Source organism: Rosa chinensis, chromosome 4 (genome assembly GCF_002994745.2).
Source record: "Rosa chinensis cultivar Old Blush chromosome 4, RchiOBHm-V2, whole genome shotgun sequence".
In the NCBI taxonomy this organism is placed as follows: domain Eukaryota; kingdom Viridiplantae; phylum Streptophyta; class Magnoliopsida; order Rosales; family Rosaceae; genus Rosa; species Rosa chinensis.
Window position 1 is genome coordinate 5,960,836 of NC_037091.1, and position 72,089 is coordinate 6,032,924.

The following is a 72,089-nucleotide window of genomic DNA, read 5'->3' on the forward strand; positions in this document are numbered from 1 at the left end:
ACTCTCAAACTGATAGATCATGGTGAAGTAACAATTGGTGATGCTAAAGCTTACAAAATAAAAGGGGTTGGAGAAATCACATTTAAATCAAAGTCTGGAAGCATTGAAAAGATGTCAGAAGTTTATTATGTTCCTGGACTAAAAAGCAATTTGTTAAGTGCTGGGCATCTCTTGAGGAAAGGATATGATATTCATTTTCATGATAATGCTTGTTTCTTGTCAAAGAAAGATCAATTTATTGCAAAGATTGGAGTGGCTGGAAATAATCTATTCCCTCTCAAGCTTGAAACAACAAATCTATCATGCTTTGTTGGTCGTGAGAAAGGAGCTTCCAGGTTATGGCATGACAGATTTGGTCACTTGAATTATGGGAGTTTGAAGCTGCTAGCAACAAACAACATGGTTGACGGGTTACCCCAGATTAATGAAGAAGATGGCGTGTGTGAAGAATGCCAGTTTGGTAAGCAACACAAGAATCCATTTCCTTCACACTCCTCTTGGCAAACAAAATATCCTCTGGAGCTTGTTCATTCCGATCTCTGTGGTCCTATGCCAGTACCATCTCTTGGAGGTAGCAAATATTTTATTTCATTTATTGATGATTTTTCAAGAAAAGTTTGGGTTTATTTTCTCAAAGAAAAATCAGAAGCATTCCAAGTCTTCAAAGATTTTAAAGCAGAAGTTGAGAACATTGTTGGCCGGTCAATCAAAATTTTGAGAACTGATCGTGGAGGAGAATATATGTCCAATGAGTTTGAGAAGTATTGCAAAGATAATGGAATAAGGCATTAGCTAACAGCTCGCTATACACCACAACAAAATGGTGTAAGTGAGAGGAAAAATCGAACTATAATGGAGATGGTGAGATGCATGCTTAGAAGAAAGAAATTACAGAAAGAGTTGTGGGCAGAAGCAGTGTCTTGTGCAGACTATTTAATCAATACATCACCAACAAAATGCTTGAAAGATTGTACGCCTCATCAAGCATGGTATGGAGTGAAGCCAAATGTGCAGCATTTGAAAGTTTTTGGTTCTGTTGCATATGCTCATGTTCCAGATGCAATCAGAAACAAACTTGAAGACAAGTCAGAGAAGTGTATTTTCATTGGATATAGTGACAGAAGTAAGGCCTACAAGCTGTACAATCCAGAGACGAAGAGGATCTTGATAAGCCATGATGTTCTGTTCGATGAATATGCATTTTTTGATGAAGACAAAAATGATACAGCAAGCATTCCAGCCTTGGGAGATGAAGGTGGTACGTCCAATACTCAGGGATCAACATTGGATTCAGATGATTCAACTCAAAGTCCTCCTCCAAAATTCAGAAGCTTGCAAGACCTTTATGACTCCACAGAACAAGTAAGTTTGCCAGATGATGTTGTTTATTTTGCATTCTTTGCTGGAGAGGATCCCATTTGTTTTAATGAAGCTTGTAGAGAAGAAAAGTGGAAGAGAGCTATGGAAGAGGAAATAAAAGCTATTGAAAAAAATCAAACTTGGGAGCTCACAAATTTGCCATCACACAAGAAACCCATAGGTGTAAAATGGGTGTATAAGACAAAGATCAATCCAGATGGGTCTATCAACAAGCACAAGGCTAGACTTGTAGCGAAAGGGTACAGGCAAAAAGAAGGTGAAGACTACACTGAAGTATTTGCTCCTGTTTCCAGAATTGACACCATTCGGTTGGTAATTTCTCTTGCTGCTCAAAACAATTGGAAGCTATTGCAAATGGATGTGAAGTCTGCGTACTTGAATGGCTCTCTCAAAGAAGAAGTTTACATTGAGCAACCCCCAGGTTTTGTGAAGGAAGGAGAAGAAAATAAGGTCTACAAGCTTAAGAAAGCATTATATGGTCTGAAACAATCACCACGGGCTTGGTACAGCCGCATCAATTCTTACTTTGAGAAGCATGGGTTTCAGAAGTGTCCATATGAACACACACTGTACATCAAAGGCAGCTCACAAGGAAGCTTTATGGTTGTAAGTCTTTATGTTGATGATCTTATTTTTACTGGAAATAGCTTGGAGATGTTGAATGAGTTTAAGCTCTCTACGATGAAGGAATTTGAGATGACAGATTTGGGAGAACTACATCACTTTCTTGGAATTGAAGTTCAACAATCCAAGGAAGGTATTTTTATCTCCCAAGAGAGCTATGCAAAAGAGGTTGTTAAGAAATTCAAGATGGAGCATGCTAATCCAGTAGCAACACCATGCATTACAGGCTTAAAGCTAAGCAAAAATGGTGAAGGAAAATATGTGAACTCCACAATGTTTCGGAGTTTGTTGGGTAATTTGATGTACTTAACAGCGACAAGGCCGGATATCATGTATGCAGTAAGTTTGGTGAGCAGATTCATGGAGAAACCATATGCTAATCATTGGGAGGCTGCAAAAAGAATTCTGCGTTATGTTATTGGAACCATTGACTATGGTATTTTATATCAAGCAAATGTTCCAGTGAATCTTGTTGGCTATATGACAGCGATTTAGCCGGAAGTATTGATGACAGCAAAAGTACTTCAGGTTATGTTTTTAGTCTTGGAAGTGGTGCAATTTCATGGAGTTCGAAGAAACAACCGATTGTTGCTCTCTCTACAACCGAAGCAGAATATATTGCTGGTGCTTATGCAGGATGTCAAGTTCTTTGGCTACGAGGTGTTCTGGAAAGTTTGCAGCATAAGCAAAGCACTCCAACAGCTTTGTTTTGTGACAATAGTTCCACAATTTCGGTTGCAAAAGATCCAATTCTTCATGGGAGGACAAAGCACATTCATATGCGATATCATTTTCTAAGGGAGCTGGTGAATGGAGGAGTGTCACGCCCCGAATTTTGAATAAACAATTCAAATCCGAAACATGAATAATAACTATTACAAATAAACATCCTAAATTTTTTCTCAAAACAACCACTCTTCACACCTCACAATAAAACAATAAAACAAATCCTCAAGTTACTAAATATTACAACACTCTCTCCAAATTGAAATGCAAGCTCAATGAGCATAACAACCTCACAATAAAGCTGTAACCTCAATCCCACTACTCTAAGCAGCCTGATCACCTTTTCGAACCACCTGACCTGTAGGATTTCCCGCTACACAATTTGAATAGTATACCGGGAGTTGCAACAACACAAAACCCGGTAAGCTTTTTGCAAAGCTCGTATGAGTAAACAAGAAAGGAATGTTGATTTTATAACACATTTATTTTAACTCAAGTAAAAATCAACAATCTCAACATCTGCAAGGAAACATCAAAACAAACACGAAAAATCCCCAACGAATACATTTCCACAATTCTCTACCCACAATACTACCACTTTGGTCCATCCCAACTGTTTGGACCCAACACCAACAACACGTTAGAGTTCTAACTACCTTGTTACCTGTCATCTCGGTTATTATTCAACCGGCGTTCTTCGGACTCCCTGTCCTCAGAGCACTACATCTCGGTTATTAATTAACAGGCGTTCTTTGGACTCCCAGTCCTCAGAGCACTACATCTCGGTTATTATTTAACCGGCGTTCTTCGGACTCCCTGTCCTCAGAGCACTACATTCCAACACTCTATACATCCCCCAATGTCCATCATAAAATCCACATGATTCAGTGATCGTGATCATCACATATAAATATAGTAATTCACGTATAAATATGGTATGTCACATATAAATGTGATAAGACACATATAAATGTGATAATGTCACCTATAAATATGATAAGTCACATATAAATATGATAAGTCACATATAAATGTGATAAGTCACATATAAATACGATAAGTCACGTATAAATACGATAAGTCACATATAAATGTGATAAGTCACGTATAAATATGATAAGTCACATATAAATGTGATAAGTCACGTATAAATGTGATAATTCACGTATAAATACGATAAGTCACATATAAATGTGATAAGTCACATCTCAACTCATAATAACTAAATCACCACAATTCCACACTCTTCAATGTCACACCATTCCACATATAATCACGTAATTATATATATACGTAATCACCCACTCAGGAATGACCACTAATACCAACTATAATTCACGCATAAAAATCGTGAAATTCATTTTGTATACTTAAAATCATTTTACTTACCTATGGACCGTAGTTGATCAAGTCCATATGATTTAAAACAAATATTTATTCCATAAATATTTTTCACACAATTACGACAAATAAATTAATTAAAGTTACTCGGTTCGTAATATGAACCGCGTGAGGTTTACTCACCTCTAATCCCGCTGCGTCTTCAATTTTACAAGACACGCCACAACCGCTCACCAAGGAAGACTGTCAATCACCTAAATCCAATATGATCATAACTTAGCCAACCAACTCATAAATAAAAATAAAGACGATCCAACGGTCGGATCGAAATTATATGATGATCCAACGGTCGGATCCTCACGGATCGCCCATAGGATCATCCCCCAAAATTATCACGGAGATCCAACGGTCGGATCTTCCTGAATCATCCTTATCAACATCTCCACAAAATTTCATGAAAATCCGACGGTCGGATTCTCACGAATCGCCTTCCAAAACACTAATTCACAATTATACGAAGATCCAACGGTCGGTTCTTCGCCCGTGACCTCACAAAGTCACCGGGACAGTCATACGATCAACATATCAAAACTACAAGTCCATCGGACGGTCCGATCTTCGAAAAACATTAATTGGATTATCGAAATCGATCGAAACCGTAAAAATTCATAACTAAATCATACGATATCCAAAAAATGCGTATAATATATCGAAACGATCGTATCGACACGTAGAACACAAAAATGGACAGAAACTGTCCTTGGGGTGGCCGGAGGTCGCCGGAAACCACCATCACAGTGGCGGCACCGCCGCCCATCCAAAGTCAAAATTAGACAAAACTCCCAACATGAAAGTTCTTCATCTAAGCATGCTTGTGAACTTTCATAACTGGATCGAAGTCAGAAAACAAGCTTAAGGGATCGAAAACTACCTCACAAGCCGTGAACAGTAATCACAACTGAGTTGACCGAAGTTTCACGTGAATCGATCCAAACAACCACCAAGGATCGATCGGGGAGGCTGTTCTGAGTCCAACCAAGAAAAATCGAAGCCTTGCCGACGTCGGAGCTGTGTTTTCCGGCCGGGTCCGATTTCCTCAATCTGGGCCGACTTGCAGCGCCGCCGTGAATGAGAATCGTCGATAAAGACCACCACAGAGACAACCGGAGAAAGGAGGCGAATCGTTATGGGTTGGTTTCACCGGAAGAGGTCGCCGGAGCTGCGAGTTCCGACCGGGTCGGAATGCCGGGTCCGGGTCGGGTCAGTCGAAGAACTTCGATACTGAAGGTATCGACCGAGAGAGAAAAAAGGAAAGAAAAGGGTTTCCGCTTCAGTAAACCACAAAATGAATATATTTTTTTTTATTTTTCCTATATATACTAAAATGGAAATTTCTTTCCATAGCCATAACTTCCTCATACGAACTCCGATTTTTGCGTTCCGCATGTCCACGAACTCGTATCGACGCGCTCTACGATTTTCGTGAAGGAAATTTTCCCAAATTCGGTACGTATAAAAAGTCACTTTTTGAGACGCCCCTAAATGACGTACGATTTCGAAATAAAATTGTTCGAGCTAAATCCACAACTCCTCAAAGCTTCGTACTTCCTTCCATGACTACGAAATCATTCTAAAATGTCCTCGGAAATTAATTTGGATTTTTCGGGGTATTACAAGGAGTTATTGAAGTGAAGTATTGCAAGACAAATGATCAGATGGCTGATGTTTTTACAAAGGCTCTTGGTGGACAGGTCTTCAAGGAAGATGTTGCAAGGTTGGGTGTCAAAAGCAAGTTTGGTTTACGGGAGGCTTTGTTGGAAAATTAAACCAAACTTGTTTCTTGGTTTTCCTAAGAATAAAGCTGTTGTCAGTTATTGTCTTTTCATTTGCAAATCATCAGTTACTAATGTTATTAGTCTTTTGGCTTTCCATTGGCAGCTAGGGGTTTGGTTGTTTAATGTCATAACAGTTAGAAGTGTTAAAGTCAGGCTCTTGATGCCTATATAAGTCTATTGTAATCATGCTATTCGAAAGTAACAAAGAAGAAGTTTAAATAAGAATTCTCCTAGAAAACACTTGCTCTGTTCTCTTCCTTCTACAAATAAGACCATATGATCACCAGGACATCAAGTTGAATCCGCTACACAGATGAACGTACAGCTGAGAATTGGAACAAAATGTTACAGCTTCTTGGAAGTGTGAAAGGAAAGTAGTGGTCTTAGATACTTCAAAGCTAGAAGTTAGAGGGTATTCACCATGATGTCAGCTATATAAGATTCAATTGAAAAGAAGAAGATATCTACCAGGCTGCTGCATACGTGCAAGTGAAGTTCTTATATGTCGGTAGATTCCTGCTATTGTGCTTTAGAAAACATTAGTGCATTGAACTAATTGAAGTCGCAGAAGAGAAAAGCAAACACCTGATCTGGGAAATTCGAGCTGCACAAACATATGCATCTGAAGTGGTGAATAGGTGACTTTAATACACAACCATATAGCCAACTTGCTCGCTATATTAATTATTCAGCATGCGCTTTTGCCAATCTAGTAGCTGAGCTTAAATCCTTTAAGAAAAAAAAATGGCCAAGCCAACATGCTCCCAGTTGTGCCACACTTCTTAATGAATTCATGCTTCTTAATTGATTACGGGGCTAAAATATATAGGAGCAGGAGCAAAGAGAAATGCGTTCATATGCCAAGTTGTGGCATTCAGAAAAGAAAAATATGCTGTTGTGCCCAAGTCCAAGTCTTTCTGCATATGGTATTATATGCATGAATTGGTGCTTTCTATGGAATTACGGCCAAACTGATTGGCCATGGTCCGTGGTTATTATGAAAATAAATTTTGAACAGAAGTCTACATGGAGCTAACCAGCACACCATCTTTTCTTGGCCAAATCTGATGTGGATAGCTGAAACATGCCAGCAAGTGGTATTCAAATTATTAGTAAATGTACCCTTATCCATGAATACAAGAGGCTTAAATCATAGATGTTTTTATAAGTATATACAGGAGGCATATATATATATAGTCATAATTTCATGCATAACCCATGAAATCATTCAGAATCCAAAGGTATCAGCGGAAGCAATATAATGTTTCTCCATTTTTCAGCTTGAAAAGCATCTTGTTTCGATGGAGAAGAGCCAAAATGGAGAAAAGCAATATGGATGTGTTACTAGTTTGAATTTTGAATACTATTGCTGCAAAGAGGCCATGGAGCTAGAAATTGAGTCATTATACATTCTGTACATGTAGTCCATTTATCTTGATAAACTAAAAGAATTTTTTTATTATGATCAAGAAAGGCCTAAACTCACCAAAAAGAGCTGCCAACCGAGGTTCAAGAAATATTCTACCACTTAATTATTATCATCAGATGCTGAAGAGATGCATTGCCAAAGTTTGGATGAGAAGAGAGCAGCATCTTTTACTCTTGGCGAGGTTCACAAGGGGGGCATCATTCAGCCTGTGAATTATATATCTCTGTATGTTCGTGGATCATAGATTAAAAAAGGATATCTCCTGCAAAACATGGCAGTTCTTTGGCAAAGCAAACCGATTTCCAGGGTTGTTCTTTGTTGGTTCGCTATGTCCTTTGCTGTGAATGCCTGAAAATATACTAAAGAGTATTATACATACCTATGTATATACTTGGGGGCAGTAAAGTGCGCCAATTTCAAGTGGCCTTTGAATTGCAAAAGCAAAGATTTGATGAAACTAGTACAGTTCTCTATATTTCACTAGCACAAAGATGTCCCCGTATATGAATATTTTAGTACTTGTACATGACGGTGATCTTGCAAGTTGAGGAGCTCATAATAGCATAGATGGAGGACATAAAGAAGAAGAGATTTCTCAGCAGTTACAAGCATTGCAGAAGTTAAAGAGAATCCCATTCTGCTCACAGCACTGTTAGAAAGCCTTGAAAGCTGTTACAAGGACCAAGAAAAGTTTGAATTAAGCTTATGGTAATATGGGGTAAACATGCATGTTCACGCTTATCATGAATCAGGATCCCCATGATGGCAAGGAGTAAGAATGGAGAGAAAAAGACGCTAACCACTCATCAGCAGCATTACGATAGAGAAAATTCACCATTTAATCTTCTATTCCTATTATACCAAAGCTTCCAAGCCACCTCCGCAAAACCATTCAAATTCCTATACCCTTTGCAGATTTAGCAACATGAAGAAATCATGAATGGATCACTAAGGAAGGTTAACTTTTTCATACATTCTCACAAAGGGATCACTGTTTCATCCCAGTCACCACACTCAAAACACTTTGTATTAAGCATAAAGTTTTATAGCAAATTATAAGATTCGAAGGTTGAGTTACATCTAGGCAAGTAGTAAGATTTTATTCTCTAACAACAGTAATCTCCCTAATACGAAAAAGAACAGTCATATCCACCTATATTTCCAGACAGCTATAAACAGATATATTTGTGTGAACATGTAATTGATCTCTTAAGCCAATTTTTTCTCTGCTCATGACCATACTTAAATAAGAGAAATACAAGTTTAAGAATAATGTTATCGAAACAAAATAGCTTGAAATATCAAACTGAAAGGTTCGTACAACCCAGATTGATGGTTGCTTGCTATTCTTCGCTAGTTTTGCCGCAAGTGTGGTGTCTATCGGTAAAAAGGTAAAAAGGTCTTACTTTTCAAATCATACACACCAAAATCATGAAGACCTTCGTACTCACTTCATGATCGTCATCATTATTGAAATATATGCAATTTGATAAGCATCCTGAAAAGCTTGAAGCTGTCACATATATTGAAGAGTCATTTCCGAGGAAGAGAGAAAAATCACCTACGGTTCTTTTCTTGGCCCATCGATGTTTGTCGAAATCCAATTCGTAAACTTTGAATTTTGTTGTCACACGTTTGTCATCAACTTCATCAAAATCAAAATACCTTTGGACTATCAACAATTCTTTCTTATCCGAGTTCACCAAATAATTCTTCCCGGAGAAGACGTAGCCGTTCTTTCTTTCAATGCCGCGCGCCACCGGTTCTTCATCATCAAAGTTGCTCTGAGCAGTACTATCAATAGACAAAAGTTGTCTCCAATAATCAATGGAATAAAGTTTATTATCAACGTGAACTACTTCAATATGGTGCCATCTTTTCCTTGCGATAGCTAGGGATATTAATATAAGTCCATGTTGCATCTATACCAAGTCTGATAAAAGCCAGTTGACAGACTGGCCTATATATGACTGAAAAAAATGCAATCATTTGCACTTAAATACTTAATACTGGATCTGCTGATATATATTGTAGCCTTAAAAATATAGTTGTCACATCCTTTTGACCATGTTGCTTAGCATTCCTTTGAAGGGGTCAATGGAGGGAGGCAAATAACCGAGTTTTCTTTCTCTCTCCTCCCTCTCACCTTAAAAAATGCATTTATCAAGGTTACTGTAAAATTCTCATCCATAGCTACTTACCATCCTTTTTTTCAGTTTTTTCCCTTTTTGAATAGAATAGGGGTCAGAAAATACATTGCATTGTATCCAATACAGTGCGTAAATTAACTTGTGTAAATCAGTATAACTAATCAGGACATTACGAGTCCAAGTTTGATAGTCTTCTCGTAAGCTTAAAGCTTCCTAGCTCGTCATGTGCAACTTTGTTGCAACATCGATGTTAGGTACATATATTAGAGCATATGAACTTTGTCGTATAAGAATTGAGTCAGGCTTCTTCTTCCACAAGGTTCCCATCAGTAGCGCTAGCCGCTAGGAGTCTCCTCTGATAGTCTCATTCCTGAACCGCAGTTACAATAGCTTGGACTATTGTCCTTTTGGACATGAAATTAATTGATAATAAGGTGACTGTTCCAGGAGTTTTGGGTTATGGGGTTATGATGGTTCCTTGATATGAACTCTAATACAGTTGATTGTTAACTGACAATTCCTGTCATAGGTATTCTTGCAGCATAGAGCCTTCAATGTGCCCCAGCAATATCATCGCAAAAAGAATCTATGGATTAAGGAAATTCGATCTTTCAGCATATGAAGATATATATGACATTCTCTCTCAGAATAGGATGATGTATATCACATATGCATAATGCACGGTTGAAATTCTCTCTATTCAATTCATATGCCAACTAGCATTTTCTTTATTGAATAGTACAAGTCATAGCGGCACAACATAGGGGGTAATTGGAATATTTACACAACAGCAATATGTGAAGTTACTTAATGACAACAATGGAAGTTACATCACTGCAATGACAATTTTGCAAGGGTCAGGGCTAATACCTTGACCCCATTCGATATGTCCTCAGTAGAGGAATACTCTTCAGGTTTATGGCTGTAACCTGCGAAACCAAAAGTTTCATTAGCCAATTAAAAATACTGATTCAAGTAATCCAGATATTTGAAATGGTCATTTAAAGATAAAAATCTTATTAGACTAGCAATTCGTTGGAAAAGAGAGAGAAATCGAGATTCTACCTTTGTAACATGGAATGAATATCATGCCCATTGGGGATATTCTGCAAGGATATGAAAACATTATCAGAATCTTCTTGTGGGAGAGAAGGAACTATGGTATTTTGTTCTGCTTCGATTAGGTAAATTGTCAACTACTTCAGTTTTACAGAATCCTATATAGCCTTCGGCGGAGTACAAGTCAGAGACAGCAAAGAGCTAAACTGGCATGACATCTGACAATCAGTCTAATAAGAAAATGACAAATCTCGAGATATTTGAGAAGCCATGTGTACATAAAATATGCAACCTATGGGAGGCTCTCTCTTACCTGGCCATGAACAATGAATCGTGGTAAGCTCGGCTAATCATCAACTTGTGGGTTAAGTTGAGCTCTTTTGATGAAGCTACCATTGCGTCAAGTATTGATTTCTCAGAAAGTGCAGGTGGATCCTGGTTTACGATTTTGAATTCGGATAGAGTGACTCGCCGCTTTCTGGCTATAGAAATTGCAGATTGATGGATTTTCTCAATTACGGTGTTTCTTCGCTCTTCATCAATGTCTCTTGTGTCTGCAGAATTGAACAATGCTATAAAGAGATCTCTAGAGGATATTACACACACACACACACACTTCGCTCTTCATCAATGTCTCTTGTGTCTGCAGAATGAAACAATGCTATAAAGAGATCTCTACACACACACACACACACACACAGCGAGCAAAAATCCAATGGACCAATGACCATTGTGGAAGAGACATCGTAGCAGGTTCATATATAAGATAATTTTTTGAAACATCAATAAAGTAACAACCACAAAGTATTGTAGGGACAAACCAGTCATTGTCAATATACTTGGTATTAATTATAAGTCATGCTGGAAAAGTTATTGACACAAAGCATACCGATTTCCAGATGTGATTTGCTTGGGATGCTGTTGATAGCTCCGGGGTGTAGCTCCAGAATACCTTTTGCAAAAGGAATCATTGAAGTGAGCCAAAGAGTTGCGCCATATTCTCACACCTATGTAAACAGAAACACTACTTACCAACTGTACCAACAGTATCAATAGATCCAGATTCTAATACATGTCTCTCAACTGCTAGAGCTAATTCTGCAGCTGCTAGTCCAGCATCATTTCTGCTCCAAGTGATTCATTCAACAATTAATCTTCTTGTTTGATTACAAGTATATCAAGAAAATGTAAATTCGCTCATTCAAGGGAGCTGCAAAATACTACTGAATTTAACTCTGGGGGGATGGGGAGGATGAAATGCAGTGCATCATTTAAAACATGACAGTTGAAAAATCTTGGAAGCGGCTTAAAATGAGCATAAAAGGAGAAGGGGGGAGGGTAAAGAAAATTTCAAAGATGTTGAAACCGGTGGTAGGGAACTGCACAAAACAAAGACATATCACACAAGTTCAACATGAATTCAGACTATTTTGTTTAGCTACATGAGCCAATTTGCAATTCTTAGGGAAATATAACACAAACTGGCAGGAACAGCGCCTAAAATACTGGAAATCTTCAACAAGAAAGGTCTGTCAGTTGATATAGTCCTCTTACGGCCCACAGAAAAATGTTTACCTATTTGGCATCAGGACAGCACCCGCATGGCCTCCATTTCCCTGAAACTCCACTTTTATGCTTGCCGGGGCTGCAATGGCAGTTACAATGCCAATTGGTATACCTACATAAGAAAAAAAAATTAAATAAAAACTCACTGTGATGGTGGGCAAAATGTATGATGCGTAATGTCAGTAATAGATGAGACGAAAGGTCTACCTTCCTCCTCCAAAAGAGGGCCCTGCTCGATATGCAATTCCACAAAAGCAGAGTAGCTTCCTTTTTTCAAGAACACACTAGAGATATCATTATGATCTTTAGTGTAGCCAGCAGATTGTGATGCATCTAGGAAGGATATATTTTGACCATCAACTGTGGTCTTGAGAGCTTCTGCAAGTGTCTCACTCCCTGCCATTAAGCGGCTGCAAAGGTTTTTTGTTTGTTTGTTTTTATCAATAACATGGAGAAACTCAAAATATCACGTATTTACTAAAATGATAAATTTCAATTTGAAAGGCAACCCAAAAGCTAAAGATAGAGAATAAACATTTAAACATAAGTAACCAAAAACATTAGTACAGCTTCTAGTGAATAAGACTGTGACCAGGTGCGGATCCGAACCTTCCCAGACAGCTTATTCCAAAGCGTGTAGGCTCTTCTGAGGTGAACATGATAACTTCTAGTGATCGTTTAGGTTTGAACCCGGACCTGCCAACAGTCAACCAATATAGTGTTAAAAAAAAATAAAATAAAAAAGCTGCAACTACGTGAAACCTTGAAAAAATAAATATGGAATATGAGAGCTTAACGTTTCATAAGGATATATTCCATTACCAAACTTCCTAGGCTACTTTATTCTCATTTCATAAGAGAACATGTTTTTGAAGCTTCAATCCTCATAACCTTCACCAGAGACTGCAAATAATTTAAGTTATATATGATGATTTGTCATCAAGTTCTTGGAAAAATGATCTACACCTAGAAGATGATCCACTGAAGGTTTAAAACCCATAGACCATAAGACCAGGTTGCTGTAACTTAATGGTATAAGGTTTTTGGCAAATATTTTGGAGTTTGGATGAAGAGGTCTTCCCATTAAAACATGACCAATGTATCAATTTCTTGCTGGTCCTTTAGAAGAAAGCATGATGTAATCAATTGCCCTACAAGAGTTGATTAGATCAGTCTCTAAAGTAATAGGAAAAAGACTAAATCACCCACAACAACTTCAAGTATTTCTGTGATAGACATGCTCATTTCAAATGTTGGAAGGGATACACTATTGCCCAGTGCATAACCAAGCATGCTAAGGTTCCAGGCTTTCCCACATGACTTGAGATGGCAATCTATTTTTTTATTTATTTACTTTTTAACTCCAAGATGTATGTAAAAATCACTCAAGAAAGTTGCAAACCTTGTTAGTACATTGATCGCTTCTATAGCACCCAAAACACCCACAACTCCATCATACTTTCCAGAGTATGGAATGGCATCAATGTGAGAACCTGTTGCAACGGCAGAAAGCTCTGGATTAGAGCCTTCCCTGCATACAGGAAAGCAAGACCAAGAGCATAGTCAACCCAACTGAATGAAAAGCATCATAGAAAGGACAATGTACCCAGCTATATAAGGCAGAGATGGTGATCTAAGTTTAATATAAGTAATGACTAATGAGGGTTTCTCAGATATATAATTCAATAATTTAGGAGTAAATAGAGAAAAAACTCAACTACTTTGCAAGAAACTCAAAGCTAACAGTGAAAGAAAAAATTTACAGCAAAAAGAAGAAAAGAAACCGCATGACTAATAGGTAATGAAACTTTTATTATCATGTTAGCGAGTCAGAGCTATTTGTATCATTTTAAAGAAGTTAGGTGTGATTAAGAATATTTCTATTAAGACTCTATATTCGTGAGCTAGTCTAATCCCCAACTGGGCATGCATGCTGTGATGAGAAAATCATAAGAAGCAAACAATATACACAGACATCAGTACAAATATAAATCTTGCAATGCAGATCTAAAACTCAGCCACTGACTGACCCTGCTGGCTGCTGTAAGGACAGAAATGATTCCATCCATATAGTACAGAGCCTAAAAGGGTTGTGATTTCTATAATAAAGTTTGTCCCCTTATGCTATTGCTAGAAAAACAAATTATTTTGTACCACTTTAATTCTACCTAAGTTAAACTTTTGGATACTTTACATTTAATATGAAGAAGATATTAATGATTCTATCCATAAAGATATGCAACTACTTGACCAATACTCGCCCATTAAGGGGGTCTAGGATATCCTGTGGATATCAAATGAAAGCAATCTATTATGTATTGGGTTTAAGGTAGAGATTAAGTGCTTTACAGATCAATTCAATGCAAAGGAGCAATTGTATTACCTACAAAGAGTGATAGTCAGAAAAGAAGCTGGACTAGGACTAATGTGAATGATGACATTGCATAAGATTGTAAATCTATCAGAGACTTGACTACCCAACAAAGTCAAAGAGTCGGACATAGTACACTCACCATCGACCAAATATGTTACCAACAGCATCCTCTCTAACAGACAAACCAGAGAGTCCCATCAAGTTTTTGATGAATCTGTCCAAAGAGAAAACAATATCAGCGACTAATGAAGTTAGATTACATCTCAACATAAATCACAATATCCGTGTGCCTGCCTTTGTGTTCTTATACTTGGGATTTGATTTTATCATGTAAGAGCAAAGTTTCAAGCAAAGTTTTAACATTTACTTCAACTCCAACAGATAAGCTATCCTATGAAGATACACTTGCAAGTCAATACTCTTATCAATCTATCCATACAACATCTATGTTACATTCTGTAACTTGAACACACTCAGTAACCGAAAGTTTGAATATATAACTGAATTTCGTATTATCAAAAGAATCAGTGCATCATCCACTCAAACTGACAGACATACTTTTTGTAAGGAAAAAGATTCAATCAACGCAATTATCATGTTCATTCAAGATCTTAGCCATTCACTAAAATTAAACAACACTATACAAATGAAAAGAAAAATCACACACATAGTTGAAATCAAAGCTTTGTTGAATTGAGAATTCAAGAGTGACATACATACCTACGTGCCAACACATCCTTCTCAGTATACAAGACCCTGGTCACTGATGGGGCAGGTGTATCCGAAAAACTCGAAAGTTCATCAATCTAAAGATCAAAACTTTCACAGAATCAGCTCACACATGAATCCATGAACACACTTAGACGATACCCAATAAGCTAAAGTCTGCAAATTTGAATTCTGTACCTGTTTCTGTAAACTTTGAGCGTCAACTGATAGTGAAGAAAGATGAGAGTGTGACTCGTGAATTGGGTAGCCTGAGAAGTCCTCCATTGTTTTGATTGTTGGGTCTTCATTGTTGTGGGCTAAGATTGCAGTGAAGGAACAGAGCACGATGAGTGATGAGAGAGAGAATCTGAGAGGCATGGCTTTCTGGGTTTGTTAGTAAGCAAACGAAGCACGTTGGGTTTCTTAGATGAGTTAGATGGGATTGTATGGGTGGCAATCTGACACTGATTTTGTTTGTTCCGTGGTTACTTTTCTTTTGTTTAGCGTTTTTGTGGATGGTGACAAGCGACAACTGTCGTGTTTATGGAATGAGATCATTTGCTCTATGATTTGGTAAAAATAGCAATAATTGTAGTTTTTATTTGGCAAATATATATTGAGGGCTTGTACCAAAAAAGAAAAAAAGAAACGTATACCCACACACACACACACAGAAGGATGGGCTCACCCTCCTCTACAATCCAAACCTTGATGGCAAAGGCGGGCCTTTCCGTCAGAATTTGTTGGTTTACCTTTTCCTATTGTTTTGACGATGGTAAGGGTGGATCGTATCTGATGGCGGACCGGATCTAGAATGGGGGGGGGGGGGCTGTTGTGTGTTGGAGGTCGTGGAGGCCAAGGATTCAGGCGCATTTGGTGGGTGCCAATGCCTCTCACATGGTGGAATTGAAGATGAAAGTCGAGCTAAAGGATCGGGTTTTGGGGTTACTTGAGCGGGGGTCTCTGATGGAGGTGGCACTGTTGGCGGCGATGGGGTGGTCTACGGCGACGGCTGTGAACGGAAAATGATGCTAGGGTTTCCTTGTGTTAGGCTTATGGGCTTAGGCTATACTGAGTCGTGCTCTGCTGGAGTTGGGCTGCCCATTTTTTTTGGGTTTGACAGATTTAGATCTCTATGGCTCATATTAGTGTTTAAATATTATAGGTCACAAAATCTAGTGCTAACTTCTATTTAAACAACTTCTGAGTATTTATGTTTTGTTAGAATAAGTGTGTGTGAATTTCCTAAAAGGTTAGTGTAGTCTGCAATGCGAAGTTTCTATTGTCTAGAATAGGTTCTTTGTAAGTCCAAACGTATGGCTCTTTACTGTCGACCCAATAGGCAGGGGCGGAGCCACATAGGGGCCTAGTGGGTCTCGTGACCCACTAGAGTTTAGGTACAAATATATATTTTGCTTCAACATAGTATAACAAATCTACTTTGGTGTAGTGGTTGTTTGATTGAGTCAATAATAGCATGGGCATGCATGAGTTCGATGCTCCTTGTTGTAAGCTTTTAGGGGTCTATTTTGTTTCTCTCTTTTTTGGTCTGAAAATGTGGGTTTATGTATGTAACTATATATTACATATGTAGTTAATTATATATTAGGTATGTAGTGCTATTGTTCTACTTTTGAATTATAAAAGTTAATATATATAGTTATTGCTTTAGACAATTTACAAAATATATATCACTTTGGTCTTTTTTTTTCTTTTTCTTTTTTGGTCTGAAAATGTGGGTTTATGTATGTAACTATATATTACACATGTAGTTAATTATATATTAGGTATGTAGTGCTATTGTTCTACTTTTGAATTATAAAAGTTAATATATATAGTTATTGCTTAACACAATTTACAAGATGTATATCACTTTGGTCTATTTTTTTTTTCTCTCTTTTTTTCTTTCTTTTTTGTCTAAAAATGTGGGTTTATGTATGTAACTATATATTTCATATGTAGTTAATTATATATTAGGTATGTAGTGCTATTGTTCTACTTTTGAATTATAAAAGTTAATATATATAGTTATTGCTTTAGACAATTTACAAGATGTATATCACTTTAGTTATTATTATTATTTTTAATTAAGTTTTGATATTTCGTGAGTGCCCCACCTTAAATCGAAATCTGGCTCCGCCACTGCCCATAGGAGTATGTCATTTGGTCTTGCTGAATTATAAAATTCGACTAACCTCTTTTGATTAAATATATATATATATATATATATATTTTACAAAAGAAAAGTATATTTATATCTTAAAACTACACAATAACTTTTTTCCTTAAGATAAGCGGAAGTTCTTAGTTATTCTAAATTGTTCCAATCATATTCTTATCCTTTTACTATGTTTAAAAATTTTATAAAGTGCCCAAAGACAATTAAAGTAACTACATTTTACTATCCCAATTTTCAATTTTGAAATTTTGAAATTGAAATACATAAAAATTAGAGTCACATAGAGTTCTTGAGCTAACATATCAACGCTGCTGCGTACGATTTATTAATTACCGACAAAAGGTAGAGAGATCCATCATTTATGAGGATAACAGTACAGCTTAATGGTAAATGTGGTTTGCAGTATGGTGGGAATTACCTGCAGAAGGATAATGGCTACAAACACATAAAGTAGTTTAGGAAAGTAAAAATTGCAGGCCATTATCCACGTGTACCGCCTCAGTTTGTAACGATCATTCACTTGCTTGCACATTCTAACATAGTAGAATTTGTTGTGCGGGATGTCCTTGTAAAGGTTGCTGAAGAACTTACAACCATCTTCATCACTCAGCCAGTTATCTACACTTTTTTCTTGCAAAGTAATCCATATCTTCCTTTGAAGAGATGAGGTTATCCATAAAGATGACATAGGATGTAATTTCGTCATTTGAATAACCATGGTAAACATTGCTCCATTGCAATGAGGTACGGTTCCTGAATAATGTTTATGACGACATTCCAACATGGTGGGTTCCGATGCCTCTCACATGGTTGAATTGAAGATGAAAGTCGAGCTAAAGGATTGGGCTTTGGGGTTACTTGAGCAGGGGTCCCTGATGGAGGTGGCACCGTTGGCGGCGGTGGGGTGGTCTACGGCGACGGCTGGTGAACGGAAAATGATGCTAGGGTTTCCTTGTGTTAGGCTTATGGGCTTAGGCTATACTAAGTCGTGCTCTGCTGGAGTTGGGCTGCCCATCTTTTGTGGGTTTGTCATATTTGGGTCTCTATGGCCCATATTAGTGTTTAAATATTATAGGTCACAAAATCTAGTGCTAACTTCTATTTAAACAACTTCTGAGTATTTATGTTTTGTTAGAATAAGGGTGTGTGACTTTCCTAAAAGGTTAGTGTAGTCTGGAATGCGAAGTTTCTATTGTCTAGAATAGGTTCTTTGTAAGTCCAAACGTAAGGCTCTTTACTGTCGACCCCATAGGCAGGGGCGGAGCCACATATTTACGTGGAATATATATATATATATATGGATGGTGTGACATTGTGATGTGCGTATGAACTGTGAATTATTCAGAATGTGGTTTTGTGCGTTTACTCTTTGTGGAAAATTCGTTATATAAGGGGCTTGTTGATTTGTCGTGTTGAAAGAGTAATTGAGTTGGGGTAACATTTTGAGTCATGTGAGATTCTTTGTAAATGTTTGCTGATCTTCAGATCTGGAGTCACTGTGGGTGACCATTTTCTGATCTTCGGATCTGGTGTTTATTTGGAGTTGATGGGTGATCATCTACTTTAGTCAAAGTCGATGGGTGAACATCGACTATCGACTTTAGTTTGGAGTTGATGGGTGATTATTGACTTTAGTGTGAGTTGTTTGACTTCTTCATTTATTTTTCTTTTCCTTTTGAATTGTTTGTTTTATTGTAATCTCCTGAACTAAGTTATATGCAGGGATTACTGCCTTTTGTATTGTTTGCTTTATTGTAATCTCCTGAACTAAGTTATATGCAGGGATTACTGCTTTATGTATTGTTTGTTTTAATGTAAATTCCTGAACTAAACTCTATGCAGGGATTTATATGATTTCTTTTGTTTGTTTTCTTGTGATCTCCTGAACTAAGTTTCTATGCAGGGATTATTGATTTTGCTTAATTCTTATTGTGGGTACAATTGTGGGTTGTGATCTGTAGTGATTGATAAATGAGTTGGGGTGGCATGATTTTGGCAACCGCGTTATGTTGGGGGATCGAAATGAGTATGATTTCCTGATTGTGCCGTTGAGGCAAAGGAATAGTGATCTAATAGATTGTGGGGACGTAAAATGAATTGAGAGACAGAGCATGTGGGTTTTTAGTTGGGTTGAAATTGTTGAGCATGTTACACTTGAAGTCACGTACACTCAATATTACAGGAAGCATCATTTTGAATAAATTGGAATATAAGTTCATTCGCCAAGCATCATGTTTTATACAATTCTGACACAAAATGGACCCAAAAAGCAGCAAAATCGCCGCTACAAACAATGGCCTCGACGGTGGCGGTGTGAGGGCAGCCATACTTGCGTTAATTCAAAAAAAAAATATATATATCTCATTTGAACTCTGATAAAAAAAATCTTTGTCAATTTTTTTATGATCTTTAGGCAAATATCAATTCTTATGTGAAGATTATGAGTCTGTAAAACCTTACTGAAAGCAGCCAAACCCAGATATTTGGATATATAGTATCTGCCTGCAATCATGGTCTTTAGCACAATAGGTAGATCACTTGTTTGCCTTAAATTCAATCCAGCAAATGGCACAATACACGATTACAGTTGATAAATACATAAACTCAAACCCCTATATAAATATTCAAACACATATATAAAAAGACCCTCTCAAGCTAAGTGTTTTTCCTAGTGTATGACTCTTAAGTCGTAAACTTCATAGTCACTTTCATTAGTATTATACCTAAAAACACTCTCATCATCAATAGCAACCTCAATTCCATTCGGCCTAATATCTTTCTCTGCAACCTTACCATGTAAATCAGAAGAACCTTTTACATTTTCCAACTAGCTGTTTGCGGAACTCTCTTTAGGAGAGTTGTTGAAACTCTTTCTTATTCTATGAGGAAGAAAAACCCCTTAAAATATTCAAACGACATTTATCCAAATCAGTTTCTTTCTATAATGCATGGAAACGTCAAATTGCCTCCGTATCCCGTACCGATCCCGGATACGGGTAAGAACCGTGTCGGAAACGCTCGGATACGCGTATCCTGATTTGGATACGTCCGTATCCTATTCGGATACGTAAGAATGTAAATAAATCGGATACGTGGGGGTAATCCCGACTGCTTTTTACCCTGAAAAAATAGAAAAAAAAAACAAAAGAGTCCTAATCTCAAATCAAGAGAGAGAGACCTAATCACAGATCGAGAGAGAGAGTCCTAATCTCAGACCCAGATCGAGAGAGAGACCTAATCTCAGTTGCTTCGGAGTTCCTCTGCTGCTCGTCTGGTCTTCTTCGCAAGTCGGACCTATTCCGCTTCGGACCTAATCTCAGCCGCTTCGGAGTTCCTCTACTGCTCGTCTGGTCTTCTAGCTTCGTCGGACCTTTTCTGCTCTTCTGCTCTTCTTCGCAAGTCGGAATCTTTTCTACTCAAGACTTCTCCTCATCTTCGATTCGCTTAGACGTTGAAGCTTGGAGCTTGGAGCTTCAATTTCTAGCCGCTTCGTTTATGTTTCAACTTTGTTTATGTTTCATTTTCTTTTCCTATATATATATATACGGAGCCGTTCGAGAGCGGACGTCCGCAACTTAGAAAAAGTGCTGACATCGCTCCTCCGGCCTCGATCGAGCTGCGACGGGGCGGCGCGGCTTGCCGGAGGGACGCTGGGGGTCGTGCGGAGGGGTCTGCGGTCCGGTGGAGTCGCCGGCGACGGTTTTGCGGTGCTGCACAGAACCTGCAACTGCAGGTGAGGTGGCTGCCCAGAAACCGGCAAGCCCGACCTCGAACTCCGCCCAGAAGAGGTCTGGGATGCCTCCGGCCTCCCTCCGGCCAGCCCCGCGCCGCCGTTGCCTGCTGCATCGACGTCTGCACTTTAGCGAAAGTGCGGACATCCGCTCCTGATCAGGCCTATATATATATATATATATATATATATATATAATTGGCGTATCCTTCACGTACCGTATCCAATTACATTTAAAGTTTGTCGTTTCCACGTATCCGGGTACTCGTACCCGTATCGGTGCTTCTTAGGTTTCTTTCAACTTTTCACCAGTAGGCTCCTTCTCAGAGCCTCCTTCAAGCTGATATTTCGTTTCAAAATGATAGTAATCTGTCACATAAACACCTTTGTCATCCATGGAGGAACTATTAGTAAGACATTTCTTGTCCAAGTAATCAAGGCTTATTTTTGATTGAAATGCTTCACATTTATAATGAACACCCAGTAGGTCCTCGCTTTGCTTATCAGTGTCTGAAGTCATGAAACTTATCCAAACTGAGACAGAGGTCTGCCCCATCAAAGCACAGAGTCATGAAGTCCGCATCATCTTTCTCATCGTGCCAGAACATGTCATTTTGCATATCGAGATCATGGTAATTGCGTGCTGTGCCAAATTAAGAGAATCTATTATATGAAGCTTCGGAACTGCCTGTAGATGTAGATCGAATTCCATATGGATTCGTAAATTCTGCAAAAGAGAAAAGCCAAGACTTCACTACCAACCAATAGAAAGAAAGCAATGGCAAGATCATCACCAGAATTCTTTGGACAACTGAAGGTCTAATTAGCCTGAAGTTAATGAACATTACAGGTGCTCTATGCTTGGTTTTATAGGGATTGACATGTAAGTGCATATCATCTAAAGATCACCGACAAAAGGAGCAAAAAATAGTCTGCATTCCTATTGCGGGCTAGGGGTTTCAACATAGAATAAGAAGGATGTAAAAACAAACCAATAATAAGAAACAATAGGATGATAGGCACATCATATTATCCATTACAAATCCAAATCAGAACAGATCAAGCTGCTTGGTGAGAGCTAGATACTACTTTAGTTAACCCAAAGTTTGGGATTACGAAGTTGTACAATCTCCTTTATGTCCATACTAGCCCCTTAACATGTGCTTCGCACATGTCAATTGACTTTTATTTATTTTTATTTTTTAATTAAAAAAATTACAGTAATTTATCTCCTGATTTGAGGAAGCTTCTTCTTTTTTCATGGGAGGTATTGCAATTTTTTCAAATATGACATAGTCTATTGACTATCTTATCATTTTGTAGAAATAATTTATTTATTAATATCTATATTATGTGAGGGCATATATGGTAGTTCAAAAATTTAACCATTCTCCCAACAATTGGCTTAATTATATAAGATGAGAGCATATATGGTAGTTCAAAAATTTAACCATTCTCCCAACAATTGGCTTAATTATATAAGATATGGAGCCCGGCACATAACCCACAGTCATGCCCAAGGCCCAGACACCCAGACCCACTTTTCATTCTTCTCTCAGGCATAGGGAGAAGCCCCCGCCCTTTTTAACGATTCCAACTCCGGCAGCTAACGGAACAGTTACTCCCACCCCTCTAATGTGCACCGCCGCCGCCGCCGTCTCCGTTAAACCCAACCGCCGTTAGGGCTCTTCTCCACTATCCCCAATTTCCCCAATCAGCAATCCCTTCATTTCGTCTTCGATCCAAACCCCAATCCCAAATCCGCAGCCTCCTTCAAATTAGTGGGCTGCTTCTTCTTCTCAGAATAGTTCAACTTTTCGGTTAAAGTTTGAGTCTTTACAAAATTCTGCGTCTTTCAAACTTGGGTTCGGTAATTTCTGCTCTAATTTTTTCAAGGATTTATTTGTGAGCTTAGAGAAGTTTAGAAAGAAGAGACTATGAAATTCTAGGTCTTTTGTTTTAGGAGCCTGCAAATATTGAACACTCAAAGATTTGATTCTCATGTTCAGTACTTATGATGTTTGTTTAGATTTTACAAGTCTTTATGATGTTTTTTGTAGCTAGGTTATTTTTTTTTTCTTCTTCTTTAAAAGCAATGGATGTATGGATCCAACTATAATGCTATATCAATGACAAAAAAGTGTATATTGTTTTAGGGAATCAGAAACTGAGAGAAAATCGTTGTGTATTCTCATTGATAATAGGGGCCTCTTTATATAGAGGATTACAATACATAGAGTCTATCTTAATCATACAAGGAAAGCTAATCTCTAGATTCTTCTAATTAAACCCTATTACCACTAGGTCAAGTAACCTAGAGTTTGGGCCAAACACAAATTAGGGTTTTACTTGAACACTCCCCCTTGTGTTGCCCAAACGCGGTGATTCTCTCGTTGCCTCGTTAAAAACCTTGCCGAGTAACAAAAACCCAGTGGGACAAAAATAACCTCGGTCGAAGGGGAAAAAGAGCACAACACACCATTCACATTTCGAGGTGAACATGTAGACATCTCCCCCTGATGTCTGCGCCTCCCCCTGATGACTACGATCATGGGAGTTCAGATAATTTCCGCAGGCCAATTCTTGCCACATGTTTCTCGAAAGTGGATTTGGGCAATGACTTATTAAACAAGTCTGCCACATTGTCCTCAGATCGAACATGGTTCACTTTGATCTTGAGGAGCTTCTGTTGTTGCTGATTGTAGAAGAATTTGGGCGATATATGCTTGGTGTTGTCTCCTTTGATGTAGCCTTGCTTCATTTGTTCAATGCAAGCAGCATTATCCTCATAAATGCTCGTTGGCTCATCTGTGGTAGACTTCAGACCACAGTTGCTTCGAACATGCGTAACTATGGATCGAAGCCATATACATTCACAAATTGCTTCGTGAAGAGCAATAATCTCTGCATGATTCGAAGAGGTAGCGACTAAGGTCTGCTTTGTAGACCTCCAAGATATCGCGGTCTTTCCCATGGTGAAAACATAACCAGTTTGGGAGCGACCTTTGTGGATCAGAGAGGTACCCAGCATCAGCAAAACCTTCCAAAACACTTATATCGTTTTGGGATGGGGAGAGGGAACGCAGTCCACCATATGTGGCGTCCCTGACACTAGATGGGTCCGAATCCATCTTCTCTCTGTAGGGATAGAACAAGCCCATATCAATTGTACCACTTAGGTATCGAAAGATATCTTTAACACCAGTCCAATGGCGTCGTGTTGGCGCAAAGCTATATCTAGCTAGCAAGTTCACAGAGAATGAGATATTCGGTCTTGTGCATTGTGCTAAGTACAATAATGCGCCTATTGCACTTAGGTAGGGCACTTCTGTCTCTAGCACTTCTTCATCGTCATCTTTTGGACGAAATAGATCCTTTTTTGGATCAAGACTACGGACGACCATTGGGGTGCTTGAAGGCTTAATCTTGTCAGTGTTGAAACGCCTAAGCATCTTTTGCGTATAAGCTGATTTAGAGGTCATCATGGGCCGGGCTAGGGCCGGCCCTACCCTAAATTTTAGGGCTTAGGGTCGTGCCGGGCCGGGCCTAGTCAAAGTCAACAAAATTTTGGGCCGGGTAGGGTCGGGCCAGGGCTTAAATATGCTAACCCTTACCCGCCCGAAAAGCCCGATCCGTTAGGGCCGAAAGGGTCGGGTCGGGCCGGCCCTCAAATAGGACCGAAATGGGCCAAAAAGGGCCTTATTTTGTTTAACAAAAAAAAAAACATTATTTTTTTCTTCTCAAAATATGGCTTAATGGTATATATTGGTGATAAAAGACTCATTGTTTTTTATTGAACATATTTTATATTCATATAATACCCCCTGTAAATTATAATATTTATTAATATTACTTAAGGTGATTATATTCAATTAACTATCTATATAAATCTCCCAATATTAATTGTTGTGTAACAAAGAAAATAGAAATTAAAGAAAACAAAACTTATGGAATCAATTACAAAGAAAGAGATAAATTGCATATTATAGAAAAAAGAGAAACGTAATTAAAAAATAGAAAAAATAAAAAAAAATTATGGCTTATTCGGGCGGGCCAAAAATTTCGAAATGGAAATTGATCAATCTAACAATGCTCATGGAGGGTAACAAGCCTAATAAACTAGTTATACTACATTACAAGACATATAAGGATTATGTGCGATCCAAAAATTTTGAAATGAAAATCGACCAATCTGAAAATTCTCATATGTTTATACAACATTGATAGGTATTGTGTAAAGAAATTAGGCCGATCTGCCATGAATAAGGCGTCCAACGTAGCGGTCAACGCTTTGCACAAGCAAACTTCCCTTAGGGGAGCGGCACCATGCGCGGACAAACGTTGCGGAATTTTGACATCCGTAAGTAGACCCCCTACCCATGAGAGTGTGGGAGCTGAAAGATCGAAAAAAGTGAATTGCCAAGGACCGGTTAAGAGAATATTTGTTTTATGTTCTATTTAGGGTATTGAGTTGACCGGGTAGATCGAGATCCAACCGAAGGCGGAAATTGCTGAAATTTCTACCACTAACATATATTCATATGAAAACAACATCCAGCGGTTCATTTTAAAAAATTCCATTTCGTCTCCCATTTTGCTCATGGAGGGTAACCTCAATCATTTAAATGCAATGTATAAGTTATACAACTTTAGGAGGCAAATTGGTATAGACCAACATATTTGTAATTAAATTTGAAAATTTTATCTTATATCTACGCACATCCATTGATGAAATATTTAAAAATGTGATGTAAAAAAATTTGCACGTTTTGCAGTTGTCACGCCATCGGTCAACCAAGAAAACATACAAGTGAATATGGTTGACCAATCCGATCGGGTTCGAAACTATGGTGAAATTGACTAAATTTTTAACCACACGCATAATTTATTGTAATAATCACATCCAACGGTTGATTTTCTCATTTTCTTTGAATTGATAGAGGTTGCTCTTTGGAGTGTGATATATAAATATAGATTTATAAAAAAATTAGTGTCCATTCTCTTTGGAGTGTATGATATAAAAATTAGATTTACATAAATTAATTGGGTTCAAATGTTCAATACTTCAATATAATACCCATTCTCTAAAATAACATATTTCTTATTTCTTTTTATGTAAATATGTAATATAGAAAAATAATAAAAATAAAATATAAATTTTAGGGCCGGGCCGGGCTTGGCCCTTTCGGGCTCAATCGGGCCGGGCCGTAGGGTAGGGCCGGGTTTCATTTGCATGACCCTTACCCTACCCTATTTGAGAAAGGGTCGGGCCGGCCCGCCCTAATGGAAGGGCCGGGCCGGGCGGGCTTAGGGCCCAAGGGCCATATGATGAGGCCTAAGCTGATTGATGAATCAGGATACCATCTCTACGGTGCTCAAGTTCCAAACCGAGGCAAAACCGTGTTTTCCCAAGATATTTCATCTCAAACTCGGATTTCAAATATTCAGCGGTTTCCCTTAACTCTTTACGGGTGCCAATTATGTTCATGTCATCGACATAAACCGCTACTATTGCAAATCCGGAACTTGTCCTTTTTATGAACACACATGGACATAGTTCATTGTTGACATATCCCTTTCCAATCAAGTAGTCACTTAGACGGTTATATCACATCCGTCCGGATTGTTTCAATCCATATAGTGAGCATTTCAATCTAATCGCAAACGCGCTCCGTGGTTTAGAGCCACTTGATTTGGGTAACTGAATTCCGTTTGGAATCTTCATGTATATCTCTGTATCTAGATCCCCATATAGATACGCAGTAACCACATCCATAAGCTGCATGTTCAGTTCTTCGGAAACAACCAAACTGACAAGGTAGCGGAACGTAATGACGTCCATTACGGGAGAATAGGTCTCCTCGTAGTCGATTCCAGGGCGTTGTAAGAAGCCTTGCGCCACAAGACGAGTTTTGTACCTTACAATCTCGTTTCTCTCATTACGCTTTCTAACGAATACCCATTTGTGACCAACTGGTTTGGTGTTGGGCGGTATTGGTACAACTTTGCCAAATACCTTTATTTTCGCTAGAGAATCAAGTTCTGCTTGGATCGCATCTTCCATTTTGGCCAATCAGCTCTACGTTGGCATTCATCAATGGATCGTGGTTTGATATCATCGGTCTCAATAATCTCATGCGCCACTGAATACACGAATACATCATCAATGATGATGGAGTTTCTTTCCCACGTCCCATGTACACTAGTGTAATTTATAGAGATTTCTACGTTCTCAAGGATAGGTTCTGACATTGAGGCGTCCCCCAATGATGTCTCTTGGACATAACCATAATCCAAAACATTCTCATGGGACGGATTTTGAGTATGGATGATCAAAAGATTTGTTTGTGCCTCATTCGCTCTCTTTCTAGGGCGAGTATCCTTCGAACCAATTGGTCTACCGAGCTTCCTTGCGGGACCTGCGGCCATAGAAGCCACGTCATTGCCATGCTAGGCAATGGTGCCATCTCCTGGTGTCACAGGAGTGGCGTGATGTCCAGTATTCGGGACATCGATCCTTGCAGGCACGTTTGCAGCAGGTATGTGTGATCTCGTCACTTTGGCAACATCAAAAAACGCATTAGGCAGAGTGTCTGCTACGTTCTGGAGCTCGATTATTCGTCGCACTTCAAGTTCTGACTGTACGGTACGGGGATCGAGATGAGACATAGTGGGGACAGACCACTACAATTCCTGTCGTTCCTGTTGAACATCGGTGTTCTTATCTCCCCCTAACGATGGGAAGACTGTCTCATCAAAGTGACAATCTGCAAATCTAGCGGTAAAGAGATCGCCTGTCAAGGGTTCAAGATAGCGGACGATGGCTAGAGATTCATATCCAACATATATGCTCATTCGTAGTTGCGGACCCATCTTAGTACGTTGTGGCGGCGTAATAGGCACATAGATGGCACACCCAAAAATGCGTAAGTGCGAGATATCAGGCTCGTACCCAGTCACTAGCTGTAACGCAGAGTAAGATTGGGTTGCAGTGGGTCGTAGACGAATTAGCGTCGCTGCATGCAATATTGCATATCCCCAAGCAGAAACAGGGAGACTGGTGCGCATAACCAATGTCCGCGCTATCATCTGTAGTCGTTTGATAGCGGCTTCTGCGAGACCATTTTGGGTATGAACATGAGGAACTGGATGCTCTACATCAATCCCCAGTGACATGCAATAGTCATCGAAAGTTTTCGATGTAAACTCCCCAACATTATCAAGTCGAATTGACTTAATTGGATGGTCAGGGTAGTGAGCCCGTAGACGGATAATCTGGGCGAGGAGTTTTAGCATAAGCAGCATTTCGAGTAGACAACAGCGCGACATGTGACGAGCGTGTCGATGCATCAACCAATACCATAAAGTATTTAAAAGGTCCTCATGGTGGTTGAATTGGTCCACAGATATCCCCTTGGATTCTCTGTAAGAACGGGATGAGTATTTTAGGATCCTTTGCATAGGACGGTCTCGGTCCTAATTTTCCAAATGAACAGGCTTTGCATAATGAGCGAGGGGCCTTAGAAGCAACCAATGAGGATTTTGGTTGGGCCTGAGCGTCTGTAGCGCTATTAGAAGCAAAGTGTGTGACTACATCTCCCATCATGGCTTTGGAGCCATGGGAATTGGTAATTATTGTGTCATGGCCATTGGGAGGAACAACCATGGCATCATGCTCATGGTTGGCGCCATTAGTGGCGTCATCACATGGGACTTGAGCGGCTCTATGGCGCCTCAAGACGGCTGCAATGTCAGATGCTGCAATTGTTGCGGTCTTGCTCAGTCCAGGAATCAATTTTCGATTCATGCTTCTTCTCACTCTGAAGAATGGATGTCCGTGTGAAGTCTTTAGTATACGGAGCATCATATCACGACTAGGATGTCCTAGTCGGTCATGCCAAAGCCAATATGTGTCAGAATCCAAGAGATCTTCTCTTATCATATTGTTGGATTCAATTAGTCGAATTGTAGTGACATAAAGTCTACTAAACTGACACATAAGCTTCTCTAAGATGCACTTTCGTCCGCAATCATTAGAGGTAATGCAAAGGAACTCTTTTCTGTTCTCATTATGCGTTTCCGCATGGAATCTGTTGGCTCTTATATCTTTGAAGCTCAATAAGGTTCGATTTGCCTTAGGAGCGTAGAGAGCTTCAGTGACTTTAATCAAGGTGCCATTTGGCAATAGGAATTGGGCCATTCCATGTCCTTGAACTAAACCTGATGGCCCAGCCATCGTAGTCACAGAGGAATATGTAGGCAACATCTCTAAGAATAATTGCCTATGTCGTAGAATAGTGTGCGTAGTCGCACTATCCGCAAGACATTGAAGTTCATCCATTCCTAAAAGAAAAGCTCATAATTAAAAAGGAGTCATAAAGAAAAGAACTCAACTTTTATTAATAAGCCAAACAGAATTACATCATCCTTTCTTTAACCAAAGAAAATCTAATCCAATAAACTAGCTAATGCAAAACAATGGTAGTCGTCTAACTCCTTTCGGTAATTCCAATGCAAATGTGACCAGGTGAGTAGAGAGATGTCGGTGGAGCAAGGCTCACTTAAGTACCACTTATCTCAAAACCTTCCTAGACATCACACTTACATTGAGTACGCCTACTTTGAAGAAAGACTAATACCATTGGCATCTACTACAAAAATAATATGGCAATTGCCTACATCTCTTGGAAAATAAAAAGACTTAATCAAAATCGCCAGTTTCTGGGTCTTGATCCTTGTAGTTTTCCACCCTTAGATCGAGATCGCCATCTTGATCTTCTTGTTCCATGTAGTTTGCCTCCCTTGCTTCACGATACGTCTTGTACGCGTTTGCAACTTGCTGGGATGCTTTACATGCTTTGGCCCAATGTCCAGTTGATCCACATCGAAGACAAACATCATTATTGTCAGGCTCCTTTGATCGAGGCGCCTTTGGGGCGGGATTTGGACGACCAAAGCTCTTAATGGCGTTACCACCATGGTCGGAGGCTCCGCCTCTCTCTCTCTTCACACGTTGACCTCCACGGTTCCGTGCACGACTCTCTTGGTGATTTCCTTCCTCTTTAGGGTGAACATATGGACCAGAACGTCCAGAATTGTCCCTACTCTTAGGGTTTCGCTCCTTGCGTCCTCCCTTGGGGGCGTGACTATAGTTAGACTCCGGAATAAACTTAGTTCCCACGGGTCTAGCATTATAGTTCTTCACAAGAATATTGTCGTACTTTTTAGCTACGTTCATGGCGCCAATGAGCTCATGAAACCTTGTGATACGTCTTGCATTTACATCAATCCGATAATTCTTTGAAATCATCAGTGCAGAGACGGGGAAGGTAGAGAGAGTCTTCTCGATCAACATCGTATCAGTTATGGCTTGGCCACAAAACTCCATCAGGGACTTGATACGAAGGGCTTCCGAGTTATAATCAAGCACAGACTTGAAATCACAAAAGCGGAGGCTATGCCATCGCACTTCTAAATCAGGAAGCAGGGAGTCACGAACGTTGCCAAATCACTGCTCAAGTTCTACCCGTAGCTTTCTTGGGTCTTCCTCATTGAGGTATTCACTTTGGAGCGCGTCATTCATGTGCCTTGTCATGAGAATGATGGCTTTAGCTTGATTTGCTTCAAAAGCAGTAGCTTGCTCAATGGAGAGCACGTTCTGACTAGGCTCTTGGATGGCTCCCAGAAGTCCATCAGCCTTAAGATGTTGGTGCACATCTCGGACCCACCTATGGTATCCTGCGCCAGTTGTCTCCAGTGGAACAAAGTTCAACTTGTTCAGGTTACTCATCCTGAAAAACAACACAAGATTAGGGTTAGTTTCAGAGCGAAAAAGGCTACCACGAAAAACTATTAAATTTCTGAGCGTAGTCGCTTCCAAGAAATTAGGGATTTTCTGAGCGTAGTTGCTTCCAAGAAAATCCAATTCCAAGAGGGGTTTTGGATTAGATCGAAACAACGATTTATGTGGTCGATCGTTTTCTTCTCAACAAACTCTAAGTTTGGAGGACTCTACAAGCTCCAAGCTTAGAGTAAGCACGAACCCCCACAGTTCAGCTTTTGGTCTCCCCTATGAAGAAGAAAGGGGGGTAGAAGAAGGGATGTTGGAAGTCCCCGAGAAAAGAAGAAGAAATTGAAAAACTTCAAAAACGAGAACTTTTAGAAAAGTTTACCTTGAAAAGATGCCGGAATTCTTGACCGAAAAAGTTGACGGAGGTGGCTGGAAAAAGGTTGCCGGAGGTCGCAGGAAAAGTGGCCGGAAACTGGTGGCCTTTAGTTGGCGGCCAGAGCTAGGCAGGGTTGCTGCAGGGGCTGTGCAGGGATGTACGGAGGCTGTGCAGGGCTGGCAGGCAGATGCTCGGCAAGTGCTAGGCAGCTGTTGGCAGATGCAGGCACAGGGGTGCGCAGGTCTCGACAGGTGTCGTCAGGGGCTATGCAAAGCTTTCGGCAGATGTCGATAGGGGTAGGCACAGGGGTGTGCAGGGCTCGGAAGGTGTCTAGGCAGGTCTCGACAGGTGTCACGCCCCGAATTTTTGAATAACTAATTCAAAGTCCGAGACATGAATATACAACTAAAACATAAGTCACTCAAATTTCAAAACTCAAATTTATTTATTACAACTCATTTATACAACGTAAATATGTAAAGCTCAAATTGAGCATCACTCACCTCACTATTACAATCATTGTAAAACTACAACAATTACTCTAACCCGCACGATCACCGCCCTGATTCTCCTAACCTGCAAGACTTCCCGCTACACAATTTGAATAGTGTACCGGGAATTGCAACAACACAAAACCCGGTAAGCTTTTTGCAAAGCTCGTGAGTAAATAAGAAAGAATTGTTATTTTATAACATGTTTATTTTAACTCAAGTAAAAACCAACAATTTCAACATCTGCTAGGAAACATCAAAACAAAACACAGAAAATCCCCAACAAATATATTTCCACAATTCTCTACCCACAATACTACCACTGTGGTCCATCCCAACTGTTTGGACCCAACACCAATAACACGTTAGAGTTCTAACTACCTTGTTACCTGTCATCTCGGTTATTATTTAACCGGCGGTCTTCGGACACCCTGTCCTCAGAGCACTATATCTCGGTTATTATTTAACCGGCGGTCTTCGGACTCCCAGTCCTCAGAGCACTACATCTCGGTTATCATTTAACCGGCGTTCTTCGGACTCCCAGTCCTCAGAGCACTACATCTCGGTTATCATTTAACCGGCGTTCTTCGGACTCTCAGTCCTCAGAGCACTACGTCCCAACACTCTATACATCCCCCACTATTAATCATAAAAACTACATGACTCAATGATCACAATCATCGCATATAAATATGGTAATTCACGTATAACGCCACATCTCAAACCATAATAATTAAATCAACACAATTCCACACTCTTCAATGTCACACCATTCCATATATATATCCACGTAAATATATATATACATAATCATCCGCTCAGGGATAATTACTAATACCAACTATAGTTCACGCAAGAAAACAGGAAATTCATTTTGTATAATTTAAAATCATTTTGGTTACCTATGGACCGTAGTTGATCAAGTCCATGTGATTAAAAACAAATATTTATTCCATAAATATTTTTCACACAATTACGACAAATAAATTATTTAAAAGTGCAAGGTTCGTAATATGAACCACGTGAGATTTACTCACCTCTAATCCAGCTGCGTCTTCTTATTTTACAAAACACGCCACAACCGCTCACCAAGGAAGACCGTCAATCACCTAAATCCAATATGATCATAACTTAGCCAACCAACTTATAAAATAAAATAAAGACGATCCAACGGTCGGATCGAAATTATATGATGATCCAACGGTCGGATCCTCACGGGTCGCCCATAGGATCATCCCCCAAAATTATCACTAAGATCCAACGGTCGGATCTTCCTGAATCGTCCTTATAAACATCTCTACAAATTTTCACGAAAATCCGACGGTCGGATTCTCACAAATCGCCTTCCAAAACCCTAATTCACAATTATACGAAGATCCAACGGTCGGATCTTCGCCCGTGACCTCACAAGGTCACCGGGACAGTCATACGATCAACATATCAAAACTACAAGTCCATCGGACGGTCCGATCTTCGAAAAACAATAATTGGGTTATCGAAATCGATCGAAACCGTAAAAATTCATAATTAAATCATACGATATCCAAAAATTATGAATTATATATGCAAACGATCGTATCGAAACGTAGAATCTACAACTGTAAAGAAATCACATTTTTGACCCCCGGAGGTGGCCGGAAAAGGGACGCCGGTAAAGGGGCAGAGCCGCCGCCGACCACCGCCAATGGTGTCGGGGCCTGGCTGCTCCTCTTCCTCTCATCAAGATGAACAACTTTCATAACTAGCACGAAGTCTAAAAATGAACGGAAGGGGTCGATAATTACCTTGAACAGTATGAAGTGGCCGGAAATTTTCCAGAAACCGGCGAGCTCGATTTTCGACGTAAAAAATTCAATTTCAGGCCTCGATTCCTTCTATAGAGTTGTTAAGAACATCAAGGGGAACCCACTGGAAAAAGAATCAATCGAAACGATGCACTACAGCTCGAGATATACCGATCGAAAGATTTTCGTTTCGGATCGAAAACTTACCGAGCTCTGACGAACGTGAAACCGGTCACTCTAGGTGCAATCCTCCTAGTATGATGATCAGCAGGTTGAGAGGAGTTCATGGAGCCAAGGATCGGAAGTTTTTGTGGCCGGAACTAGGAGAAAACCGGCGTTGACCAAAATCGAACTCAAATTGGAACGAGCTCACCACCGCCGATACAGGAGGCGCTGCCGTGCAAGGTCACCGCATACAGGTGCGCAAGGACCATACGAAGCCAATGGAAGAAGTTTGGTGAAGATTGGTGGCCGGAGGAGGAAGAAATTGGCCGGAGAAGAATTTGCAGGCTAACCGGCGAGCTCGGACGCGGGGGAGGAAGGAGAGAGAAAAAAACGCGCCGGGTTTCCCATTTTGGAAACTGAATTGATTTTTTTTTGGAAACTTCCAAAAATGGAAGTTTTATACCAATTTGGCAATATTTTCAAAAAATCATAACTAATTCATACGAGCTCCGATTTTTGTGTTCCTCATATACACGCGATCGTATCGACGAGCTCTACAACTTTCATGAAGGAAATTTTCCCAAATTATGTACGTATAAAAAGTCGATTTTTGAGACGCCCCTAAATACGTACGATTTCGAAATAAAATCGATCGAACAAATTTCACACTTCTCCAAGCTTCGTACAATCACCCATGACCACGAAATCATTCAAAAATGTCCTCGGAAAATAAATTGGATTTTCGGGGTATTACAACAGGTCTCGGCAGGAGGCTTGCAGGGGCTGTCGGCAGGTCTCGACAGATGCATGCACATGGCTCGGCAGCTGCTCGGCAAGGCTCGCAGGGGCAGGCACAAGGCAGGGGCCGGTCCAATTTTTCTGACAGCCGGTTCCGGTGGTTCCGCCTCCGGTTCTGGGCTCCTTGGGACTAGGGCTTCGATATGTGAGGCGGTGGTTGCAGGATTTTGAAGGTTACGAAATTAGGGTTTTCAGGGTTAGGGCTTCGTGCTGATAACGTGTTTTAGGGAATCATAAAATGAGAGAAAATCGCTGTGTATTCTCATTGATAATAGGGGCCTCTTTATATAGAGGATTACAATACATAGAGTCTGAATCATACAAGGAAAGCTAATCTCTAGATTCTTCTAATTAAACCCTATTATCACTAGGTCAAGTAACCTAGATTTTGGGCCAAACACAAATTAGGGTTTTACTTGAATATATATATATATATATATATATATATATAAGTTTGCTCAGGTGCGGATATCCGCACCGAAGAAAAAGGTGCGGATTTCCAGTTTTGACCCACTTTCCGATCACATTTTTACATCTTAGCCGTTCAGTTTTTAGATCCTAATGTATAGATCATCTCTGCAAAATTTCAGCCAATTTGATGATCGTTAAGGCATCCAAAATTGCAATTTACACGAACGGACCGAATCTGTCGAACCGGAACCGTTCGTATTTATAATGGTAAATTGCAGTTTTTGATGCCTTAACGATCACCAAATTGGCTGAAATTTTGTAGAGGTGATCTATACATTATGACCTAAAAACTGAACGGCTAAGATGTGAAAATGTGATCGGAAAGTGGGTCAAAACCGGAAATCCGCACCTAAGCAAAAAGTGCGGACGTCCACACCGGAGAAGCGCTGTATATATATATATATATATATATATATATATGGTAATCTACCATTCTTTATGTTGTGTATAATGATATATGAATAATAAGTTAAAACTAATCGGCCAAAATGTTACACAAAAAATAAAGTAGTAAACTAATGATATAATTTATTTCATATCTAATTTGCAAAAGAAACATGTGTGTATGTACAGTTCTAGCTTTAGATGAATATATGATATATATCGGCACCCGGCTTCGGGTTTGATTCAAAAAAAAGAAACATGTGTGTATGTATCATCTTAACAATACCATTGAAAGTGAGCTTAATTAGCTAGAAGGATTAAGGCTTCTAGAGCTATAGTGATAAAAATTAAAAAAAAATTATTAGATGAGAGCAGAGGTAGAGGCAGAGGAGGATAGTGGGAAGATAGGTCTAAGACAAAATGGATGAGTGTCACCTATTGAGAGCTGCTTCTTTTTTTCTTTTCTTTTTTTGGTGAAGAGCTTTTTCATTTTTTGAGTGAGAAAGAATCCATCAAAATCTCTTGGGAAGTGGTTGGATTGTTTTTGAGTTTTGATATGTATAAAAAGCACTATAAAATCCTCCAAAATCCAGCATTTAATGAAATCCTTAAAAATCCGTATACTTTTAAATATCTGCATATTTGAATAGATAATTTTAAATCTTAATTAAATACATCAAGATTTTAAAGGATTGTTTAAAATCTCAATTGAATACCCATAGATTTTCAAAATACAAAAAAATCTTGTAGACTCTTAAATGAATACACCCCCCTTAGTTTAATCAATGAACAGTTACTGATATCAATTTGGAAGAAAAATGGAGTATATATGAAGATTTGTTGCCTCAGTAGCTGAAACTATAGCCATTTTTTTTTATTGCTTAGTGTAGTGCAGAGGAGTCTGCTTTAATTGGGTTATCTGTCACTCTGTTATTGTTTTCACTTTGCTGTGAATTTTATGTATGTGTTTTGTTTTTGTTGTCCCATAAAAAGTAGTTTTGTTAAATTTTGTTGTGAGATGACCCCAGAAACAAGTCAGGTATCCTCCTTTCAACAATGATGCAGTTACGCATCCTTTTAGGCATGAAATAGTAGTAGTCTTGTTGATGATTTCTTTGTTATGATTGTAGGTTAATTTGTGCAGGAAAATGATTGTTGTGTTTGTTTGCTTTAATAATAGCTATAAGATGACCAGATTAAGTCTTCATTATCCGGTGGTTGATATGGTTACAAATCTTGAAAATAAGTGTTCATTACTAACAGAATGTAATCTAAGATGGAAAACTGAATCAGAGTCTGGGTTTGAGTTTTATTCCGAAGTAAAATTTTTAGAATGACATTATTGATTCTGATCTTACTAATGAAAATACTAGTACACTTTTGAGCAAATACTGATGCTTTTTGGAGTTGTCTGCAGGTCATTTGATTGTACCTACCTTCTCCCAATTGTAGCCTATTCTTACGAATATGCTCTCTGGAGTGAAGTTCATAGCTTCTTTTCTTTTGTTTCTTAATTGTTTTTGGTTTTAAATTTTGTAATAATTAAGAGTAGGTTTATATTTTCCCATTACTGGTAACACAGGATGAGAATTTGAATGCTTCTGCCAAACAGAAACAAAAGACGAGTTCAGGTAATAAGGAGGGCAAAAAGGAGTTCAGGATATAGTAATTTGGATGGCGAAGAGCTTGAAAGAATGAAAAAAGGGATCTAAAAAAAGGTGGTATTCATCAGATAGTACTCATCATCATCATCATCATCATTCTTCTAGAAATGAGAGTGAGGAAAGTTCTGACGGAGATAGAAATAAAGAAGTGTCGGAATAAGAAAAAGAAGAGATCGAGCAATACAAATGATTAAATTTCAGAACATCTGTCACTACTAGAATTATGTTAATAGACATCGCATGTTTTAAATCGATCAGACTTGCCCACGACGTAAAAAAGTAATCTAATATCGTTTTACTAAAATACCGATTTAAATGTATATCATTAACATCGGTTCTTAAAATGACCGGTGTTAAAAGTTTTGTTTGAAAATTTGCGGGAACCTATTTTTGCAAAACGCGCTAAGTCTTTTAAGTGAAATGAAGAAGCAGGTACTAAAACTCAAAACTTTTATACTTAAAAAAAAATTGCGCCCGACCCCAAATCTGAAACAGATCGAAACCCTCGAGCTCTTCGTCCTCCTCCTCACCATCACAATCCTTCCTCCTCCATTTCCGGCGGAGTCTGAAACGCCAAGAGAGTCGAAGAAACATAGATCCTGACAATGTCGAAGAAACCCGAGCTCCTTCTCGACCTTTCTTCACCTCTGACCGAGATCAATTAGCTTCTCATCTCATCTCAGCTTCTCTCTCCAGATCGGTGTATGAATTTCTAAACACAGCCCCTCTTTTCTTTTTCGCTCTTCGATGTTTTCTTCTAGTTGTTTTTATTCTATGGATTTGTGGGCTAGAGCCCGACCTCACATATAAGGAGAATGAGTTGGGTGAGTCAGTTTCCTGCTCTTCTTCCACCATGACCGATAAAGCTAAATCGTCCGACCTGTAATCCCTCAGATCCAATTCCTCTTCTTTTCGATTTTAAGCTAACTTTTTTGATTTTCTGAAATTTTTAGGGATTTTGATTTCTGATGCGATTGCTTTGAAAATTGTTGCAGTAAGGGGACTAAGAGGGATTTCAGCTCTACGATTCTCGAGCGGAAGAAGGCAGCGAATCGCCTTGTCGTTGATGAGGCCATCAATGATGTCAACTCTGTCGTCGCGCTCCACCCTGAGACCATGGAGAAGCTCCAGCTCTTTAGGGGCAACACAATCCTCATCAAGGTGCGATTTTGATGTCGTTTTGTTGGTTTATTCAGAATATTGTTGAAGAAAATTGATGGAATTTTGCTTAATTAGGTTTTGGGTAGTGAGTGAAGGTAATAACCAAGATAAACTGTGGGATTGTCTGTTTTCAAGTCAAATGGTCATTGCTTGCATCTGGGTTTTATCTATTTTGGATGTTTAGAGGTTTAATTTTGAGATAAGGCTTCATGATCTACATAGCCTCTGCAAGCCATGCAAGACTGAGTGCTTGACAGCTTAAAGATCACTGGGAGAGTTAGCAACTTAGTAATGAATTTCTTAACTTCTCTATTGCAATGGAGTTAGCAGGTTTTCATTAAAGCTGAGCCCCAACTAATTATATTTTTCTGGAAGTACTTTCCCTGCCAACCAAACAAAATCAAGGAGTGATATTATTCCTGGGGGATGTTGGGGCCAAGGTTTCTATTACATTTACATACATGCATTCTGAATTTAAAAACCCAGATGAACGTAGGCATAATATATAGTACTATGTATTATGAATTTCTGATCACATGAAGGATCGAAATAATTTTAAAGAATTACATGTTCATATACTCTAGTATTAGATATTAGTATATAGAAAATATGAACTTGGGAATCTTCCTCTTATTGCTGGATTTTATGTCCTAGCAACCAGCTATTTTGATCTTTTCTCTTGAAAAAGTTATTGGTTAATTAGATTTTTCCCTTATGGTTTGTTTTACCTCCAGCTTGGGTATGTTCTCTCTTGCTTCCTTCCAATCTTTGTACCAATTGAAATTGTGAGCTATGCAATTTTGGTTTTAATTGCTTTATTCTATGATTTGTATGGTCACCTTGAGTTTGAACGTACTGTTGATTTTGTTATGCTTTTGAGATTGGACGGTCTGGAGGTTGAAATGTTTTTCTTGGGGATTTGGTGATTGAGGATTTAGCAAGCATGGCAGAAGTACATTGATATTGTTAGTGAGCTATATCGATCCTACTTGGACTGATGGTTTGATTGTGGTGAGTGGTCTCGCTAGTCCTTGTTGTTTTCGATGTTTCTCTGTATTAGTACAGCAGTGTAGTTACTTACTTTCTGTTTGGTTTTCTTGTCGGATTGTTTGTTTTGTATTTCTAAAAGAGCAAAGGTGGAGATGGTAGCTCGATTGGTAATAATGATTCAAAAAGATCAATGGGACCGGTTTTCAGCACTTTTGTTTATGAGGAGGGATCTGAAAATGATTTATAAGCTTCTTTACTACTGCTAACTATGGGAGGTTTGATATATTAGGAGTTCAGTTATATCTACATGGTTTTTCATGCTTTAAGTTCTACTGAAACTGTCATAATCATGTTCAGCAATTTTTGTATGCTTGGGTTAGCTTTTTCGTTGTTTAATTTATCAGCTTAGTTTGCGAACTAGAAGTGGAGATTACTTGTATCTTGGAATAGTGATTGTGGTGGTATTGTGTCTTGTCTGTGAAAACTATAAGTTGCACAATTGGAAGGCCGATAGAGTACTTGGTACTAATTATGTGAAGTTTTATACACAATTTGATCTTGCTCTTTGTGTACAATATCTTGTAGAACTAAGAGTTCTAGTTATCTGGTGCCTAAGTGTTTAGTTATATAAATTTTGTTTTTCATAGTTCTTCAAAAGTAGTCATCTGAAGTCAATGAGCTAATCTTTGTCATATTTTATAATTCCTTGGCATGGGCTAATACTATTTTGTCAAAAGAAAAAATAAAATAAAATAAAGGTCATTCTAAGGTGAAGTTGTTTACCTTGCAGCAAGATGGATGCTATACATGCTATTTTGTCAGTTATATCTACATGTTAGAATGGTTCACGTACTTATGATGAATAGACAATGGGTGGATGGTCTAATATCAGTCCATCAGTTTGATATGTAGTGATTGCACTACTATGTTACAGTGTTTTAGCTAACACATGTTACTGATTCTTGCCCCTCTATACAGATATTTGACAAACTATGTCAGAGTTTTAATGGAAATGTATTGCAAACTCTATTTAACTCAGCAGACAGACTTGGTAGTTGTCCAACAGAAAACATGAGATTCTGGATTTGGAGATTTACTTGCGACCAAGCTTTAGCCGTGACTACCTCAAATATCCTTACTTTAGAAATTTAATATTTTTTGTTCTGTTATTTTCCCTTCAATGTCATTGGATCCTTGACTCTACGTACTTATTCATTCATTTATCCTCTTTGTTCAGGCAATTACTTTGTCAAACTGCATTGTTGCTCACAATAATGACTTGTTCGCTTTGCTGGTGTCCTATAATTTTGCCGAGATAAAAAGCAATGTGTTCAAGCGATATAGTAAGGAAAACATTCATAGCCTGGTATACTTTGGTGAGTTTGCTTCCTTTTATTGGCTTATAGCCACTATGTTAATTAAACTAGATGTGGTTCTGTGTCCGATGAATTAAATTAGATTAGTCTTATATTCTTTTCAGATGGTCCTAAATCCTCTTTGATTTTATTTTATTTTTTGTTTGTGACCAGATTCTGTGGAGAGGTTCCACATTTATGCATTTATCATATTCATCCTAGCTCAAAACATTCTGGAGGAAACATTTGATGGGAAACTGTTTTAACATTTTTGGTACTGCAGAACGCTGGTGTGGTATTCGTCTGTGAAATGATCATCGATATCGTAAAGCACTCGTTCATTGCTAAGTTCAATGACATAAAGCCCTTTGCATACTCTGAGTTTCTTGAAGGACCTATGCAAGCAGGTACTGTTTTGTTCAAAGTGTGGATAGCTTTCTTATATTATTTGTTGAGTTTAGATCAGTTCAGCAAATGTTGACTTATGATTCTAAATTACACTATTCACTGCAAATTGTTCTGTGTGTTTTTTTTTTTTTGGCTTAAAGAGTGGGATTGGAGATTTGAAAGGTGGAAGTGCGGGACGAGAACCTGAATATTGTGGCAGACGTTCAAACAGGATCAAGAGCTTTGCCTACTTTCATCAACTATACTCGTGATGGTATAGAGGTACATGTATAGTCATGACTTAATTGAAAATTTGAAATAACATTTGATGGCCTCTATGCTTCGCCTTCTATCAGGTAATACATCTTCTGTTGTACTGTCTCTTCCATCTATTTTTTTTTTTTCTCTAAAGTATTAGCTATTTTTTTCTTTAAAAAGTAAATGATGTAACTAAAATAGAGGTTTGCTTGCTTGCGTTAAGAAATATGTGCATTTAATTTGGTGCAACATGAGAATTCTAAAAGCGTGCATGTATGCACATGTATGGTATATGGGTGATTCATTTTTCTTGATTTATGTGTGTTTAAATTTGGTAAAATCCAGTTATATTAGTATTGGATGTGACTTGTAGTTGTGCAGATCCATCTTGTAGTTCAGGTGCTGCAGTTTGTTTGTTTGAGTTTTTTGTTTTGTTTTTGGGTTAATTAAATATTAACTTGTTTACCCAATGATTGTGACTTGATTGTGTTGGTTTATACAGTTCTAGTGGGCGGTAAAGACTCGGAAATCATATAGCCAACAGCGATGAGGTGTGCATTGAAGTGGCTGATTATATACAGACTTTGGTATAGAATTTTGACTACTAAAATGATTTGGAGTAAGGCTAGTTTTTTTCTTTGAGGCAATGTGCATGTGTTGATAAAACTTATTGTAACTTGTTATTCATATGTCTCTAGGCTAGCTTTTGTAGGCTTGGAGTTTTCTGTTGGATCATGAATTTGGAAAGAAAATTAATGGAATGTCCCATTTTTGGATGATGTGCTTGAGTTAAGATGTTGAGATATATATATATATATATATATATATATATATATATATATATATATGAACTGATGTATATAAATGGGAAACAAAACACTAATGTCAAAGAAAACGATGTCAATTCAGAGATTACAAATCAGTACCCAAAACTGGACTGATGTCTCATGATTATGAACATATCGAAATATCACCCAAAAATCGATGTACACAAAACCAATGCACATCGATATCTAAACACCAAACCGTTATCTATTGTCAACTTACAAATCAGCTGTTATAAAGTAAACCGATTTACCATGAAATACAGGACATCGGTTTTGAAAAATAGAAATGATGTCTACAAAACTACTAGACATCGTTTCAAATAATGAAAAGCGATGTTCCTAGTAACATAAAACATCATTCTTAATAGATTAACTGATGTTGCCTAAAGGCACATACATCGTTCTCAGGAGAATAAGGTGGCAAGATGCACGTAAAAATGGACACGAACAAACAAATTTTTTGGAGACTGATGTCTACGAGTGTACTGGACATCGCTTCTGGAATAAAAATCGATGCAAATGTTCACGTAGGTATTGTTCGACATATACTTTATTAAGCATAAAATGTGAAAATATGAAGAATTAAATATAGTTAACATATAAGATTATGATGATTATAATGATTATACATCGATTTGTTTTTTAGAATCGATGTTGGTTGTTGTCTGGGACATCGGTTAAAAACGCGCTTATACTGATGTCTATATCTTACTCTACACCCACTAAGACATCGGTCGAAAATTAGTTTAACATCGGTTCTGGACCGATGTCTATGAACAAAATTCTAGTAGTGTGTTTTTCCACTTCCGATAGTTATTCTGATAGGAAAGACGAGCACAAGAAGAGAAACAGAAAAGATGGAAAGACAGAGTAGAGAAAGTAGTCGTATACATAGGGGATTCTTAATTGTACCAATCACATTCTTATCCTTTGATTTAAAACTTCCTAGTATGTTTACAAATCTTAGAAAGTGCCCAAGGATCTTACCGAAAACAATTATTAAGTATCTATTTTAACTATCCGAATTTTCATTCTTTTCTTTTTGTTTTTTGAAATTGAAAATGAAACACACATAAATTAGAGTAAAGCAGCCTATTTCATTAATTGATTGGAGTTCTTGAGCAAACATATCAGCGCTGCTGCATACAATGTACTAAAAATATTTATTAATTTCCCACAAAAGGTGGCAAGATCCATCATTTCGGAGGATAATAGTACTGCTTAATGGTAAATGTGGTCTGCAGAATGGTGGGAAGTACCTGCAGAAGGATAATGCCTACGAACGCATAAAGTAGTTTCCCTGGACTAGAAAAGTAATTTTTGATGAACCTTTCGAACCGGTACCGTCTCATCATGTAACGAGCATTCACTTGCTCGCAGAGGGCAGCATAGTAGAACTTCTTGTCCGGGATGTCCTTGTAAAGGTTTTGGAAGAATTTACCACCATCTTCATCACGCATCTTGTTATCTATTATTCTTGCGTTGCAAAGTAATTCCATATCTTCCTTTGAAGAGATAAGGTCATGCATCAAGATGGCGTAGGAACTAGGAAGTAATAATTTCTCTCTCATAAGTCATAACCATGGTAGCATTGCTCGATTGCAATGAGGTTTCTGAATAATGTTTCCGATGACATTCCAAAGTCAAGCTGCGGAATCACAAGAGTCCCATTCCATACACAACCCTTATTAAAATGAATGTCCAATATGGATCCACTTGCGTCGCTTCCGAATTTAATTTCTGCCTCTGAGAGAGTGGTCGCGGCACGCATTCGAAATGGATTGAAGTCAGAATTACCTTGATGAGTCGAAGAATGCATTTGATGATCTTCTGCTTCTCTACCAACTGCTCTACATGATCTCTCCTTTATGATCAATGGTTCAACCATCGAAGCTCTTACCAGATCAAGTATGTGCAGAACATCAGCATCACAATTATGCGTTTTATAGGTTGAGCAACAATTCTTTAGTGATGGTAGCACGCTGAGCACTTTCATGATGAGAATAGAGAGGGAAGCTTGATTTGGGTATATTTCAATGATAAGGCTATACAAACTGTGGATAACAAACCAAGGTAGTTGATTTTCTAGGAGCAAAATGTCATGGCATAGGAAATGAAACATACAGTCCATGTTGAACACCGGGTCATCAAAGGCCCTGAGTTTCGGATCGTCACACTTCCGAAACAGCTGAATTAGGAAGCAACCGTCAACTATCATCATCTTGATGAACTCTTCAGAGGAAATATGATCAAGTGGTTCTGCATAAAAATCGCGCGCGCGTTGCTCAAATTCGCCTTCATTCTTTTTATCTGCGAGCTTAATGACTTCTGTAGTCAACTCTTCCAAAGAAATATTCTTCATACCGGTGAGAATTTCATTCAAATAGCTAGTTTTCACTCGTTCCATGAGTTGGAAATATTTTTCGCCATTGCCTTCTTTGCCTCCTTTACCTTCCTCCTTGCCTCGCTTTTCTGGATAATGATGAAAAGGTCCGATTGAAACAACGTCAGGTGTATATGCTTCTGGATTTTGTCTCCAGAGCACGTTAGGAACTCTGAAGACGCATTTCTTGCTTTTCTTGCTTTTCTCGTGGTCATCGAGAATATCGATACCTGTATGATCTCTACCACTTCTATGATTTGCGGACATGAGTGCTATATATGATCAATCCCCAACTAATCAGTGGATCTCCTGAAAAGGTTGAAACAAGTTGCAATTAATGGAGCATATAATAAATCATTAAAAAAAAATGGAGCATATAATCGAGTTACCTAGAAATGAAAACGAATTAATGAATAAAATACTAAATGCATGTAATCAGCATATTAGAGCCAGCCCGTGGGTAAGGCAACCAAGGCAATTGCTTTGGGCCTCACCTGGACCAGGCCTCAGTTTTTTTTTAAAAGTTCATTAATTCAAATGTGAAAAATAAAATAATATGAGAAAAATGTATTAGGCCCAAATCAGTTAACAAGCTTATTAATAGAAACTTTAACCACGTATGGACCTTTAGAGCATCTCCAATGGAGTAGTTAAAATGCTTGTGTCAAATTCGAATTTGAAAGTTGATGTGTCAATTGTCATTTTTGACAAATTTCTACTCCAGTGAATATGTTAAATTTAAATATTATTATATTATTTTTTTAGAATATTTTATAACAAAAATAAACCATTTTTTCCCAACATCTCCCACTTCTTCTTCTCTGTTCTCCTTGTTGCCGCACAACTCCACTGCGTCTCTGTCTGGTAAGTGGTAATACACTAGTTTTGACAAAACACCAATTCCTTCTTCTTCCACATGTTTCGAACCCCAATTTCCAGATATGCCACACTTCTCATAAACTCAAATCCCAATTAATTCTTATTCACAGACCCAATTCCCATAATCACCAAAAAAACTCAAATCTTTGGTGCCAAACAGCAAATCCTACCTGCAACATACCACCCACCATCTTCAAATCCCGCCACCACTGAGACAAACATCTATCATGAAAGGTTTTTCATGAGTTAATTTGGTCTGGGTAGGATGAAAGAGAGAGAGTTTTAGTATGTTATTCTCTTATGATTTTATTAGAACTCTAGTTGAAATCGAACTCATCCATGGTGAAGAGCTACTCGTGGTGAGGTTGAGGACATAGAGATTTTGGTCTATTCATGGTGAGAAGGAGCTATTCATGGTGAGGAGATCTGGGTAGGAATCTGATGGGTTTGGTTAGGGAAGAACGATAGAGAATTAGAGAGGAGAAGAAAAGAGAGAGAAGGAAAGAGAGAGAGGGAGAGAGAAACAATAAAAAAAATAAAAGACAGATGATTATGGCTCTGTCAAATTTGATAGCCTTGGTCGAAATGTCAATTACACATCAGATATGACTTAAGGATTGGAGAGGGTTTACATGTCTTTTATTACCGTTCAAGCACTCCACGTGGATTTAACCAATCCATTGGAGATGCTCTTAGCTTTATCCTTGCATACTAATGATACTGCAAAGTTTCTATTTAATAGGTTCTTTGTATATCACAAATAAAATAAACAGAGGCCTAAATTTTAAACTTTTTGATGGGGCATCTTTACTCTATAACATTTTGTACCAACTAAAATAATTTAGACTTGAGTAACAGAGTTTTTTTTTTTTTTTTCTTTATTGGTTGGGCATTTTCGCTAAAATGGGTGACAAAATGAATAAAAATTAAAAATTGAGGCTCCCATTTAAAAATAGGGGGGATTATTTAAATTTCGCTTTATGCCTCATCTTATATTGGAACGGCTCTGAGCATATATATACCCTACGTAGCTAGCAATGAAAAAGGAAAACATTACTTACTATAAATTGTACCTAGCTGAGGGATTGAGAGAGAACTTTGCCGTAGTAGATCAATGGTGAGAAGGGGAATCTATAGAAATTGATTGAGTTTGGTTTGGGTTAGTGTGGTTTTTGCAGCAAACCAGTTCCTTTTATAACAGGATGAATGGATCTAGAAATTCTAGACTGATGAGGGAAAGTTGTTGCAAGTATTTGTCGTTTAGATAGGCATTGAATACTCGAACTAAAGTTGGATCAGTACATGCAACTGTTTATCGTGACTAAAGTCCGCTTCTTAGAGCAAGTCCACCGCTATATCAAAACAAATGGATCAGTACATGTCACTTTCGTAGTCAAGAAATTGACTACGAAGTGACCATTCTTGACATTTTGTGAACAGTATCTGACCTGCCAACCTCAATAGTGGAAATACAAGGCAAAAAAGCAGTGAATAGTCTTGACCGGTCAAGCTCAACGGGTGGACTTGCTCTAAGGTAACCCTTTAATAGTCGAATTAATTACTTTTCCATGACTGGTACCTGCACCAAAAAGTAGTAGCACGTGTATCACAGTATGAATGTGATCACCGTCGTGAAATTAATGTTATTTGTAAGAAATTAAGTTTTCTTGCTTTAGCGGTCTTGTAGTTTTAAACTTTTCATCTTTATTTGTATCAAAGTCGGTCTTTTTTTTTTTTTAATAAAGGGCTGGTGCGGCTGCCCTCAAGCCTTGATTAATGAAACTGCAGAATACAAGGGGGGGACATTGAGCCTAAACTCCTGATTACAATAAGCATCTAGAGTATGTCCCGAAATAATATCAGGAATCTCCACAATAGACATGTATTATAACAAGCACCAACTAGCAAAGAGTGCTCTACTGGCTACTCCATTTGCTTTGATATAGCGGTGACATAACGGAAAGATAACTCGATATGTAACGGAAAGTCGGTCTTCTTTTAATCAATATGATTGTTGTGTCGACACAATTTAATTAGTCTTATAAGCTGTTTTACCAACAATAATAAAAACAGTTTTGATCGAGAAACTCAAAATTGATTGTGAGTCTCCCACAATTCCTAAGAATTATGTTACAAGACCAACGCGATAGATATAATGATTCGAGCATAACTTGAGTTTTAGATTGGGTCTCCAAAGAAGAAAAAAGCTCAACATGGATTACAAAACTACATATAACTGGTCCGAAGGATAAGAACCACAATAAGGAGAACAACACCATAACCTAAGGATTTTACAGTTATAAGGAGCCTAAAGTATTCTATTAAACATTTTACCTCTTCAGCACAAGAAGGTAGAAACTATATTCTAAGCCTATTGTTTGTGTTAAAAGTTTTGTTGATTTGATTGTGAAAAAATTATTAACCAGCGAGGACACATGCATTGTCAGCATAGAGCTGTCGTAATAATTTAGAGATTTTTTCTTTTAATTGTTGCAGGTTTATATGTGTGTAAAAAATATGCAGTTTCATAAAAAAAAAAGGATTAAATTATGGTTACCACCCTGTACTTTCAAGGGTTCATCAGTTCAGTCCCTGCACTTTTAATTTAATCAGAAAAGTCCTCGCACTCTCCAATTTCATCAAATCGATCCATTCGGTCACTATTCCGTCAATTTTCTCTGTTAAGGTACTGACATGGGCAGCTAAGGTCTGATCTGGCAGTTTTGTGGGACGTTCTCACAGAGAAAATTCCCAAAATACCCATACACCCAATGCTGTGAGCTGCATCGACGAAAACCTGATCAACCCCCTCCTCCCTACAAATCTTAACCAACTCCTTAACATGTATAACCACACAAGGCGTTGAAGTAATATGATCAATCACGGCTAGCCTAACCCTCCTCCCATTCGCCTTCCCTTTTCCCAAAGCTTTCTTAATCTCGGTTACAATCTCATTATTAGAATTCAAAGGAAACGGCAATGGTACCTCAATGGACTTCTTGACGGCGCCATAAGCATAAAGGAGCATGACGACAACGTCTCCCTTCTCGAATTTTCTCTCGGAGAAGCCCCAGGCGGCCTGCTGGAGGACGATGACGGCGGCGGCGGTGGTGTTGTCGACGTGGTCAGCGTTGATGAGGTCCTTGATGATGGTTCAGGAGTGGAGGATGCCATTTTTGAGGTCGTTGAAGTAGAAATGATCGAGCTGGGAGAGGTACTTGAGCTACCAGCAGCGATGGGCCTGGATAATGGAGTCGGGGCAGGACCCGAAGCTATCGTTGTTGATCCGGGCGACATTGGGGTCGTGGTGGGAGAATTCGGCGGCGATTTTAGAGGACGTAATGAATGAGAGTTTGGGCTTTTTTGAGGCGTGGGTGTTTGAATCGCCGTTGAGGGTGTGGTTGGGGGAAGAGGCCATTGGTGGCGGAGGATTAGGGTTAGGGTTTGAAAGGGGGCGACGAGAGAGAGGTGGTTCTTTCATGGAGTCATTAGAGAGAGAAAGTGAGAGGAGAGAGAGGTGGAGAGTGATTCTTGGGGTATTTTGGGAATTTTCCCTATGAGAAGGTCCCATAAAACTGCCAGATCAGACCTCAGCTGGCCATGTGAGCACCTTAACAAAGAAAATTGACGGAGTAGTGACAGAATGGATAGATTTGATGAAATTGGAGAGTGCGATGACTTTTTTGATTAAATTAGAAGTGCAAGGACTGAACTGATGAGCCTTGAAAGTACAAGGTAGTAAGCAGAATTTTTTCCAAAAAAAATTAATTGATAGAGCTATCAATTTTTTTTTTTTTTGAGAAGTCGGTAAGGACATCAATAATTAATCATAGCATGTAAAAGTGATTGCTTCCAAGTGACGTTGGGTTGTGATGTCGACGACCTCATTACTCGCAATTGCTAGCGAGGTAGCAAAGCTTTTGGTGACGGAATCGATGTTAGACATGGCTGACGGAGGAATAGGGTGTAGTCCAAGCAATCTGGCTGCAGAAATGACCGACATTGAGGCCGGTTTGGATTCTAGGGTTTTCTAGGTCGGTGCGGCCATAGAGCCTTTAATTTTTTTTTTCCTTTGGAGTTAAAACTAACTAATTGTTTTTTTTTTGTCGGCACAGTTTAATTAGTCCTGTAGGCTGGTTTACAAATAATAATAAAATAATTCTGATCGAGAAACTCGAAATTGATAATGAGTCTCTCACAATTCTTTAGAATTATGTTGCAAGCCCAACAAGCGGAGTTAAATGTAGCGACTCCAGCATGACTTGGGTTTTAAATTGGGTCTCCAAAGAAGGTAAAAACTCAATACAGATTAGGAAATTGCATATGAATGGTCTGAAGGACAAACACCATACAACGACATATACATCGAAACACACATATATAAAAGGTACGTTCAAATATCCCAAAAACAACAACAGCCACACAGAAAGAAAGTGAGAAACGCAGGCAATTGTGAATAACTAGCTAGCTATTAAAACTTCACTTGTGCCGGTTAACCCGAAAGTTGTTTATCTGACTCCATGCGGTGAGAATCAAAATGAAAATGCCTATCGCGAAAGCCGAAATTCTCCAGGGGTTAGAAAATTTTTCACCCTTGAGTGAAGCCAACCATGTATACCATTTCAATCTGTAACGATCATTCACTTGTTCGCACAGATCAACATAGTAGAACTTCTTGTGCGGGATATCCTTGTAAAGATTGCTGAAAAACTTACAACCATCTTCATCACTCATCCAGTTACCTATTACTTTTTCCTTGCAAAGTAATTCCATATCTTCATTTGAAGAGATGAGGTTATCCATAAAGATGGCATAAGATGTAATCTCGTTTGAATAACCATGGTAGCATTGCTCAAATGCAATGAGGTTCCTGAATAATGTTTTCGATGACATTCCAACGTCTAGATGTGGTATCTCAAGAGTCCCATTCTTGAACCACCCACCCTCGTTGAATTGGATGTCCATTATGCTATCCTTTTCGACCCTTTTGAATTTAATGTCTGCCTTTGAGAGTGCGGTTGCGGTACGAATTTGATGTTGATCTGTGTCTCCATGAGTAGCTTTATTGTCTCTCTTGTCTTTGTTCCCAGTGTGCACTTGATGTTCTTGAGGGTTGGATGTACCTTCTTTACCAGCTGCTTTATGCCCGCTCTCTTTTATGTTAGTTAATGGAATAACTATGGAAGCTCTTACCAGATCAAGTATGTGCAGAACATCAGCATCACAATGACACTCGTTTTCATGGAGATGCGTTTTATAGGTTGAGCAACTATGCTTCAGTGATGGTAGTATGCTAAGAACTTTCAGGATTAGAATAGAGAGGGAAGCTTCACCAGAGTACACATCACGGGAAGCTTCACCAGGGTATATATCAAGGGTAAGGCCATACAAACTGTGGATAACAAACCAAGGTAGTTGATTCTCTAGGAGCAAAATGTCATGGCATAGGAAATGAAACATACAGTCCATGTTGAACACCGGGTCATCAAGGGCCCTGAGTTTCTGGTCGTTACACTTCCGAAACAGTTGAATTAGGAAGCAACTGTCAACTATCATCATCTTGATGAACTCTTCAGAGGAAATATGATCAAGTGGTTCTGCATAAAAATCGCGCGCGCGTTGCTCAAATTCGCCTTCATTCTTTTGATCTGAGAGCTTAATGACTTCTGTAGTCAGCTCTTCCAAAGTTATCTTCATACCTGTGAGAATTTCATTCAAATAGCGAGTTTTCACTCGTTTCATGAGTTGGAAATCTTCCCCGCCTTTGCCTTCTTTGTCTTCCTTGCCTCCTTTACCATCCTCTTGGCCTCGCTTTTCTCGATAATGATGCAAAGGTCCGATTGAAACAACGTCAGGTGTATATGCTTCTGGATTTTGTCTCAGGAGCACATTAGGAACTCTGAAGATGCATTTCTTGTCATTAATATCGATAACTGTATGATCTTTAACACTTACAGACATGAGTGCTATATATGATCAATCCCCAACTAATCAGTTCGTTCTCCTGAAAAGGCTGAAACAAGTTGCAGTTAAGGGAGCATATATTCAAATTACCTAGAAATGAAAACGAAATGAATAAAAATAAAAAAGTACAAACTGCATGTAATGAGTTTATAATAGGGATGCCACTTGGTTTGGTAATTACCGAACCGATCAAATACCAATCGATGTTTTTTAGGTTTTGTAAACCGACTTTTTGATAACCGATACCGATAAAACCAAAATTGAAAATTACAGAAAAAGTTGGTTTAGTTTTGGTAAATACTGGATCTACCGATTATCTAAATGCTAGTTTTATATTACTATAGTTTTCAATACATATACATGTATATTAAGAAATAAATACAAAAAAAAATTCATAATAGTATGAATATTAGTACATTTACTACGTTAATATATAGTACATATATTTTAAGTAACCTGGTCAAAGATGGTTAAATAACCTAGTTTTATTGAAAATGGCTAAAACTTGATGTCATATGTACAAAAGAAAGCTATAATAAGTAGATGAATACAAAGTTACGACTATAAATATGACAAACCTAGTATTGTTCATTCTAATTTATATTACAAAGAATTAGTTGTTCTAAAGGTGGTAATACTGAAAATCGAAATACCGAATTTGGCAGACATGATTAAAAACCGAATTTAAGACTGATGAGGGAAAGTTGTTGTAAGTATTTGTCATTTAGGTAGGCACTGAATAATTGAAGTTGATCAATACTTGGAATTGCGAAGACCTCCAAAATCGTGACTCAAAGTCCGCTTCTTAGGTAACACTTAACAGTCATGACTAGCACATGTATGACAGTATGAATGCGATCATCGTCGTCAAATTAATGTTATGCTCTCCAGTCCAAACTAGTGTGACTTGTTAGGTTTAATCAAATTAATTCTATTAAAATTTGTAGGAAATTTAGTTTTCTTACTTTAGCGGTCACCGTGGTCTTGTAGTTTTAGGCTTTTCACCGTTATTTGTACCAAAATTAGTCTTCTTTTAATCAATATGATTGTTGTGCCGGCACAATAGTCTTATAGGCCGTTTTATGAATAATAATAAAATAGTTTTGATCGATAAACTCGAAATTGACAAGGAGTCTCCCACAATTCTTAAGAATTATGTTCCAATTCAAGCTCAATAGGTGGAGTTAGATATAGCAATTCTAGCACAATTTCGGTTTTAAATTAGGTCCCCAAAGAAGATAAAAACTTGACATGGATTACGAATATTCAGTGCACCGTTGCATCAACAGGAATGGACGGCTAGATAACATCAAATATTTTTTTTTGTTATTAAAAAAAAGGTTGTTTATAAATATCAACGGCTGAGATCTGTTAGACTTGTTAGTTCACTTACACTGTCACTGCATATAAGAATTTTTTTTGTCCGAAGGACAAAAACCACAATATGGAGAACAACATTATAACCCAAGAATTTTACAGTTATAAGGAGTCTAAATGATTCTATTTAACATTTTACCTCTTCGGCACAAGAAGGTAGAAAACTAAAAACTATATTCTAAGCCTATTGTTTGTGTTAAAAATTTTAGGATTAAATACTTGTTACTCCTCATACTTTTTCCTGAAAAACAGTTTGGTCCCTCGCCTTTTAAATTAAACTGAATAGTCCTTATTCTCTCAAATTCTCATATAACAAGTCCAAAATGATCCGAAATGACTATTATGCCCCTCATTTTCTATTTTTATTATTATTTTTATTTTTTTCTCTATTTTTTTTAATTTTTCTCCCCCTTTTTTTATATTTTCTCTCTCCCTCCCTCTCTCCCTCTCTCCTGGCCGCACGGTCTCTAAATCAACAGAAGCATCAAAGATAACATCTTCCTTCCTCATTACTTGAACTTAAACTAGATCAACAAACATGAGCAAAAGTACCTCCGCTACCGCAAATGGTCAATTTCCCAAATATATTTACCAACAAAAACTGACAAACTACTGCAATCCACAACTTCTATTTACCAACAAACACAAAAAAATTACTGCAATTTCAAGCCAATGCCATCTGATAAATAAAAATTTTCAGGCTTTAACAGAAATTGCATTCCAATAGAATCATACCAGCAGTGTTTTCATCTTCGAGATCGATTTCTTGACGAAGCTTGGCCTCTTCATTTCGAAGCTCAGTTGGAATTGGTTTACCCTCTGCAAAAATTAACAAAACGGACCCAGAACAATTAGAAATTCACAGCTCTCTCCGACCCCCTCCGCTCCATCACCGCCCTCACTCTCCAGCTCTCCAACCTCCACGCCACCTCCGAGCTCCTCCACCACACCCTCCGCGCCCTCCGCCTCTCCAAGAAGCTCCGCGACCTCGCCGTCGACCCCGAGAAGATCGATCTCGCCAAGGCCGCCCAGCTGAATTGCGAGATCTTGGCGCTCTACGACCAGTACGATCTCTCCGGCATCGAAGTCGTCGAGGAGGAGCTCGGCTGGGTCAGAGAGACCGGCGACAAGTTGCGCGGCGAGGCCATGAAGGCGTTGGAGCTAGGGATGGAGGGGTTGAATCAGGGGGAGGTGGCCATCAGGTTGCAGGTGTTCTCCGGTGGTTGCAGAGGGAAGAAGAGAGAGGGAGCGAGAGGTCAAGGGAGAGAGAAAATATTAAAAAAAGGGGAGAAAAATTAAAAAAATAGAGAAAAAAATTAAAATAATAATAAAAATAGGAAATGAGGGGCATAATAGTCATTTCGGATCATTTTGAACTTGTTATATGAGAATTTGATAGAATAAGGACTATTCAGTTTAATTTAAAAGGTGAGAGACCAAACTGTTTTTCAAGGAAAAGTACGAGGAGTAACAAGTATTTAATCCAAAATTTTACTAATGTAATCATAAAAAAATTATTGACACAGGCACCATCATCATAGAGGTGTCATAATAATTTAGAGATTTTTTTTTATAATTGTTGTAGGTCATCTATGTGTAAAAATATATGCATTTTCATAAAAAAAAATCAATTGGTAGGGGTATCAAATTTTGTTGTTTTTGAGAAGTTGGTAGGGCCATCAATAATTAATCATAGCATGTAAAAGTGATTGCTTCCAAGTGACGTTGGGTTGTGATGCACGAGTGAACACATCATAATTGCAAGCGCAATCAGTAAGGACGACCGGTGTTAAATATATGGGGCTATTGTTTCGCACCCTAATGGCCTACTAGGCTAGTATGAGAGATAAGAGGTCCAAATCGATTGCTATGCAGTGTAGAGTGATTTCTGCAGCAAACCAGTTCCTTTTAAAAACCGAAAAATTCTGGTATCCACCATAGTAAACCTTTACCCGGGTTTCACTCGGCGCGCAAGTTTCATGCGCCTATTTATCTCCATCTAGAGTCGTCCGTGTAATCTAGCCTTAGTTATCTTCCTTTAATGGTTCGGAATGGAGGAACAGTGTTGTGCTACTATACGCGCTGATTTTGAACGCACAATTTTGTACGTGCTGAAGTCAGTCCTCTCCTTCCATTCCATTAAACCATCAACCAACAAATTCCGAAACAAATTGTGAGAGAGTCAGAGAGAAGGGCATTCTCCTCGACAAGCTTAATAGATGAAGAAGAGTGGATATCGATCAATTGGGAAACAACTCCTCCACACACTTGAAGTCACACTCAACCTCAATGTTACAGGAAGCATCATTTTGAATAAATTGGAATATAAGTTCATTCCCTAAGCATCATGTTTTATACAATTCCGACACAAAATGGACACAAGAAGCAGCAAAACTGTCGCTAGAAACAATGGCCTCGACGGTGGCCTAAAATTTAGGGTTTAGGCACAATGTCTTTCATGTATTTTGCAGTTTCATTAATAATCAAGGCTTGAGGGCAACCATACTTGCACTAATTAAAAAAAAAAATCTGTCATTTTTTTTTATGATCTTCAGGCAAATATCGATTCTTGTGTGAAGATCATGAGTTTGTACAACCTTACTGAAAGTAACCAAACCCAGATATTTGGTTATATAGTATCTGCCTGCAATCATGGTCTTTAGCACAATAGGTAGATCCTTGTTTGCCTTAAATTCAGTCCAGCAAATGACACAATACATGTTATGATTTCAACAATTGCATATGGTTACTTATGGATGAAGTGATCGAGATTGCATTAAAGATTCTATCCCTGAAACTATAAGGATTTTATATCTGTGATCCTTATCATATTGGGAAACTTAGTTTACTTATATGAGAAGTGATTACATTGTATCAATGTATAGAGGACCTAATTGCTTTAGTATTAGGATTGCTATTATGGGATAATAATCAAGGGGAATTTGATTCTACACCCAAATTCACACACCCCTTTTAGAATAAACCCATCTATAAGAGTGTTTTAATATACACCCAAACCAATTAATTAGGTTTATTCAAAATAAAAAAAACCTATTAAATAGGATAAATATTAAAACCCAATGTTGTTAAGAATTACTAAAGCTGCCACTATCAAATTCCCCATTCACCTATTAAATAGGATTAATAGTCAAAATCATCTAGCAAAGATTATGGAGTTTGATTGACGTTATTGTTGTTATTACCTTCACTTTAGGTTTTAATCAGTACTTAATTTTAGGTGTTTACATTAATCTCATTATTATGATACAATGATGAATTTTTGGTATGTTTCTTCCTATATATAGAAGCTAAGGAATTCATTCGTCATTTTTTCTTTGGGTGGAGACCTTTCACAAAGTTGCATATGATTTCAAAGGATGATTTCAAACGACCTATTCATGAGATTTATTTCATCAATTTCTTATGGGTTAGAGACTTTCTTTCAAATAGGTACATATATCATATTCGTAATTCAAATTACCTATTCATTAGATTTATTTAGTATAATATCTTTGTTAATCCCTTGATTTTGTGTAAAGCTTGAATTGGATGGATTTTTAGTAATTAGAAATTTCAATTTATGAATCTGGTACAAAACTTAGTTTCATTCCTTCAAAATAGAATCGTTATTTCTAATTACCTGATACTTAGATTGCTTTAATATGTAATACCTATGATTTAGATGTTTGTTTTTGTAGTTTTAAATTATTTGTGTGACTCTATATCGTAGGTTGTTTATTCCATAACCTATAGTACATTGACAATTAATATACCTATAATTTAGATAAGGATTAAATACTAGTTACTCCTCAAACTTTTCCCTGAAAAACAGTTTAGTCCCTCGCCTTTAAAATTAAATTGGATAGTCCTTATTCTTTGCAATTCTCACATAATAGATCCAAAATGACTATTATACCCCTCAATTCATCTTTTTATTATTTTTTTTTTTCTCTCTCTTTTTTGGCTACATTAGAATGGAATTTACTCTGGACACCCAAAGGAGGACTTTGGTCACCCACGCAGCAGCCTAGAGCAGACGTGTAGCTCCGATAGTGCGCACAGCACATGTGTGCAGCGGCCAACCTTGCCCAGCGTAGAAGCGTGGCAGCCATACGAGCCCAGCATAGCAGCCAGGCAAGCATAGCAGCCCCGCGCACAGCAGGCACGCAGCACAGCCTTCTTACACCACTCTACCCAACTCAGCCAAACCTCAGAGACCAATTCCACCATCTCCACCCAGCTCCGATTCCATTTCCAACAAGCGTACCTCAACCGAGCACCACTCCTAGCTTCGATCCCATACTCGCGGCTCTCTCGAAGCCTTGGACCTCAATCGACCTAATCGACTTCAATCTGAGCCTTGGACAGATCAAAATCTGTGCCCGGCAACGTAATTGGGCGACGGCTTGGTGGTGAGGAAGGCATCGTTTTGGGTGGAGTGGGGTCCGATGCCAAGCTCGGAGAGGAGTCCGACGTCGTTTTGGGTGGAGTGGCCCATCGGAGAATAGGGCGGGGCCGTCGCTGTGGAAAGCGAAGAGGAAGAAGAGGTGGGTCGCTGTTGGGGAGAGAGAGAGAGGAGTCCGACGTCGTTTTGGGTGGAGTGGCCCATCAGAGAATAGGGCAGAGGTGGGTCGCTGTTGGGGGGAGGGCCGTCGTTGTGGAAAGCGAAGAGGAAGAAGAGGTGGGTCGCTGTTGGGGGGAGGGCCGTCGTTGTGGAAAGCGAAGAGGAAGAAGAGATGGGTCGATGTTGGGGGGAGGGAGGGAGGGGGGGGGAGAGAGAGAGAGAGAGAGAGAGAGAGAGAGAGAGAGAGAGAGAGAGAGAGAGAGAGAGAGAGAGAGAGAGAGAGAGAGAGAGAGAGAGAGAGAGAGAGAGAGAGAGAGAGAGTAAAAAATAAAAAAGACAAAAATTACAAAAAGAGAGAAAAAATAATATAAAAATAGAAGTGAGGGGTATAATAGTCATTTTAGACATGTTGTGGACCTATTATGTGAGAATTGCAAAGAATAAGGACTATACAATTTAATTTAAAAGGCAAGGGACTAAACTGTTTTTCAGGGAAAAGTTTGAGGAGTAACAAATATTTAATTCTTTAGATAATATATTTTGGATATATGTATGTAAATCCTAATAGAGTTTTACCTTTGAAATAGATCTATGAAGGTAATTTGCAATTGTATAAGGAATCACAACATGCAGGGCACTAGTAGTTGGGAGATTTTTGAAGACTACATTGCAAAGTGCTAGTCGAGATGACGGATGAAGTGTTATAATGGTCTTTATATTAGGTTCGAAAATGTAAAGTCTATATTTCAATTGTAAAAACAAATTTAAAATTGTTTATTTCAATACTGGATGAACGTCATTTACGGTTGTACTCATTGTCCCTATTTCAATAAATTTTTAGGCTTATTCCTTCAAAAAGAATGTGTATTTAAATTACCTTGATATTAGAAATAAATTTCTTAATATTGTAAAGTTCATTTTCAATTGTAAAACAATGAATGATAATAATGAGTTTGCTAAATTATAGTGCAAAAACTCTTGCACATTCAAAATTATTCAATGCGCCAAAATTAAGGGATAATTATATATTAAGCAAACTCTACAGTTACACATAACTATTATGTGGTCCTTGACCACCCCATAGAATCAGGCACCTATGTGGAGAAAAATGTAGGGGTGAAAAAAAAAATCTTAAAGCAATCAATCTACATCAAGTACATTTTACATGGGCTAATTACATTAACTCGACCATTTTAGAAAATTAATGAATATGGAATGATTGTATAACTACACCTATTAGAACATATAAGGAAAATAACATAGCTTAATGAGAGGATGTTTAATCATGTCGATAAAGAGAAATATTTATATAATAGAATCTGATAATACACAAGCTGGAGGATAGGATGTTTAATCACGTTGACATATCTAATGATAGGAATATCTCCACAAAAGGATGTTTAATCACGTTGAGAAATCTACGAAATCTAATAGGAATATCTACATAAACACATCTACTAAAAAATAGTAAATATATAGATCAAATCTGAAAGGAAGAGATATATATACAATAATTAAGGCAATCAATATTTTAAATAAGGAATATCTACACAAACATATCTTCTAAAATATGGCATCAGTTACATACAATAATTAAGGCGATTAATCACGTTGAGATATCTAATAATAGGAATATCAACACAAACATATCTACTAAAAAAGGGCAAATATATAGATCAAATCAGAAAGGAAGATATACAATAATTAAGGCAATTAACCGTCTTTAAATAAGGGAAAATAAATTGAATGTATAAAATTCTAATTTGTGTTTATAACTGATGCCATATTTAAATTCAAAAAAAAAATCAACAGCTATATTTGATGCATATTTTCCTTATTCAACCAGAAGGGTAAAATAGTCAAACTAAAAAAAAACGTGAAAAAACTTAATTATAGACTTAAAACCTATAAGGAAGGTTCAAAATGTGAATGGGTGTAAATTAAAAGAAAACATATGGTTGGGTTTTTCTTAAAAGGGGCTTCATTTTTTGGGTCTTTTTCTAATTTTCTCAATAATCAACCTCTATATAAGTCTAAGGTCCCTGCATCCTCTAAACACGAGTACTAAGGAATCTCAGCCCCATTGTGAGTCGGACATAGAGCTTTGCAGAAGACCGGACTTGCACAATGGCGTTTGATGCTTTTACTACTTCAGGTATGTATCTTGGTTCCTTTTGTAATAATTTGTTTTCAAGCATGCCTATTGTATTAGTGTTCTTAATGATCATGATTGTTCTTAAGATATAAGTTACATGTGTTGATAAATACATAAACTCAAACCCCTATGTAAAGATTCAAACATATATATAAAAAGACCCTCTCAAGCTAAGTGTTTTTCCTATTATATGACTCTTAAGTCGTAAACTTCAGAGTTATTTTCATTAGTATTACACATAAAAATACTCTCATCATCAATAGCAGCCTCAAGATCATAGGATTTTTCAGAGCTGTCAATTCCATTCGGCATAATATCTTTCTCTGCAACCTTACCATATAAATCAGAAGAACCTTTAACATTTTTCAGTTAGCTGTTTGTGGAACTCTTTTTAGAGTGAATCTCTTTCTTATTCTATGTGGAAGAAAAACCCCTTAAAATATTCAAACCATAGTTATCCAAATCGGTTTCTTTCAACCTTTCACCAATAGGCTCCTTCTCAAAGTCTCCTTCAAGCTGATGTTTCGTTTCAAAATGATAGTAATCTGTCACATAAACACCTTTGTCATCCATGGAAGAACTATTAGTAAGACATTTCTTGTCCAAGTAATCAAGGGCCTATTTTTGATCGAAATGCTTCACATTTATAATGCACACCCAGTAGGTCTTCGTTTTGCTTATCATTGTCTGAAGTCATGATGCGGAGTCATGAAGTCTACATCATCTTTCTCATCGTGCCAGAACATGTCATTTTGTATATCAAGATCATGGTAATAGCGTGCTGTGCCAAATTAAGAGAATCTATCATATGAAGCTTTGGAACTGCCTAGAGATGTAGATTGAATTCCATATTAGTAAATTCTGCAAAAGAGAAAAGCCGAGATCATCACCAACCAATAGAAAGAAAGCAACGGCAAGATCATCACCAGAATTCTTTGGACAACTGAAGATCTAATTAGCCTGAAGTTAATGAGTATTACAGGTGCTCTATGCTTGGTTTTATATGCGTTGAAATGTGCATATCATCTAAAGATCACCGACAAAAAGGAGCAAAAAATAGTCTGCATTCCTAATGCGGGCTAGGGGTTTCAATATAGAATAAGAAGGATGTACAAAGAAGCCAATAAGAAGAAAACAATAGGATGATAGGCAAATCATATCATGCATTACAAATCCAAATCAGTCCAGACCAAGTTGCTTGCTGAGAGCTAGATATTACTTCAGTTTATATAACCCAAAGTTTGGGATTACGAAGTTGTCCTCAATGTAAATCTACGTTATGTCCATTATATGGAGCCCCGACCCATAACCCACAGTCAGACCCAAGGCCCAGACACCCAGATCCACTTTATAAATTCACAATAATTTGGGGGTTTTGGGTTTTCTTTTTCATTCTTCTCTCAGGCACAGGGAAAATCCCCCGCCCTTTTTAACGATTCCAACTCCAGCAGCTAACGGAACCGTTACTCCCACCCCTCTAATGAGCACCGGCGCCGCCGCCGTTTCCGTTAAACCCAACCGCCGTTAGGGCTCTAATTCACTATCCCCAATTTCCCCAATCAGTAATCCTTTCATTTCGTCTTCGATCCAAACCCCAATCCCAAATCCGCAGCCTCCTTCAAATTACTGGGCTGCTTCTTCTTCTCAGAATAGCTCGACTTTTCGGTTAAAGTTTGAGTCTTTACAAAATTCTGCGTCTTTCAAACTTGGATTCGATAATTTCTGCTCTAATTTTTTTCAAGGATTTATTTGTGAGCTTAGAGAAGTTCAGAAAGAAGTGACTATGAAATTCTAGGTCTTTTGTTTTAGGAACCTGCATGAATTGAACACTCAAAGTTTTGATTCTCATGTTTACTAGTTAGTTTGACCAATGAACAGTTACTGATATCAATTTGGAAGAAAAATGGAGTATATATGAAGATCTGTTGCCTCAGTATCTGAAACTATAGCCTTTTTTTTATTTTTTTTTATGGCTTAGTGTTGTGCAGAGGAATCTGCTTTGGTTATTTGTCACTCTGTTATTGTTTTCACTTTGCTGTGATTCTTTATGTATGTGTTTTGTTTTTGTTGTCCCAAAAAAAATTGTTTTGTTAAATTTTGTTGCGAGATGACCCCAGAAACAAGTCAGGTGTTAGTGAGAGTGTTTATTATATTTTCTATTAGTTAAAAACACACATGATGGATTTTATTCTTTTAATTTTTTTTTTTGGTTTATTGAATAGTTATATTAGACTTTGTGAGGTGTTGCTTTTTCACATGTACTAATGGCTGTTAGTTCTTGCTGATGTTCAGCAAGTGTGTACCAGTGCATTTGATTACTTGCTGTTTATGTGTTTTCTTATGCTTTTATGATTTTGTGCACCCAATCGTTTGGATACTTGTGCTTATATATGTCCTTGAGCCGTTGCTTAATCCAAAGCAGAAAGATTCATATCCTAGACTATTGTCTAGACAGTCACCTTTTAGCTGTATTTTGCTTGCAGCTTTGTCCTTTTTGAACAATCTTATTTCGGTTCATGATCAAGCACGCAGAGAACATTGATCTCCTTATGAAAAATATGTTAAACTAGACTGGGAAGAGTACTGTTTGAGAAGTATCTTGGGATCAAAACTAATGTACAGTTGGTTTCTGTTTCATTCTTTGCTTCACGACAGGTAGAAAAACAGAAATATGTATCTCATACAAGAGTTGAACTGGAATGTTGTAATTCCTGCTGAAGGCCTGGGCACGAAAGGATTGGTGCTCCAAAAGGAAATCATTGTCCGCCTGCTGGATGATTTTGCTAAAAAAAAAGGCAACCAAAGAACTCGGTTACCTTCTTGCTCTCACAAATCTAGAGAATATAGGAGAGGGAAAAGTCAGGTACATACTGGGGATGTGCTGTTTAAAGTTGCTTTTAGCGCCATGACCTTCAAGGTTTTCGGTTGGAGAGATCTTAGAGGTTGTTGTGCACAAGGTACTGAAGCAGGGAGTTATCTTGAGATGTGGCCCAATCAACAATGTTTATCTCTCTTCTTTGAAAATGCCAGATTACAGTTATGTGCCAGGGGAGAATCTTGTGTTTTGAATGACAAGAATCACAAGATGTCTAAGATTGAGAAAGGTGTCACAGTTCGCTTCATTGCCATTGGGTCCAAGTGGCTTGAAGTAGAAAGGGAATTTCAGGCTTTGGTTGGTTTACTTGTTGATTATCATGGACCAGTTTCAGGATCAAGTATCTAACTTCACAGTCCTTGTTGTTGCCAGCATGTGGTGTGGTAACTACTAGTTTAATGTTGACCCTATAGTCTGTATTTATCAGGTCAAATAGATTCCCAGTAACTACAACTGTGAGACTGACTTGTAGAGATGTTGAAAACCACCTCTCTAAAGACTAACTTTGGAATCTCATGCGTACAAATGTCCGTTAGGCACTGCATGATCTTGGGATCACAGGTTGGTTACTAGAGAACTATTCCTACTTATTTGATAAGTTAATCATCCCCACTAATTACTGAACACTGTTGATGGACTGAGACGGACTAGAAGTAGGATGAGAAAAATTGAATATGTTTGATGAACATCCTTAAGAGGTAAGGAAGGAGAATTAATATCAGTCCGTGATTCAGTGAACAAGTAACCTTGAAATGTATTACAGTACGTGATCTATCAAGCTTTGCTGGGTAGCTCATTTATATCTTGGTAGAGGAAAGCCCAAACTCCGGTGCCGTGTACATATCATTCTGTAAAGGTAATAGGTTATTGAAGCACTTGCAACCATCAGATACGTAGCTAGAACCAAAACATCAAAATACATAAAACCATCACGCAAATGCAAACGAAATCTTATTAATTTCTGTAATTCTAGGGATGTTTAAGATACCTAGAAACAGCACATCAGAATACATTGTAATTGAAGCACATTTAAAGTTGCCTTTAAAGTTTATATCCCACTCAAACAACAAATCACATAATCACAACTTCACTGCTAAGGATTGCTTAATGGCCAATACGGTCTGCAGTAAAGTGGGAACTATCTGCAGCAGGAAAAAGCCAACAATCAAATAAAACACTTTCCAGGGATTGGAAAAATATTTCAACTCTCGTCTTGTATTCTCTCCTATCAGCCGCTCTTTCAATCTGTAAACACAATTCAATTGTCTGCACAGTTCAACATAGTAGAAGCTGTTGTGCCGGATACCCTTGTAAAGGTTGCTGAAGAACTTACAACCATCTTCATCACTCATCCAATTACCTATTACTTTTTCCTTGCGAAGTAAATCCATATCTTCCTCTGAACAGATGAGATTATCCATAAAGATGGCATAAGATGTTATCTCGTTTGAATAACCATGGTAGCATTGCTCAATTGCAATGAGGTTCCTGAATAATGGTTCTGATAACAGATCAATGTTTAACTGTGGAATCATAAGAATAGCATGCCCAAAACACCCGCGGCTCCTTCCGAATCGGATGTCCATTATGCTATCCCTTTCGACGCTTTTGAATTTAATGCCTACGTTTGAGAGAGCAGTTGCGGTACGAATTTGATGTAGATCTGGGTCAATGATAGCTTCATGAACGACTTCATTGTTTCCCTTGTGTTTGTTCCCAGAGTCAACTTCATGTTCTTCAGGGTAGGCCATGGATTCTTTTCCAGCTGCTTTATGCGCTCTCTCTTGTATGGTCCTTAATGGAATAACTATGGAAGCTCTTACCAGATCAAGTATGTGCAGATAATCAGCAGCAAAATTACAATTGTTTCGGAGATGCTTATTATAAGATGAGCAACCTTGCTTTAGTGATGGCAGCTTGCTGAAGGCTTTAAGGACGAGAAAAGAGAGGGAATCTTCATCAGGGTATATATCATGGGTAAGGTCATACAAAATGTGGATAACAAACCAAGGTAGTTGATTTTCTAGGAGCAAAATGTCATGGCATAGGAAATGAAACATACAGTCCATGTCGAACACCGGGTCATCAGAGGCCCTGAATTTCGAATGGTCACACTTCCGAAACAGTTGAATTAGGAAGCAACCGTCAACTATCATCATCTCGATGAACTCCTTGGAAGAAATATGATCACATGGTTCTGCATAAAAATTGCGGGCTTGTTCCTCAAAGCCACCTTCATTCTTCTGATCTGAGAGCTCAGAAACTTTTGCGGTCAACTCTTCCAAAGTTATCTTCATACGTGTGAGAATTTCATTCAAATAGCGAGTTTTCATTCGTTTCGTAAGTTGGAAATCTGCGTCGCCTATGCCTTGTTTGCCTTCCTCGACTCCTTTACCTTCCTCCTTGCCTCGCTTTTCTGGATAATGATGAAAAGGTCCGATTGAAACAACGTCAGGTGTATATGCTTCTGGGTTTTGTCTCCGGAGCACGTTAGGAAGTCTGAAGATGCATTTCTTGCTTTTCTCGCGGTCATCGATAATATCAATAACTGTATGATCTCTACCAGTTTTACGATTTGCAGACATGAGTGCTATATATGATCAATCCCCTAATCAGTTGGATCTCCTGAAAAGGTTGAAACAAGTTGCAATTAATGGAGCATATAATCAAATCAGCTAGAAATGAAAACGAAATGAATAAAATACAAACTGCATCTAATGAGTGTATATATACACCCCATACTTAGCTAGCAATGAAAAAGGAAAACGTTACTATATATTGTACCTAGCTGAGGGAGGATTGAGAGAGAACTTTGCAGTAGATCAATGGTGAGGAGAGGAATCTATAGAAATTGATTGGGTTTGGTTTTGGTTAGTGGTTTTTGCAGCAAACCAGTTCCTTTTATAACAGGGTGGATGGATCTACAAATTCTAGACTGATGAGGGAAAGTTGTTGAGTATTTGTCGTTTAGGTAGGCACTGAATAATTGAATTAAAGTTGTGGAAATTATTTTATGCACCGACGGTGTAAGTGATTCAACCCTTATAAAATAATCTCAACTCTTGATATTTATTATCAACTTTATTTTTAATAAACAAAAAGTGTATTTAATGCAATCTAACCATTCATTTATGTTGGTGCAAGTACACGGCGGTGCTTTAAATAATCTCTCGTAAAGTTGACCAATAATGTTTGCTGGGCGTTGGTTCTTTTGGGTCTAGTTTGCTTTGAAGTCTTTTTCACGTCCCAAAAAACAAATGTTGATCAATAATTGCAATAGCGAAGACCCCGAAAATCGTGACTCAAAGTCCGCTTTTTTAGTCGAGTTAATTACTCTTCCATATGACTGGCAGCTACACGAAATAGTACTAGCACAGTAGGACGTGTATGACACTGACGGTATGAAACTATGAATGTGATCACCGTCGTCAATTAATGTCATGCTCTATGATCCAGTTCAAACTAATGTGACTTACCTTAATAAGAATTTAAGTTTCTTACTTTGGTGGTCTTGTAGTTTTAGGCTTTAGGCTTTTCACCTTCATTTGTACCAAAATCAGTCTTCTTTTGATCATTACCAGCTACACACTCTACATTTGTAATAGTTTTTTTTTTTTTAAGCAAATTAAAAAAATAAATGAAATAAAACAATTATTGCACAGAGAAAATAGTGGAGAGAAAAATGGGGGTTGTGGGATAATTTTTTTAACAAAAATTCATTTTGTAATTGTCATATTTACCCTTATTATTTAATTTATTCTCAAAAGTTTTTTAATCTTTCAGGATTAAATTTGTTAAATTTTTTTATTTTGACTAACAAAACCTCTTCTCTTAATGCCTAGTACATTTTGGTCTAGTGACATAGTCTCCCCTTAGTAAGTGGGCGGTTGTGAGTTAGACTCACGAAATACTAGTTGTAGCATTTGAGTTGTTTATCTGATAAAAAAAAAAATACTCTTCTCTTAATAATGGATAGTTTAATTAGTCTTGTAAGCCATTTTACGAACAACAATAAAAATAGTTCTGATGGAGAAACTCGAAATTGATAATGAGTCTCCTACAATTTCGAAGAATTATGTTCCAAGTTCAAAGGGTGGAGTCATTCCAACACAATTTAGATTTTAAATTGAGTCTCAAGAAGTCAAGAGAAGATAAAAATTCAACACGGATTATGAAACTATATAATGAATGGTCCGAAAGACAAAAACCACTATAGGGATAAGAGCAACTCCAACAGCTTCCCTATAATTTTTGTATTATAGAGAAGCAAAAGTCAAACCTTTAGCCTATTTTTCTTCTCCAACTCCAACAGATTCCCTAGTTTACAGTAATCTATAAAATCTCCATATTCTTCTTTAAAATTTTGGAGTTTGCTGTAAATATAGGGAATTTGGTTTTCTCTCTCCTCACTTTCCCTAAAATAGAGATAGTTATAGGGAATCTGTTGGACCAAAAGATGCTCATTTTTCCCTAAAGTAGAGAAAAATCATAATATAGGGAATCTGTTGGAGTTACTCTAACAACATTAAAACCTAAGGATTTTAAAATTATATAATATTTTATCTCTACGGCACAAGAAGGTAGAAACTAGAAACTATATTCTAAGCCTATTGTTTGTGTTAAAAATTTTTGATCGCGAAAAAACTATTCACTAGCACGGACACTAGCACCGTCACCATAGAGGTGTGATGATAATTTAGAGATTTTTTTATTTTTTTATAATTGCAGCTCATCTTTGTGTAAACAATATGCAGTTTCACAAAAAAAAATTTAATTGGTAGGGCTATCCAATTTTTTTTTTTTGAGAAGTTAGTAGGGCCATCAATAATTAATCATAGCATGGGAAAATGATTGCTTCCAAGTGACGTTGGGTTGTGATGCACGAGAGAACAAAAATGACCACAAAGCCAGTTCCTTTTAAAAATAGATAGAGTTCTGACTTGACACACATTTACGCAAGCATACGTATCATTGTCAAGATAGAGAAATATTATGCCCAAAGGTATCGTACCACTGGGATAAATGGCTAACTCACAATTTTTGGGTAGTCAGAAATAGAGTCACTAAGCAAACAAAAGAAAAAAAAAAAATAAATAAAAATGCTACTCTAAGGCATCAAACCGTAGCAATGCTCGGCTTTGGTTTGCACCGAAGCCTAATCAAAGCTATGAGCCTAGTGATGACTATTTACAATGAAGTAGAAATTGTCACTGAAAATAGTAATTTGAATTTCTAGAAACTAAAGTGCAAGAATTTAAATGAAAACTCAAATAACAACTAAATTAAATAAAGTAATACAAAGTAAGAAATGAATATAAATTAGGGATTGGTAGCTAGGGATGAATCCTAACCCTAATTCAATGCTCTAGATGCTAACTTGATTGATATGCAATTTACTAAAGGTGGTAGAAGCCGTACCCAAGGCTTTTCAAGGCTCAAGGGTCGAAATTCTCTTTCATGGTATTCCTACTCCGGTTCAAGGGCCGTAGGAACTCACTTTGCATGAATTAGAGCCGGTTCAATGGTCACTAATTCACATCAAGAGGCTTAGAGATCGAGGAATTAGGCAACCAAGCTCATCATAATTGCGATCAAGCTAATCATGTAGTGAACCATGCTTGTACTTCCTACGAATATTAAATTGGGTTTCTAGCTCTAAAATCTAAGGATGTCATCCCCTAAATTTTAATCTAGACTTATTAAAACACATACTCAAGAGTTGACAATTCCTAAGCATGTATTCTAATCAATTATCACAAAACACAAACATCCAATAATTAACAAATTTCATATATAAATTAAATTAAGCATCAATTACATCAAATTTGGGCTAGGGCACACAACCCTAACCCCCAATAAAGAAATTACTCACAACTCATAATCATAGACATCAAAATTACAAAATTCAAATAGAAAATAGTAGAGAAGTATAGGAGAAAACAAGAATAGTCACAAATAACTAAAAAAAAACTATCATGACTAGTCTTGATTCAACTCCCACAATTACTTAAGTCTTGAATTTTGTAGAGGTAGAAGTTTTTGATGAATCCTTAAAGCTTTGGGTGAGTAATTTCTTTAAATCTCTAAAAGAAACTAAGTAAAATAAGAAAATTGAAAAGGGAGGAGGGAGAGGGCAGCAGCCCTCCCTACTGTTTGCGGCTACTGTAGAAAAAAAAAGGGTGTCCCCCATTCATGGGTGAGGTTATGAATATATATGTGGTCTCGGTGTGTGGCTGTTTGCCATGACTGGAGAGGAGAGCACGTGAAGGGCCAGCTGTTTTCTTGAGTGGGAGGAAAGGATGGATCTGATGGAATCATGGGATAAGGGGCACGTCATCTGCATGTGTTTTGGCAGTAAAAGAAACAAAGAAATGCAGCTGCTCCTCCTTGCATAATTAAACTTCAATGTTTAATTGTATTTCTACCACGTGTCAAATGAATAATTAAGCAATGGATGCCCATCTTTCCTTGCACATGCTGCACGTTTTGTTTTGTACTTAATTAACTAATTAAGTTTAATTGCATTAATCAATTAACTTAATTGCTCAATTAAGATTTTCACAATTTCATCTTTTCGCTAAAAACTCTGAATTGCTCCATTTCGCGTCATTTTCTCACGATTTCCTTAACTCCGCTTATTTTCTACAAATAAAAAAAAATAGGTTAATTACATATTAATTAACTCGAGGATTAGCTTAATTCTAGTATTTTAGATACAATTACACACATGAAAATGCGTGTAATCAAATTCTAGGGTCCTAATTCTCTAGACTGATAAGAGAATTGATAAGATATATTTTTTTTGGCAAGAAAGAGAATTGATAAGATTACAGGAAGTTGTTGTAAGGACTTGTCGTTTAGGTAGGCACTTTAATAATCGAAGTATAGTTTTCCGATTGAAATAATTGAAGTAAAGTTGATAGATTAAATTTTACTTGCAATTGCAAAGACGGAAGATCTCAAAGTCCGCTTAATAGGTCACCCTTAATAGTCGAGTTAATTATCAAATAGCAAAAATTCTACTATTGACTGCGGTCCATATGGATCAGAGTCAGATTCGGCGCGTGCGAGAGAGTGAGATGGGTTAATTTGATGAAATATGAGTTGGTAGGTCTCATTGCCTCCGTTAACTTGTCGGAACCCATAAACGGTGGTCTGTGACTATACACACTCATTTGAGCGATTTTTGTACTCTCCAATTGCATCTCATTCCTTCCATTCTCGAGGGTTCCTTCCATCCTCTTCCATCCTCTCGTTGCCTCTCCTTCAAACATCGATGAAAAGGAAGCAGCAAACAAGAAGTCAATGAAAATTGAAAATGAAATTGACTAATGAATATCCACAGCCAAATTGAAGCAACTCATTAAAATCGAGAAGAAGCAGGGGAGGGGATGGACTTCGTTTCATGCTAGAGAGAGAAATCCATGTGAGATTCAATTACAAACACACAAATAATTGAATTTGTAGCTCAAGATAAGAACCGTGGCCTTGACTCGATTAAATTGGATCAATTAATCAATAGCTACAAAACCCACTTTTTTATTCTTCCAGAAAAAAGTAGATCCAGATGATCGAGCGATGATAGTTTTGTTACGTCCCGTATCTTAATTTACCGGTTTACTAGTCATTTGGACGGTAAACGGCAATTACTTTCATTTTTTACTTGGTTTCAATACTTTTAGTAGACAAAAGACTTTTTGTTCAGGCCAGTTTTTGAGAAAATTTTCTTTACGGAAGTTGTAGAGGACGTTAAACCGAGTCTGTGGATATGTGGTAAGCTTAAGTCGGAGTTCGTATACGAAAGTTATGACCAACACACTAAAATTACCGTTCATGATAATTTTTCTATAAAAGGACCGAGTTACTGTGGTAAGTTTTCATTTCGGGAACTTACCCCGACTCCCTCCCTCTCTTCTCCTTCTCTCTCCCCAACCTCATCACCTTCTTTCGGCCATATCTCCTCTGTCCGGCGACTGATTTTGACACCACAGGTACCGTTGGAAAGCTCTCTTCCTCCTCTTCAATTATGTGGTGGTTTGGTAGCTTTATTTGAACTTTGGAAGGTGCAGAAAGGAGAAGAAGAGGGTGGCGTTGCTGTTTTCTCGGGTTTTTAGTCGGAACTTGAGTTTCCGGCCACCTCCGGCAACGATTCTTGTTGAGTCTTTGAGCTCTTGGATCATACAACCATCCCTCATAGTCTCGTGGTCTAATTTGAAGTGTAGAGCACGAATCGAAGGATTGAAGATCAAGGGTTTCAATTTTCCCCACTTTGCTTTCAAGGGTGATGTACCGAGCTATTGCTCGACGGAAAAACCCATATGCGTGGTCACCAAAATAGTACTGTGAGTGGACATTTGATTTTAAATGATGCATGCGAGTATTTTCTGAATTACGGATTTATTTCAGTATCATTTATTTATCGAGAATATTATTTGGTTTTGGATTATAATTTTGGCATTGATTTTCTATATGACTTTCGGATATGAAATTACTATGCTCGGATTTGGATTTGTGACTTATGTTGATTTTCGACGAATTATTTTCCCGAGGTGATTTCCGGAATTAAACATTATATTTTATTCGTCGATTTTGAGATTTTTGAAAGGTTTTCGAAAATGGGATTTTCGAGGAAATTACATTTATCTATTAATTCTCGCTTAATTGTTGTTGGATTTGAGAATATTATTTTGGAGTGTAGGACACGTCGTTGATTTATTTGATTATCATGAGATTCTCTGAGTACGGTTGGGAATCGTACTCGTGCCTTTATTTGCGAGATTTTGGGGAAGTCTTATTGATTTTCAATTTTCGTATGATTTTTAACCCACCATACCTGGGTCGTTATATTTTATTGCTAGCTAGCCTATTAGTACTCCTCCCTGCCTACTATGTGTTTGTGGGTGAGTTGAGCAAAGAGCATGGGATGCTCAAGAGCCTGGGAGGCTCCCTTACTCGTATGATGATAACTTCTTCCCCATACTCTACTATTATTTGACTAGTGGGGCTAGTCCGATTTTATTTAACCAGCGGGGCTGGTCTTATTTTCTTGAACTGAACATCATTCGGATTGTTTTATTTAATCGTTGCATGCATCGGGTTTTTAAAGAAATAAACATGGGAAAGTATTAAAGCTTTGCTTCATTTAAATTATCTTATTTATTTATTTTTGTCCACTCACGCTAACGTGTTTTTCAATTACTTTCCCCTGGGCCCTTCGATTTCAAATGCCAAGTTTGCAGGCTAGATTAGTTGAGGTCGGGTGTACATGGAGTTAAGGCATAGTTGTCACTGCTTCCGCATTTTAGGATCTATCGATCCTTAACCCTTTTTGTTTTATATTCTTGTGTATTAGAATTGCTCCGATAACCTATGAGATTAATATTGTTTAAGTTGAGACTTGTATAATGTGAAATGGAAGATATTGTGACTTGGGGAGCAGGGTGGCTCCAGGAGTTGAGGATGGTATTTGATATTAGAAGTATAAATGTTTTTCTACGAGTTTTGGGTAGTCCACTTTTAGGGGAAGTTCCGCCAAATTTTTGGTAGAATTTCTTCTAAGGTGGGCCCTACAGGGCCACTTCAGATTTCAGAATGAAATCCGGGGCTAGTCCTGTCAATTTGGTATCAGAACATTAGGTTGTCAGATTCTGTAGACTTGTTTCTATCATGTTACCTTATATGCTTGATGTTACTCTGTACCTCTCGAATGATGGCCCGACTGTAGCGGTTCCCATCATTTACTCTTTGGTGCTAATGTACTCATCAAGTGTGTAAGGTACATGTCTAGTTGGTTTTCCTTCAGGTGCTATCCCTCTTGTACGCCGACCTCATAGGGATTCCTCTGCGTGGTGGAAGATATACATGTCTTTTACCTTCCTTGATGGTCGTGG

At 38.0% G+C, this 72,089-nt stretch overlaps 4 protein-coding genes, 2 long non-coding RNA genes and 1 pseudogene across 9 annotated transcripts; 2 read left to right on the forward strand and 5 right to left on the reverse strand.

Moving 5' to 3' along the window:
• Window positions 1-10,146: 10,146 nt before the first annotated feature.
• LOC112199002 (ureidoglycolate hydrolase) lies at window positions 10,147-15,690 on the reverse strand. Of its 2 annotated transcripts, XM_024340074.2 has the most exons (12): window positions 15,391-15,688; window positions 15,205-15,290; window positions 14,624-14,698; window positions 13,513-13,641; window positions 12,720-12,806; window positions 12,318-12,520; window positions 12,120-12,222; window positions 11,577-11,668; window positions 11,434-11,496; window positions 10,858-11,098; window positions 10,551-10,591; window positions 10,147-10,414 (listed from the first exon to the last, which is right to left on the reverse strand). In XM_024340074.2, exons 1-12 carry the CDS (start codon window positions 15,568-15,570, stop codon window positions 10,317-10,319), a joined length of 1,398 nt encoding a protein of 465 aa, XP_024195842.1. In that variant the 5' UTR covers window positions 15,571-15,688; the 3' UTR covers window positions 10,147-10,316. The 2 variants fall into 2 exon arrangements, with proteins under 2 accessions (XP_024195842.1, XP_024195843.1); XM_024340075.2 differs by lacking the exons at window positions 10,147-10,414; window positions 10,551-10,591 and having other exon boundaries at window positions 11,094-11,187; window positions 15,391-15,690.
• Window positions 15,691-30,838: 15,148 nt separating this feature from the next.
• LOC112200424 lies at window positions 30,839-34,116 on the reverse strand. Of its 2 annotated transcripts, XR_005810309.1 has the most exons (6): window positions 33,750-34,116; window positions 33,543-33,666; window positions 32,796-32,867; window positions 31,771-31,858; window positions 31,274-31,641; window positions 30,839-30,892 (listed from the first exon to the last, which is right to left on the reverse strand). It is a non-coding gene; the product is annotated as an uncharacterized LOC112200424 (long non-coding RNA). The 2 variants fall into 2 exon arrangements; XR_005810308.1 differs by lacking the exons at window positions 30,839-30,892; window positions 31,274-31,641 and having other exon boundaries at window positions 31,687-31,858.
• Window positions 34,117-40,385: 6,269 nt separating this feature from the next.
• LOC121052692 lies at window positions 40,386-41,128 on the forward strand. The gene is made up of 3 exons (XR_005809803.1): window positions 40,386-40,551; window positions 40,705-40,937; window positions 41,079-41,128. It is a non-coding gene; the product is annotated as an uncharacterized LOC121052692 (long non-coding RNA).
• Window positions 41,129-43,569: 2,441 nt separating this feature from the next.
• Window positions 43,570-44,652, reverse strand: LOC112198679 (UPF0481 protein At3g47200). The gene has a single exon (XM_024339811.1). The coding sequence runs from the start codon at window positions 44,650-44,652 to the stop codon at window positions 43,570-43,572; it is 1,083 nt and encodes a 360-aa protein (XP_024195579.1).
• Window positions 44,653-49,538: 4,886 nt separating this feature from the next.
• On the reverse strand, window positions 49,539-53,861 carry LOC112198581 (UPF0481 protein At3g47200). Of its 2 annotated transcripts, none has more exons than XM_040518593.1 (2): window positions 53,341-53,861; window positions 49,539-51,268 (listed from the first exon to the last, which is right to left on the reverse strand). In XM_040518593.1, the coding sequence occupies exon 2, from the start codon at window positions 51,223-51,225 to the stop codon at window positions 49,744-49,746; it is 1,482 nt and encodes a 493-aa protein (XP_040374527.1). In that variant the 5' UTR covers window positions 51,226-51,268; window positions 53,341-53,861; the 3' UTR covers window positions 49,539-49,743. The 2 variants fall into 2 exon arrangements, with proteins under 2 accessions (XP_040374527.1, XP_024195504.1); XM_024339736.2 differs by having other exon boundaries at window positions 49,539-51,277.
• Window positions 53,862-60,719: 6,858 nt separating this feature from the next.
• Window positions 60,720-62,712, forward strand: LOC112198582 (annotated as a pseudogene).
• A 416-nt stretch (window positions 62,713-63,128) lies between these two features.
• LOC112198680 (UPF0481 protein At3g47200) lies at window positions 63,129-65,144 on the reverse strand. Its single transcript, XM_024339812.2, has 2 exons — window positions 64,984-65,144; window positions 63,129-64,824 (listed from the first exon to the last, which is right to left on the reverse strand). Exon 2 carries the CDS (start codon window positions 64,782-64,784, stop codon window positions 63,279-63,281), a length of 1,506 nt encoding a protein of 501 aa, XP_024195580.1. The 5' UTR covers window positions 64,785-64,824; window positions 64,984-65,144; the 3' UTR covers window positions 63,129-63,278.
• Window positions 65,145-72,089: the final 6,945 nt, after the last annotated feature.

Bases quoted from the DNA above. Each gene is read 5' to 3' on its own strand.
- LOC112199002 (XM_024340074.2), bottom strand. From the start codon at position 15,570: ATGCCTCTCAGATTCTCTCTCTCATCACTCATCGTGCTCTGTTCCTTC. The intron at 15,291-15,390 runs GTACAGAATTCA...TTTGATCTTTAG, and splicing joins CTCAAAGTTTACAGAAACAG to ATTGATGAACTTTCGAGTTT. The intron at 12,521-12,719 runs GTTCGGATCCGC...AAACCTTTGCAG, and splicing joins GGAATAAGCTGTCTGGGAAG to CCGCTTAATGGCAGGGAGTG.
- LOC112198581 (XM_040518593.1), bottom strand. From the start codon at position 51,225: ATGTCTGTAAGTGTTAAAGATCATACAGTTATCGATATTAATGACAAG.
- LOC112198680 (XM_024339812.2), bottom strand. From the start codon at position 64,784: ATGTCTGCAAATCGTAAAACTGGTAGAGATCATACAGTTATTGATATT.
- LOC112198679 (XM_024339811.1), bottom strand. From the start codon at position 44,652: ATGTCCGCAAATCATAGAAGTGGTAGAGATCATACAGGTATCGATATT.